Source organism: Pituophis catenifer, unplaced genomic scaffold, assembly GCF_029215685.1.
Source record: "Pituophis catenifer annectens isolate HBS135680 unplaced genomic scaffold, rPitCat1.0.hap2 SCAF_1, whole genome shotgun sequence".
NCBI classification, from domain to species: domain Eukaryota; kingdom Metazoa; phylum Chordata; class Lepidosauria; order Squamata; family Colubridae; genus Pituophis; species Pituophis catenifer.
The window spans coordinates 306,859,676-306,920,623 of NW_027256881.1; the positions used below are offsets into that span (position 1 = coordinate 306,859,676).

The following is a 60,948-nucleotide window of genomic DNA, read 5'->3' on the forward strand; positions in this document are numbered from 1 at the left end:
CCATCTTACTTATTGGAAGACTGAACTATTATTTTGATTTTAATTTGGAAAGATGATACAACTGCAAATCATGTTATTACAAGAAAGATGCTTCATTTATGGTAAAACAGATTATTATTTAGAATTGTTTTGTTTTTTTGTGTATGTGTCAAATGGTGTTTATATGAACAACAAAACAAGGGAATCTTATCTGTCTGAACATTTGTCCAAATTTTATACAATGGGATAATTAAAATAATTTTGATTCATGCAACTGAATTAAAAACCATTTATATTTTATTATAAAACTAGACAATATCCTTTACATGACAGTTCTGTAAGATTTCCAGCAGAGCTACAGACATGCAAATTACATATTTATTAACCTCCTTTTTTGATTGACATTAGGCAATTAACAAAACAGTTTGGATTCTTAAAACACACTAATGTGATTGGTTAATTTGTTTTTTTGGTGTCTTGCATAAACAGTTATATTTGGGATTCATTTTGTTTCTATTGCTTTCAGTGTTTGATAGCATTGAAGTAAACTATGTTTTTGACCTGCCTATGATACTAGGAACAGAATATCTGCTCTGTCAGTAAGATATAGTTTAACAGCTTGTTATACAATAGGGATTTGCTGCAGTTATTTTCACCTGTCATATCAGAGGATATTGTTTGATATATTTTCACAGAACAGTGTTCCCACATTGCAAAGGAAACATCTGTAAAGTATGGTAAGCTGTGTGGCTATGTTATTACACATATTTCACCAATAAAAATAAAATTCATAAAGCAATTCAAGTGTCTCCGAAATTAATTTTTTAATACCATATGTGGATTTGTTTATTGCAGAACAGTGGTTCGATGTAAATTCAGACCAGTATTGTTTCTGTATAGCAATGATTATATGAAATGTATGATGTTTGTAGACAGCTTTGTGTATAGACAGGCCTAAAGACATAAATCAGCAGTGCGTTATACTTAAAAAATATTTCTGACCTCTGAGGAATTCAGGGGGTGTGGCCAATCATATCACAAATATGAGAGAGTCACATTTCGTTGTAGTTTTGAGCAGTTACAAAACTGGCTTCATGTAACACTTGGTTAGGGCATCATCGAGCCACAGTAAAGAACTGGAAAGAAATATAATTAGTGACTCCTTTCAGATTTGAAAGCCAAGATATTTTATACTGTTTTATATAATGATCGCGTTATCTCATTTTTAATCTCTGAAGGACATTTAATATATCACATTTGGACCATGACAAAAAGCTGTTCATGCACACTTAGAAGAACGTTTGTATCTTGATTCTGAATGTTGATTTTAAAAATTTGTCAGCAATTAGTTTTGTACTGATGGAGCAGCAAGACTGGACAATACAAGTCCAGTTGACTAGTTTAATTATTATTATAGTTCATCACATAGCCAGGTATTTATCTTGGATTTGGCATTTTTATCCAACTATCGAGTCTTTCCAGAGGACCTGGGATAAGCAGATGTTGGTGTAATTTGCAAAGCTGCCTTTTGCAATTGACTGATGGTGATTTTGTCAAAGCCAATGGTGTTCAAATGGTTTTTCAGTGTCTAAACTGCCCTAACTCCCAGCAACTTCTTTCAATTCATTGTTTAAAACTGAATCGCAACACTGAAATGTATGAAGCTTTGCATATTAATAGCATGTTATCTATCTGTCATGCTAAATATACAGAGAAATAGATCTATAATTTAGGCTTATAGGTGTGTTGCTTTTTTAAAAACTCTATGATTTAACCTATAGGATTGTTTTCTTTTTTCATTTCCCTGTTTCCTTTTAAAAATATTTCTTAATTGTAATGTTTCTGAAATGTAATAAAATAGAATAGCATTTTAAAAAGGATTTGTTCACCAGTTGATTAGGTTCTTAAAATATTCATTTACAACATGATGGTTCAAACATGACAAATGCAATTTCAAAGATATCAACTTATCTTTTGATCATTAACAAATAATACCTTTTCAGATCCCCCAACATTGTATTGCCTGAAGGTGTCTTTCTGTTGCAATTATTCTGATGCCTGGCTACCAATGCCTTATTTTTATTCTCAGGCATGAGAAGGCATTCATTTCACAGCAGTTTAGAGATCAACCTGACTGCCTGCCATATGCAAAATGACAGGGAAAGTTGAAATATTCCCTCCACCAAATTCAGAAAGCAATTCTGTGGCATGCATCTTTAAGCACTTAATTGACTTCTCATTGCCTGATTTTCAGCTCTTCATATGTTCTAGTTATTTATTTACCAGTACTTGTCCCTGTTCCAACAAACTAGTGTATTCAGATGATGTGTTTGAACTGATATTTTCATATGAACTGGGAAGGAACTAGATAATTACCTGTGAAGGGCTTTGTAACATTATCATCTGTACTAGGAAGGATTACATTCAATATAGAGCATGTACAGTAGTACCTTGGTACTCATCATTAATTGGTTCTGGGAGGTGCAATGAGTACCAAACAAATTTTTCTATTAAGGAATAATGTAGTGAGTCAAGGCCAATACCTACAAGTTCTAGCTTGTGCATTGAGTACTAAACAAATAATGAGTACCAGAACAAAATGTTCATGTCACCAGGAGCCCTGGTGGCGCAGCAGACTAAAGCACTGTTATTAACATCAGCTGCCTGCAATTACTGCAAGTTCAAATCTCACCAGGCTCAAGGTTGACTCAGCCTTCCATCCTTTCTATGGTAGGTAAAATGAGGACCCGGATTGTGGGGGCAATAAGCTGACTTTGTATAAATATACAAAAGTATAAAGGCTATTGCTTAACGTATTGTAAGCTGCCCTAAGTCTCCGGAGAAGGGCGGCATATAAATCAAATAAAAAAAAAATGAGTTGAGTACCAAATTCGAGTTTGATTTCAAAGCAATTGAGTACCAAGGTACCACTGTATTTTATATAGCAAAGAATCTAAATTCAGTATCTCTATCTATCTATCTATCTATCTATCTATCTATCTATCTATCTATCTATCTATCTAGTTAAATAAGGTAGATAAAGTATGAATAGTATAGCTTCTGGAATTCTTTCCAATATTAACAATAGCCATAGGAATTTTCTGGAAATGTCATTGTTTTTCCTGTTTATAAAAAAAGAAAGGCATTGTCTATGATATGATCTTAATGACAGGGAATTGCAAATTAATTTTTGATGCATTGTTATATTGCTGTTTATTGTTGATCTTTGTATGTTACCTAGTGTCATTTGAGTGAAGTAGCATAGAAGTTCTCATAATCAAAAACTATAAACATCTACACAAATTACTGTGTATGCTCCAGAATAAAATTAATATGTGAAATAAGTTCCCCAAAAGAAGCCACTGTAGCACATCACCATATGGTATAAAACCATGTTGGATCAAATAACAGATAAGAGAAAAATACATGTAATGCAATAATGTTTGTTGAATTAATTGTAATGTTAAATCAATAGAAATATAAAGGATAAGTGGTAGTGGCCTTTCATTGGTATTTATTAATTAGATATTCCAGTTGCATATTCCATCTCTTTTTATATTTTTGAGTATTTAATTTATCATATTGTGACAACTGTTTATAAACAGTTATTATTTTGTAAAGACCATGTTAATATATTGAGAGCCAATTTGGCTTATTTAATGCATAAAGTAATTGCCCAGAGACCATGAGTATGGTTAGATTAACCTTCCTCAACCAGAACCACTTCAGATGTGCAACTCCCAGAATTATTTAGGCTAGAAATCGTTATTATCCAATACATTATTTTTTATATATTTATTGTATCCCACCTTTTATTATTACTTTATTTTATTATTTTTAGAAATACTCAAGGCAGAGAACTTATCCAATATATCTTCCACCCCCTATTTTCCACATAGATAAACCTGCAAGTGCTTCAATGGCCCTCTAAAAGGATGCAAATGACCAGCTGTCGGCAAGAATATAAATCCTTCTATTCCCCACTATCCTGTCAGTGCTGAAGAAGCTTCTTAGATGAGAAACGAAATGTCTTCAAAGAAAAACCAGAAAGTCCAGTTGCCTCTTGGAAAAAAAAAGCATAACAACCATGACCTGGATGACTGAGAATCTCCATAGATATTTTCCTCATAACAACCCTGTCTGGAAGATTAAGGATGGCTAGGTTAGACACTAAACTACATTCCAAATATACCCCATAAAACTTTATAGAACATTCCAGTGGAGAAAAATACTCAGAGAAAAATCTGTAATGTAGATCAACTTGAAATATTTTCCTGTGTAAATACAATACAATACAATCTGAAAAAAAAAATATGAAGTAATTAATGGATAGAAAATTTCAGAAAATGTGCTTGGAATTTATAAACTTCAGCCTGAATTTCTTAATCTAAAGACTGCATAAAGTTTTTTAACATTACTTGAAGCTTGAATGACCAGAGGACATAATTCAAGCTGAATGACTATTGATTAAGAAAATTAATCCTGAAGTTCCTGAAAAGCAAGTCTCATGTATTCAGTGGACTTTTTGAAAGTAGTAAGTTGTCTCTGCAATTACTGTTAATAAATTCTGAACTAATTCTGATGTAAATCCTACTATCGTAAATAGAACTTACTCCCAGGTAAACAATATTAATTCGGGTTGATTGTGACTAAATTAATACATCAAGATATCAATCTATGGTTGTCATTTAACATCTTCAAACACCAACAACTGCTTATCCCATATCCTTGGGAAGGATTTGATAGGCGGATAAAAATGCCAAATCCATACTAAACATCTGGATGACTGCAACAAATCATAAATAAGGCAGTAGCAATAGGGTTACAATATAAGTGAACAAGAATGAGAGAAATAGGGAAGAGGGTCCCAGGCAGTGGTGGGTTGCTCCCGGTTCTGTCCAGTTCTTTAGAACCGGTAGTAAAAATGGCAGGAGGCTCTGCCTACCCGGCCGGGCATTATAATTGACAATCTGTGCATGTGCAGAAGCGTGCGCGCATGCGCTCCTGTTGCAAACCGGTAGTAAAGGTAAGTAGAACCCAACCCTGGTCCCAGGGTCTGGGGGAAGGGCTGCATGGAATGTAGAAGCAGTTATAAAATTTTTCAATTCATACATAAAAGACAAATTACAGAGTTAATTGGAGACACAGCTTCAGAAAAGGAAACATACATCTGAAGCTCAAACAAGCTAATCTACACTACAGTAATAATATATTCAACTAGACTTATACAATTGTCATAATTGATTTAGTATAACATGCTTTTATCTGTACATATTTGGAGTATTTAATCCCCCCAGTTAATTATACTATCCATTTGGCGCTTAGGAACACTTAACAATATTAAATAGATTCCCTTTTCTTATGAAGAATATATGGGGGAAGAGCCGATGTATTCCAGCATGAATAAACAGATGAAACAATATGAGTCACATTAAGACCTAGTTTGTTCAACATGGCCAGCAATGTTATAGTTTGATTTGTATTTTGTAATCTGCAATTTGTGATTTAGTATGTTGGCATCTAGCCAATTAAAGTTTATTTATCAGATCGGCAAACCATGTCATTACCTGCTATATTAATGTGTATGGATTGCATTGCATTCAGTATGTGATGACTGCAGCTGGACTATCTGCCATTCTTTCATCAGACCTACACTTTATTATGATAGTCTAATAAACTAATGAGATAAGAGTTTTATGACAGCAGTTGTCATAAAAGGCAGGCAAGAAAATAAATGTGACTAAACTGGTTAGCAAAAGGACAATGCGGGAGGACAAAAGATGACTGAGAATCATGCTGGACTAGGATCTGGAACTGCTGAAGGCTTGTTTGTTCCCACTCTACTTGGGCCAAAGAATAGCAGAGCTGCCTGAATACTGTAAAGTAGTAGAGAAAGGAAATGGTAATCTGCACCAAAGGTCCATATTCTGGAAGAAGATTGAGGATAATCGGGTGAAATCCAGTAGGTTCTGAGAGGTTTTGGACCTGTACCTGTTTCCGGTAGCGGAAAGTTTGAGCAGTTCAGAGAACCGGCAGTGGAAATTTTGAGTAGTTCGGAGAACCAGCAAATACCATCTCTGGCTGGCCCCAGAGTGGGGAGAGAATGGGGATTTTGCAATATCCTTTCCCCAGGAATGAGGAGGGAATGGGGATTTTGCAGTATCCTTCCCCTGGAGTGGGGTGGGAATGGAGATTTTAGAGTATCCTTCCCCTGCCACGCTCACCAAGCCACACCCACAGAACCTGTAGTAAAAAAAAATTGGATTTCACCACTGAGGATAATGGTCTGCCATTCTGAGATATTGCCAATCAAGTGTAATTAATGTCTTAACTCTACAGGAGATAGAAAGGAGAGTTAGAAATAGTTGTCTGCTATAGTCTCATAATGGTGACTTTGGAGAAAAGGATTAAATTGGCAATACTGGTACAGATAGCAATAAATCACTCCTGGATTCCTATTCCTTTATGGCTGAAACAGAAGAGTGGATGAGAGAAAAGACTGGTTTAACTGTCTGATTATACTATTTGTTTGTTTGTTTGTTTGCTTGTATGTTTATTTAATTCTGCCTTCATTATGGCAAACATATAATTAATCATTCGTACTTAAAGACAAAACCAACATGTTCCTTTCTCTGTGTGATTCAACTAGGTGGTTTTGGGCCAGTCACTCTCTCTTAGCCCAACCCACCTCAGAGGGTTATCTGAGCGCCTGGCCCCCAAAAAAGCAGGAGGCAGGACTATTAGCTGTGTTTGCTGTCTTAAATTATTTATCCTGTTTTTATTATTTATAAAAAATATAAGGCAGGATAAAACAATAATACTTTTTTAAAAATCCAAATCTGACTCAGTTTGCTGGTTTGCATAATGTATTTAACCTCAGCAGCGTATGGAAAAGTAACAAATTATGATTTTTGGTAGCAAAGAAGGAAGCATTTACGTTTTATTTCTACAATAGTAGCCAAGCAGCACAATCTACTGATAAATTCTGCTGGAAACCTACAGCAATGTGTGAGAACCACCCAGAAGCAAAATTATCTCTTCAGGCATAGTTTATTTACTTAATAATTTCCATATATTTCAGCAGGGTTTTCTCCGGTTAATAATTTCCTCAGCACATTTTTCATAGAAGTATTTCGCCATTAATATTGGCTTTTTATACAGCAAAGAAAAAGTATTTCTGACCCTTCGTGTTCAAGCAACACTGACGCAGTTACATTGCTTCATCATATAATGCACTGGAGGGGGGATTCCTTTTGTGGGTGAGCTGGAGCAGGAAACAAAATCATTTCAGTGAAGCACTAATAGATGGTCATTCGATTGTTAGGGAGAAAAGCCACATTATTAGCTAATAGTACAAAAGTACTCCTCCAGAAAATGGACAACCAAATAACTATTACATAATTTTCCACATGCACATGTAAAATACCTATTTTGGACAAAAGCAAAAAGATAGTTCAGCATTATATGCATGAGCAACAGTAAAATTTTAGAACAAGTTTTTGGAACTTTGATAAGAGAAAAAAATGTTCTCAAGCCTTTCCTTGAACTGGCAAGGAAACTACTCATGATCTTCACATAGTCTGAAGTAATTATAATTATTTGGAAGAAGTCATCCAAGGTTTGCTGCTGTTTTAGAGTCCAACCTTAGATACATTGCCAAATATAATTTCCCTTTTTAAAAAATCTGCACATCTTTTTTTTACTTTGAATAAAAGTTTAAACAACTTATAAATTAAGCACAGCTGTACTAGGAATAGAGCCTCTTACGTGATCAGAACATTCAGAAAAATATAGTCCCTTAGTGAACTGGTATGTTCACAATTTGGTTCTGAACAATATATTTTTCTTCCAGGAAACCTGGTGAAACCAGTGAAAAATTAAAACAATTGAAAATAAAAATACAGTTTAAAAAAATCAGTGTATTGTTTGCGCTATTGAAATTATTACAAAGCATATGTGCAGGAAAGCAACTCTTTAAAATACATGTTCAGCAAATGACAGAATTATATCTGTTGCTACTATGATTTGTTTTGATTTTTACTCCTATAAATAAATGTTCCCCAAATATGTGTGCAAGTGCAATCACAACTATCATCTCAAATCCCAGGACAGGTGCAATCAGCTTTTAAAAAAACTAAACCTTACTGAGCTTCTGTTGAAATTTGGACCACATACATTATTTTGAATATGCATTGAGAAATCAGATTTAGCATAGCTAGTTAGTGTTCCTTAATCTTATGTGATCTTATCCATAGTGGCAATCTTAAAAATGTTCATAATATAGTAAAGTATGAAGTAATTCATGTATTGGAATACCTAAGAGATAAACTATTCCTATATATAAAAGAGCTGTAAAAGAGCTAGTTTGGTTTACTGGTAAAGTTTCGAAAAGTGAAGTCTAGCCACACCTTAGGAAAGAGCCAACTGGGTGAGTTGGCTTCACTTATTGGCCACATAGTTCCAGAGGTGCTTTTCAAAAGGCTAATGGTGGAAAGAATATAAATATAAGAATATAAATCCTTCCATTCCCCACCATTCAGTCAGAACCTAAGAAGCTTGTTGGATGAGAAGCGAAATGTTTTCAAGGAAAGAAAGTCCAGTTGCCTTTTGAAAAAAATCTTTGGGACAAACATGACCTGGTTGATTGAGAATCTCCAGATACATTATTGACCACATGATTAATAACCACAGTGATTCACTTAATGACCACGATAAAAATGATCATAAAAGTCATGTGATGACTGCTTTATAACTGCACCAATTTAGAATGAATATTCTGGTCCAATTGTGGTCTTAAGTCCAGGACTACCTGTATGTTTTAATATAATGCCTGCAGGTAGACATCGGGTAATTGGGATGAAGAAGTCCATCACTAACCAACACGGTTATAAAACGTGTCACCTGGCATTTCCATTTGAGGTCATTAGGCAAATCCTGTTTTTATTATGATGTCACATGATCACCATGTGCGACCTCCTGCTGGTTTCCCCATTGACTTTGCTTGCCAGAAACCAACAGTAAGGTTGCAAATGGCAATCACATGACTGCAGGACACATCATGTAGTCGTGATTGCATGTAGCGTCATAATTGCAAGCTAGTTGCCAAGCAATAACACTTAAACTTATATACTGCTTCACAGTGCTTTACAGCCCTCTCTAAGGGGTTTAGAGAGTTCAGCATATTGCTCCCAACAATCTGGCTCCTCATTTTAGTGAAAGATGGAAGACTGAGTCAACTTGAGCCTGTCAGGATCAAACTCCAGACTCTGGGCAGAGTTAGCCTGCATTCTAACCACTGCATTCCCAGGCCAAGGACCCATATTGTGATCACATGACCCCCAGAGATGCCACGACAGGTGCAACTTTGAGGACCGACTGTAAGTTGCCTCATTCAGAACTGTCATAACCTAAAACTGTTGCTGAATGAGTGGCTGTTAATCAAGGACTATCTGTATGTAGAACATATGTCACTGAATACAGCACATCTAGTTTTTTAATACGCTACCTTTTTCAAGGTCAAACCACTAGTCAATTTAATGGCTGTGGCTGCTACTTGAGGCATTAGATAGAGGTTTTGCCATTCTGCTTCCTGAGGTCTTTAACTGGGAAGACTGGGGACTAAGCTAGGAACTTACATACTCTCTTATTAAGCCATCCTTATTACTAGCCTGGGTATATTTTTTCTTGAATTTCAGATGCATGTCTTTTCCTATGCTGAAAAAAGAAGAGGAATAATATAAAATAAGCATAATAAAATTATGTTAGAGTTGCTAAAATGACCTGTAAGTGTGGATTTTTTTTCTGCTGACTTCTTATTGAGCTATCATTATGCAGCAGTGGGCTGCTGTGAGACTATTAAGGAAATGAGCCTGGAATAGATAATGAAAAGATAATGGCCTCTTTTTGAATAAATATTTTGAAGTATGTCATTAAGTTACATGCATACTATCCATAACGGTCAATATCCAAATAATTATTTTATGTGTGCCTGACTTCTTGTGCCTAAAATAATTTTTTAAAAAATCTGTTAAAGTTGAGCATTAAACTTGACATGCCATCTATGTTGTTTCAAAAAGCTGTTTTTGAAAATTATCTCTATTTTAAGAACAGGCTGCCTAGAGTGTAAGTGGGTATATTCAAGAAGTATAAGCACGAAGTTCTCTTAAGCAGGCGTAATAGCTGTGTTTGGTTTAGATTATAGTTAAGATCTCCAGGCAATCAATTCCCTGGCCTGGAAGTAAGAAAGGGGGAAAGTATAAAGCAAAGCCAATAAGGAATTATTCCCCCTGAATCAGACCCAGGGTTCGGAATGTAAGATTATTCCATAAAAATTTTTTTGGAGAGAGTAGCTGATGCTTTCCTGGTCCCACAAGCATTTTTACTCATTTTTCTTTCATTTTTAGAAAACAGAACAGTAGAAGCTAACTTTTCCCAGTTTCTCTAGTGTCTTGGCTAAACAGCGTTGCCATTACAGTGAAAATCTTCACAGTTTTTAAAGCTTTTAATCACACTTTAGAAAAAGTTTGGAAAGGAAGACCAAAGTATCTAAACACTCATGAGCAAAATAAAATAAAATAATTCTATGGAATCCACTGATAATTCAAAGCTCAGGTGTCTTTAAACCACAAGAAGTATTGTCCAGTTATTGTAATAAGAACCATTGTAATATGTTTTAATACTAATTTCAGGTTGGATTGTTAGAAGAATTGACTCCTGAGAAAAAAAAAGTTTGGGCAGAAAAGGGTCCATTTTCAGCTGCTGCTGTGGTAGTTTTAAAAAGAAAGCAATGCCAGTCTAGGTTTAGAAGGGATATTGTGATACATAAATCCTCAGTCGAATAACAGAACTTCCTCTGAAATTGATGACAGTGTTAACAGTGACCATCTCCAGGTCCAACACCATGTCACGCGGCCCCTTCAGAGGACGGGTCATCACAAGAGTGGCACTGATAGGTCCAGTTTGCTGCATGGAGAAAGCCAAGGAAAAATGTTGAAATACTTCAAGCATAGGATGTGGCCAAAAGCTGTCTTCTTAAATATATGTAACAAAATCATGGCTTTGTTATGGAAGATTTATTTTTGTTGGTGTCTCAAGGCTGTGACCAGAATCACTATGAAGAACACTTATAGCAGATCTGTGCCAAACCAGAGTGTGGTGTTGGTGCTGAGCTAGAATGTATTGGTTGGGGGAGAGGCTGAGGTCTGCGTCTGAACTGAGTCCTGCACCAACAGTTTGCACTGAAACCAAGTTGTCATTTCACTTCTATGGATCTAGTGTTGGATAAATACTGTGTGAATGCAAAGAGCTATTGCCCACTGACTGGTGCTTTTTCTGGTTCCTTTTTTGATTGACTTTATTTATTGACTGCTACTAATGTTCTGCAAGAGTTGGAGTAGCAAATAGGATGGATATTGTGCAGAAGGAACAGATTGGGGAAATAGCTCAAAAGAAAAGAGGCCGAGGTCAAAAAACATAGAAGGGAGGATCATATTTATTTAATAACTGCTTATTTAAACAATTGATTTTTCACCTGATTTGGTTCCCAGTAGCTGAAAACACAACTTGAAACAATAGAGCCAGTCTTGGCTTCTAGAGATTGTATAAATTTCAAAGAAATAGGTGTCTGAATTGTTTCTCTTGCTTCTTCCTTCTTTCCACTGATGGAAGTGTTTGAGAAGGTGGAAATTGCTTTGTCAAATGCCACTTAAAATTGCATCCCCATCTAGCCTTCCTAACCTTCTTGGAGAGAAGACTTTAATTCACTGTGCCAAGTTCTGGAGTGAATTAAAGCTCTCTCTTCTGCCTCATTGCCTATTCTACAGTGCTCAAAAATAAAATGATTATATTGAGTAAGGTGGGAATTCCATCTAATTAACACCATTGTTCCAGTTAGCATATATAGCCCCCAGAAAAAGTCACAAACAGGTTGTTGTGGAGCTAACATCCATGTGATCTCCAGTACTTGCTAAGTAAAGACAACACTGCCTGTGAATGTCTGAAACTGTCTTTTTCTTTATCTCAGGTAATGGCACTCACCTAGTGTTCTTTATAATATGAATATTTTTGTGATTTTATTGTTTAAACAGTAACCTTAAAATAATACATATTATTTTGAAAAGAAGACAATGAAAGGGTCTATTCGTAAATCTCACTCACCCGCATATAGAATTCTCTGCCTTCATTTCCTGATTTAATCTGAAAGATGTAATAAGCACCAGGGTAGCGAGAGGTTGCCTGCATCTGAAATACATCGGCGGGCACAGTACGTCCTGATACATCCATGTCTCTGTACAAGATGGTGAATGGCTGGTCTCTACAGCTAGGGTTTTCAGTTGGACATATACAGTGACTGGTAGAACAAAAAGAAAAATACTATTATTATTGACTATGGTTCCATAGCTAGCCAAATGTTTAGATTGCACTTGACATTTTTGTCCATCTATCAACCTGCTGATTTACAAGGATGTTTTAATATGATTTTAATAAAGCTTAACAAATTTATCATGGTGCATTATGGTGAACTGTTATGTTAGCTATAATTTCATACCTGTTATTATTTTTGCTGTTATAATCAAATTAATATAAGCCAATAAAAATGCTACTTTCTTTATTACTGAACAGCAAACACATGAGTGCTATTTTTACGCTGAGATAGTTAAATCTTAATGTATCTGTTTGGATGTTTTAATATTTTATTTTGTATTTTATTGATCTACACATTTTGCAAATGGCCCAAAGATTTGTTGTTGTTGTTGGTTGTTGTTATTAGAGTATTGTGTTACATTATCCAGGAGACCACAATGCTATTGCAGAGTAATAGTTTGGCTACCAATTTACCAGCTCTGTTGTGAGACATGCTTGTACGCTTCCCATGATGCACCACAAGAAGGTGAGCTGGCTTCATACCAGAAAGAAAGACAAACAGCTTCTGAGCATCACCTAAGGCTCCCTCCCCTCCCTTGCAAACGGCTCACAACCGGAAAGCTTCAGAATCTGACTGCCTGCACAAAGCACCAACTCATTTTTCCACAGAAGTGGTACCTATTTATCTACTCACATATAACATGCTTTCAAACTGCTAGGTGGACAGAAGCTGAGGCAAGTGATGGAAGTTCACCCTGCCACAAAGTGCTAGTACTTGAACCGCTAAAGCAAAGCGTCATTAAACTACTAAACTACCGTGCCTCTCAAAGGCTTGGTCAGTGGATGATGTGAAAATATAAAGAATATGAAGAGTAAAATATTTCAGAACATAAAAGAATAGTTTTCATTTCAAAAATAAGATGACGATCCTTGTTATAATGTAATATACATGATAGAAAAAAAAAGTAAAAAAGCATATCAGGTTTATTCCATAATTTTTAAAATTTGGTATGCATAAATTATTTGAGCATAAATTATTGTCAAAATATTTATAGTTTGAATTCATAAATCTAAATTCAGGCATGGCATAAATCATTTTTAAAATGTTATTTTCCATTTCTTTTGTTTCTCTGGGTGTTTAATTATGTATTTGACATTGCACTTTTAACATTGAAAAGAGATCAGAGATGACAGAAGAGCCTTTAACAGAGGATGGGTGATAAGCAATGTATTACTAACATACTTATGACATATCTATAATTAAAAACTCAATTTTAAAGACAACTGTATATATTACAGGAGAACATGATTATGACAAATGCTCTTATTATTTCATAAGCACTTCTACTTCAAGAAGTGTAAACAGTTGAGTATTCTGCCATCTGGTGACCCGATAAAGAACTATTTTATAAGTTTTTTATCATTGAACATTTCCATTCGGAGAGGATAAAACTTGAAGGAATGAGTTTAGAACAAAACTATGGAAAATTGCAAACCATTCTGATAAGTATTTCGTATATTTGAATATGCTAGTTTAGAAGACATGCATATCATAAAAACTACATTTTTAGCTATTGGCTATTTCATATGTTACACAGCTAGAAACTGGATTTGAAAATGACTATACTTTCTTCTGGAGACTTTGGACCTGGCTCTGTTTGTTATCTAGCACGCTGGCTGTATGAAAAATGGCAGCTTACAGGAGGACGAACGGAGCCGGTTTCTATCATTGTTTCACTATCGATGGGATGTACCATCTTCCCCATGGCGAGTTGTCCAACCATCGTGAGAGGCTGGTTGGACGATTACCCTCGAATTGGTTGGAACATTGGACTCCTCCACTGCCGTGAGAGGACAGTGGAGACTCTTCCGCTTATGGTCAACCTGCTTTTTCAGGACAATTTGGACTATCATGGAGCCCTGGGCCATACCTTATCACTACCTCAGAACTTAGATGTACCGAAGGGCACAGCTTCTTGCATTGCGAGACTCCCCCCTCTCGCAAGCCTGGCCCTCTACGTTATCGAGGGCCTACCTCAATGACGGGTCTTGGAACCCAGAGAGGTGGCATGCGGCGAAGAGGGGGTTGAGGGGTTTTTTATGTAAATTTTTGGAAAAAATTTTAAGGGGTCCCAGGGGGGGGAGGTAAAACTGGAACTAGGGTAGTGGGTTTGGGGGATAACCCACCAAGGGGAAGGTCAGGCCTGGCCACTATACACGGCGGGGGGGGTAGGAGTTCTGGAGGAAATGGGGGGGGGTCGAGCTTGTCCAGATTGTGTTTTTACCATCGGTACTGTGAGGGGGAGGGGTAGATATGGCGGGAGCAGGGGGCCATATCATGTTAAGGGAGCGCGCACCCGCTGTCTCCATGCGGTAGCGTGCTCCGGCCCCCAAGGCTCCACTCGTTCTCCAGGTTGCACAGACCCTCAGGGCCCGGGCCTTCGGCTGATGTTGTGCAATGCCAGGTCCGCAGTAAATAAAGCCCCCCTCATTTGTGATCTTGTTCTGGAGGGGGGCGTGGACCTGGCAGGGCTTACGGAGACCTGGTTGGGCCTGGAGGGAGGGGTCCCTCTGGTAGAAATGTGCCCACCAGGCTTCCACGCATTCCATCAACCGAGGTCTCAGGGGAGGGGCGGGGGAGTAGCGGTTATTATTAGAGAAGGTTTTAGGCCGAGGGAGGCCACTGTTCCTCAGACGGCCGGTTGTGAGACCCTCCTTGTGAAGTGGGGTCATGGGGTTCAGATGGGTTTGCTGATCACGTACCTGGCTCCCTGCCACGTGGCAGCAGCCCTGCCCGAGCTACTCAACGTTATCGCCGCGGTGGCGGTTGATACCCCCAGACTTATGGTCATGGGGGATTTCAACCTGCCGTCCGTGGGTGAGACGTCTGAGGTGGCTCGGGAGTTCATGGCTTCCATGACGGCTATGGATCTGACCCAGCTAATTCATGGCCCTACGCACATGGGGGGAAACACACTGGACTTGATTTTTGTCTCTGGACAGTGGCTGAGTGATCTCGAGATAGGGGACATAGCCATCGAGCCCTTGTCATAGTCGGATCACTCTCTCCTTCGCCTTGATCTTCGAACCGCTGCTCCCCGCCGCAGGGAGGCGGAACCGATAAGATGGTACCGCCCCAGGCGCCTGATGGAACCTGATAGGTTCCAGATGGAGCTTGGGCCAATGCCTGAGGTCCTGGCTCACGCCTCGACTGGAGACTTAGTGGCCGCCTGGGATAGGGCGGCCGCTGGAGCTCTGGATCGAGTCGTGCCTTTGCGGCCTCTGACCCAGCGCCGATCTCACCTGGCTCCTTGGTTTACCGAGGAGCTGAGGGAGATGAAGCGCCGGAAAAGACGCCTAGAGAGTAGTTGGAGGGCCAGTTGCACTGAATCTGACTGGACACTGGTAAGATCTCATATTAAGAATTACCTAGTGGCGATAAAAGCAGCGAAATGTACTCATCTTGCTGCTCTTATTGCGTCAGCAGATAACCGCCCGGCCGCCCTGTTTAGGGTGACCCGCTCCCTGCTCCACCAGGAAGCGAGGGAGGACCCCTTGGAGGGAAGAGCCGAGGACTTTGTTCAGTATCTGTATGACAAAATCACTCAGATTCGGGAAGATCTGGACTCCGACTGGGTAGATCCAGTGGGGATGACGGAGGCAGGTCCTGAGAATGTTATCTGGGATGAGTTTGACTCTGTGACCCCTGAGGACGTGGACAGGATTCTGGGTAGACTGAATGCGACCACATGTTTGTTGGACCCGTGCCCCTCCTGGTTAGTGCTGGCTTCCCGGGAGGTGACGCGAGGCTGGCTCCAGGGGATTATAAATGCTTCATTGAGTGAGGGTGTCTTTCCCGCCGCCTTGAAAGAGGCGGTGGTGAGACCTCTCCTCAAGAAGCCTTCCCTGGATCCGGCAATATTGGCTAATTATCGTCCAGTCTCCAACCTTCGCTTTGTTGCGAAGGTTGTTGAGAGTGTGATGGCACGACAGTTTCCCCGGTACCTGGATGAAACGACGTATCTAGATCCGTTCCAGTCGGGCTTCAGGCCTGGGTACAGCACGGAAACGGCATTGGTCGCGTTGGTGGATGATCTCTGGAGGGCTCGGGACAGAGGTTGTTCCTCTGTCCTGGTCCTATTAGATCTCTCAGCGGCTTTTGATACCATCGACCATGGTATCATGCTGCACCGGTTGGAAGAGTTGAGGGTGGGAGGCACCGTACTACGGTGGTTCTCCTCCTTTCTCTCCGACCGGTCGCAGTCTGTGTTGACAGGGGGGCAGAGGTCGACCCCGAGGCCCCTTATATGTGGGGTGCCACAAGGATCGGTCCTCTCGCCCCTTTTGTTCAACATTTATGTGAAGCCGCTGGGTGAGATCATCCGTGGTTTTGGGGTGGAGTACCATCAGTACGCTGACGACACCCAGATGTACATCTCCACCCCAGACCACCCCAACGATGCCCTTGAAGTGATGTCCCGGTGCCTGGAGGCCGTACGGATCTGGATGGGGAGAAACAGGCTCAGACTCAACCCATCCAAGACCGAGTGGCTGTGGTTTCCGACGTCCCGATATAGTCAGCTGGTGCCATCGCTGACTATTGGGGGCGAAGCATTGGCCCCCACGGAGAGGGCTCGCAACTTGGGTGTCCTCCTGGATTCACGGCTGTCTTTAGAAGAGCACTTGACGGCCGTGACCGGGAGGATTTTTCATCAGGTTCGCCTGATCTGCCAGTTGCGTCCCTTTCTGGATCGGGACTCGTTACGCACGGTCACTCATGCCCTCGTCACCTCCCGTTTGGACTACTGTAATGCTCTCTACATGGGGCTCCCCTTGAGGAGCACTCGGAGGCTCCAACTGGCGCAGAGTGCAGCCGCGCGGGTGGTGATGGGAGCGACGTGGCGCTCCCATGTAACGCCCCTCCTGCGCGAGCTGCACTGGCTCCCGGTGGTCTTCCGAGTGCGCTTCAAGGTTTTGGTTATCACCTTTAGAGCGCTCCATGGCTTAGGACCTGGTTATTTACGGGACCGCCTGCTACCACCAATAGCCTCCCACCGACCAGTACGCTCCCATAGAGAGGGGCTCCTCCGGGTGCCGTCGGCCAAACAATGTCGACTGGCGGCCCCCAGGGGGAGAGCCTTCTCTGTGGGGGCACCTACTATCTGGAACGAGCTCCCCCCCGAGATACGGAGGATTCCGGATCTGCGTACCTTCCGTCGCATGCTTAAGACGTTCCTATTCCAGCAAGCCGGCCTGACCTAAACTTCTCCGCTTTTAAATGAGAATTTTAAATTTGGTTTTAAATTATTGGGGTTTTAAATATGGTTCAGCCAAGTTTATTTAATTTGTTTTATCTCTATTTTAAATTTTGTACTTTCATGTTTTATTTTTATGGCTGTTCACCGCCCTGAGTCCTTCGGGAGTAGGGCGGTATACAAATTCAATAAATACAAATACAAATACAAATACTATGCACTCAACAAGTGGCAATCCAACTCTTGATACCTTTAGGAAATAAATATTTTCAGTCATTGGTCAATTTCATATTAAGTTCATCTCTCAAAAATAATGGGAGAATGCATTCTAAAATCAAGATTGAACAGGGCTAGCAACCGAAAATAGCAAGTGCAATTTGAAAAGTAACTAAGCACTATATAATGTGCTTCTTGGAGAATATGATTTCCCTAATTTTTCCTATTAATAAATTACTCACTTTTCATTGATCCGGATATAAGGATCCTCGCATCTTACTGGGTCTAGGCACTTGAATCCTCCTTGGACATTAAAACATGTTTGCTGCACGTTACAAGTGTGATTCCCAACCTCACATTCATTAACATCTAAAATGAAGGAAAAAACCCAGAAAATATGGCATTGTAATAAATGAGTTAGTACACATTGTTCGTTCATAATAAAAACAAATTTTTAAAAAACTTTGTAGGGCTGAGCCCATAGGATGAAGGACTGGGGTCTCCCACTTCTGGGTCTACATATTCTCGCCCTGCCTTCCTGGCTTTGAATAGCAGCCTGGTGGTTTGGGCTGCCAGTTCATACCCTGCAGTGCTTTACTTGGCAATCTCCCTTTAACACCTTCATTCTTTAAGACTGCACCAATTCAGTATTGGAAATAAACAACTATAATGCAACATTCAGATCACAATGATTTATTTGCTTATTCTTTGCATTGAGCAAGATTATAAATTGCAGTAGAAAGGTTGTAAGATTCCTGGTTAAAACATATCTATGAAATAAAACAGAGTCTTGAAATAGGTCTTTCCCTACTTCACGTGGATTATCCCTTTTCCTGGAAACCAATAAGTTAATTCCATGGGAAACTGTAGAATCTCACTGATTTCTGGCTTGGTCTAGAAACTTCTCTTGAATAAGTTTCCTTCCATGATGTCCCAAATTTCCAAAAAGCCTCAAATTTCATGAATCCAGCAAAGAGGAAGCAACTAATGTAATTCCTTTGTATATGATACAAAGTCTGGCTGAATCTTACAGTTTGTAGTCTGAATGTCTGCCATAAAGACTGGGATGTTTTAAGTGACTAAGGTTTAAGGCTGCAATTTGCAACAGTCCTATCTGATAGTCCCCTTCCGTAATATGACATTTAGCAATAGCAGCAATAGCACTTAGACTTATATACCGCTTCACAGTGCTTTTACAGCCCTCTCTAAGCAGTTTACAGAGTCAGCATATTGCCCTCAAACAATCTGGGTCCTCATTTTACCGACCTCGGAAGGATGGAAGGCTGAGTCAACCTTGAGACAGTGAGATTCGAACTGCCAAACTGCAGTCAGCTGGCAGTCAGCAGAAGTAGCCTGCAGTACTGCAATCTAATCACTGCACTACTGCGGCTCTTTAGTATATTTAAGAGAGTCTTTTCCAAACCATTGCCCAATGTTCAGTGGTCTTGGGGTATATTGGATTTTAATTCCTGCTTTCAGTTAGCAATGATAGCAATATCATCTGATATAAATCTAAAACAACTGTGGACAGTAACAGATAGGGATGCTGGGAATGGACCATGAAAATCTGGATTTGAATCTCATCACTACGAAGCTTACTGGGCATCCTTAGGGAGTTTATGTACCCACAACTTCATCCATCTGATGTGACTATTGGGAGACTAAAATGAAATTACGCATTGAAGTCTAGAGATCTTCAAAGGGCTGGTGAGATGTGATGAGGAAATATAAAACAGGTTTCCATTATGCATAATATTGGACAGTGAAGCTTTCTGATGTGTGAGAACAATAATTGAATAATGATCAGAACAGCAGATTTTATAATAGAGGAAATGAGATTTATTAATAGGAAGATTTAAAAAATGCTTTCTCTGAGTTTGTTTAGAAAGTAAGGCAGAAGAGAGATCTCAGATTAGCACTTAACTGCATTCATGTATGCGGAAAGCGGAAGCTGGCCCTGAGACCTGACCAGATGCAAGGCATTGCGAGAGGAGGCAAGGTGAGACCAGCGGAGGAGCCTGAAAGAACCAGCAATCTGAACACTGTTAGCTAATTGGTGTAAAGATAGTTCATCCCTGCAGTGCACCAAGGATAGGCGCACAAGCGCCAATTGGAATGAACTAGCAATCTGCATTGTGTCTAGTATGTGTAGACTTCCCTGACATACACTAAATAAATAAAGCAATCTCTTAAATAAGGAGCTAGAAGAGGGATAAAGACAGAAGATAGACTTTAACTTTTTATCTACTACCTGTTGCCCACTTGTGGTCAGTAGAACATGTACCATTGGATTTGAACCTTCAATACAAAAGGCACTGAGTGATCACAGCTTTACTTCAGATTTTGAGAAGGATTAGTTTTCTAAAGAGGTTACTTAACATTGGTTACAAAAAGCACATAACTTCTTTCACCTCTCCATTTCTGATAATTTTTTACATACTGTACAATAATATATTTTTAAAAAATCATCACTGTATCTCTTGTCTTTAGCAAACTAAAACAAAAATACTTTTCTTGCTAATTGCCATTGATAGACATTGGGAACTAATAATTGAAATATGTTTAGTGGATTTTATAGCCAAAGTAGATCTAGGATCAGCTTTTTCCACAATGTTCATCTGTGCAGAACAAACACTTTGTATAAATGAAATATGCTTCACAGAAAAGAGAACATGTCACAAATGACTGGAAGAATGAAACCTTAAGAGACCCAAGTGGAACTTGCTTGCTATTGGGGAAAACGATAGCATAATTTGTGAAATATCTGGGTAATCTCATCTACTACACAGTCTTGAAATGTATTTTCCAGTTTGTAAGCCAGTATATTTTTGGCAAAAGGAAATAATGTTTGGCTGATTATTATATGTTGGAATGCACCAGACGAGAGGGATATATTCATAATTGCTACCTGTACTATAGAAACTGACGAGGCCAATCTTACATGTAGAAATACTAAACATAAGGAGCAAACTCACTAACCCACTTGGAAATCTCTACAGACTGTACTAGTTTTTTAACTCTATAGGCTTTTTGTCACAGTTTCTAGGAAGATACTTTAAAAGAAGGGTTGAAAGCATCAATTGGACATGATTTTACTATAAAGTGAAGCACTGAGGAGAGAAGACTGTCAGACATCAATAAAGGATCCTTACTTTCATAATTTGACCATTGATGAGTAAATTGTATAATTTATTATGCCTCCTCATATGTTTACAACCTCTTTCAACCAGTCTGTCAATATAATCAGTTGAGTTTATGGAGACCTGCAGTAGTTAAACTCTCATGGTTGGTTGATCCTTGTGAGGCGAGCTCACTCGAGTTCATTCTATGTTATTGCGTATTATGAATATGAGTTCATAATATAGTACTAAGATAGGCTAGGGTTTAGGCTAGTTAACTAGATCTGCCTATCTTGGATATCTTAGGGAAAATCATATGGATATAACTTTGGCAGATATGTATGTTTATATATTTTTTTATTTTTCCAGTTTGTAGGGGTAAATAGGGAGTAGGGACAGATGAGGGCAATTTCTTGCTCAGTTGATCTTTCCCCTTTCTAGATGGGTTTCATCATAAATTAAAAACTTGCCTGTTTACCCAAGCCTTCTATTGGTTTCTGTATTTTTTTTATTACATGCCTAATTACTGTTGTTATTATTTTTATTAATTTATTTTTGGTGTTTTAATCATTTCAGAGTTTTTGTGTTTCTATTGTAATTTTCAACTCTTTTTTGCTAATTTCTTCAACTTTTTAAATGAAAAGTGGTACAGAAATACAGCAAATAATTATATTAAAAATGAGCATTTAGTACACACAGCTTTCACTTAAAAATGTTATTTATATCCCAAGGCAGCATGCATAGCACTTACCCTATGTTTCCCATAATATTTTATTTTTTATTTTATTGATCAAATTTCTACACCGTCTCTTGTGTAGATAATAAATCCTGTGAGGTAGGTTTGGCTGAGAGAGGGTGACTGCCCCCCACTATCTTGATAGGTACACTCTGTCAGACTTCGATGCTATCTCAAAATAAATGAATTTCCAAACTGCCAATCTTTAAGGAAATTTTCTCTTTATTCGAGTACAGCAACCGGATCATGGCTCGTGCGGTCAGGACTGACCTTTGGCCCCCAATCCGTCCCTTTCCGATCCCCAATTCTCTGCTTCTCATTGGCTATCTTCCAAGTCACTCTCCTGACTCCTTTTCTCGTCAGTTCACAGGAATGTTTCCCCCCTCTTCATTTCCAAGGAGACCGAGCTTCAAAGGGATTTAGCAGGCAAAAGTTCAGGCTTTATCTCCCATCTCAGCTCTGACACACTACATCTTTCAAGCTACAGTAAAACTGTTGTGGTCCGCTAGCAGAGCTGGCAGCAGAGTCAGACAGTGAGGAAGCTGGGAAGGAACATGGGCCAGTCCTGGAGTCTGGGGAAGGCCCAGATGAGGGCTCTGCATCGGAGGCAGAGATGGGACCAGGGCGATCTGGGAATGATGCGCAGACTCCGGAGCCTCCAGAGTCGGACAGCAGAGAGACAGAGGAACAGGAGGAGCCTGTTCCTAGTGCGCTCATGCGCAGAGCTGCCAGAAGGTTAGTTAAAACAAAAGGGACGACTTGGGAGTAAGGCCTGGAGATGATTGACCCCTTCCATAAGGCTTAAAAGAGGAGCAAAGGCACGTGGGCACTTTGCAGGAAAGCAATGTTGTTAATTCTGTTCCCAGTTGGCAACTCTGTTTGATTCTGGAATCCATGTGGCTTTGCCAAGTAGGTCTTTGGCAGAGGGTCAAGGGAGTTAAAGGTTGGTGATTATCCCAAAGGACTTCTCCAGAAGGACTTTTTGCAACTAATTGGGACTCAGCTGTGAATGTACGTAATTGACAGCTGTTTCAATCAAAGAGGTTTTTGGGACTACTCGTTTGTTTTAATGACTCAGGAAGCCTAGGTCACAACAAAAGCTTGGGTTTACCCATTCCTAGCCCAACACTTTAACTACTGTACAAGACTGACTCTCATTTAACTTTACCAGAGGTCAGGAGAGTCCACATGCTATGGTTAAAAAAAAAAAGATCAAGATGATGGTCACAATGATTTAATCAAAGCCTGCACATAAAAAAATAAAAACAACAAAAACAGATGGAACTTTGATTATACCATGGTGGCTGACATCTTGACCTTTTAACCATAACCTGTGGATACCTCTGATAGCAATTGAGTTTTAACTACAAGTCTTATACTATCCTTTCTCAGTTTGGATATAAATGTATGAACAATTGGTTGTCTATAAATCTACTTATTTGTATTTCATTAGCTACACCAATTGCATTGCTTTTTGGAGGAAGAAAAGCAACAAGCTTACTGATCTTGGCCTCTTCCTAAATAAGAAATAGAACATATATGAACTACTGGTGTGGTATACCCACACGAAGGCTATGTACCGAATAATCTTATATTTATACCCATCTTAAACTCAGCAAACAAACAAAAAAGGGTAAGGAAACTACTGAAAAGGAAATTGTGTTATAAAAGCTTAGTTCTGCCAAGTAAGTCAATCAACAGTTCTTTTGAAATGTGCTCCCTGGATGCATAAAGAAAAGTTTTGCAGTCACAAAATACTTTCAGAATGTTTAAAAAGTCGTCTGTTATTCATAGCTAGTAAATAAGAGTGCAATTAGTATAGAATCAGTTTTCTCCATAAAAGCCTTCCCAATTGCAAAATATGATGCAATATACAAAATACAACATGTGTAGAAAAGTATAACAGCATTAGGTGACCTTTAGCTTCTCTGGAAAATAGTTGGTTAGCCAGAAAAGCCATTAACATTTCTCATTTACTTATGCTTCAATGATATTGTGTAATAGCTTTCAATACTATCTTTTTGTAATGAAGTTTGCAAAATCAGATTCCCTTAGCATTACTACTCTTTCTATTTTTTCCAGAAGAGTAACTACTGACTCATTTGCTCTCTAATTATATTTAAAAGACAAAATGTATGCAATGTTCTTACCCTGACACCGAGTATCCTCAACAAGAACGTAGCCAGACGGGCAGAAACAGTAGTAACTACCTGGCTGATTAACACATTCATGCTGGCATAGAAATTCTGAGAAGCTGCATTCATCCATATCTATAAATATAAGAATATGAAAAAAAGGATGCTCATTCTTAATAGAAATACTATTACTTGTTATCTAAAATTGCTATTTTAGATTCGCAAGTGACCTAGTAGCAAAGGTAAGTGAAACCTACCCCTGAACTTAATTTTCAGCAAATCTGGAGTATACTGCAGCACATTGGAAAAGACACAAAAATCTTGTGAACATAAATAATTCAATGTAGTTTCTGCAAAGGGCTACTCAAGTAAAGAATTTCACAATGTTGCGAAGATTATGCAATCTTCACAAAGTTTGATGGAATCCAGATGCAAATATGTGTTACTTGATATATTTAGGGAAAAGAGGCCAAAAACATTTTAATGCATAATTCAAGTGGGAAAAAGACAATAACAGTTTAAGTCACTGATATCTTTTGACAATAATAGGGGAGAGGAAATTAAGACAGTCAATTGCATTTTCTTTCATTTTTGGGCTCCTGGAATTAAATCTGACTAGCATAAATTTATTTTCTGGTAATAAAGAAAAGGAAGCTCTCCAACCTGAAGATGCCATACCTAAAACCATTGTTGACAGCCTGATTCAATTCTCTTGTGGACCATAATCAACCACACTGATATAGATTTTGTTTTACCTGCCACTCTGTTTGAGAAAGAATGGCATTTATATGTTCCAATTCTTAAATTTATGAATGAAAATGGGGTGAAGGCAAAGACATTTAAGAGTGCTAAATAAAAGAACATTGTTTTAAATCTTTGAGCAAATTCTACATTATTCTTTTAAATAAAAAGTAATACGAGCATTGAGGTTTGGCACATAGTAATCCTTGGACTGTATAACTAATGAAACCAGATTCTGGAAAAGGGAATGTAAATGATATATTTATGTTCATTATTTGCCCCAATAAGTAAATAAGCAGCTCTACCCTGGAGTGATGTGTCAAAAACAAGCGTTTAGAATGAGTTGTGCTAATTCTTAATTCAGTGCAACATCATGGGAAAAATGCTAATATAGGAAGATAAAGAAAAGTCAGCTGTCCTTCTCTAGGTCTGGATCTTGAAGTGGTTTAAAATAACTTTCTACACATGCTCTTGTAGCTTCCAGGAGGCAAAATTAATAGTTACAAAATTAAATTGGAAGAAAGAGAATTCCCTCCCTGCCTCAATACTCATTTTTTGCATTGCTTGAGTAGACGTTTTCATTTAAATAGGCACAATGGATTTTTCAGGATATCAGTTTCATACTAAACCAAATGCTTCATGTGGAAACCAAAAAAAAAATAATAATAATAACTTCCCAAATATAGTTATATAATTTTTGCTGCTATTGTGGGTTTGAATTAATTGACTCAAGTTGTCATTTTTAGAAGTTTTTGTGGCAAGAACACAGGCTGATGCATTTCAATTTCACTGCTGAAAACCAAGCAATCTGTAACTGAGAATGTTTTTGCAACAAAATACACATGGCTATAATCCTGGGCATAAGATTAATGTATTTACTATGGCATAGAATTTCATGAATTGGAATCCACTTCATCAGTTATGCAAAATGTTATCTGATTCCTCAAACTGGGGATGAACACAAAGCCAGAAATATGAAATACAAATAAAAATTGAGTATGAAAATTTAAAAAAAAATTGGGTTATACCAACCAGGGAAGGAGATTATTGGAGGTGCATCTCTCTTTGTGCTTATACATTTTTCTTATTCCTCCCTAATCCCCCCCACCACCAGAGGGATAGAGTTAATAAATCAATATGCTGATATAAAGGAGAGGGCCAGTTCTGAATGTCCCTGATGTATGAGTGCCACAGATCCAAGGTCAGTATTGTTTGTGTGTGCTCCCCAGACAAATGGTCAGAGTCAGTGGTGGGTTTCAAATTTTTTTACTACCGGTTCTGTGAGCGTGGCTTGGTGGGTGTGGTGAGGCTTGGTGGGCGTGGCAGGGGCAGGATACTGTAAAATCTCCATTCCCTCCCCACTCCAGGGGAAGATTACTGCAAAATCCCCATTTCCTCCTGATCAGCTGGGAAGTGTTCAGAAGTGATTTGCCAATGCCTTCTAGCCTAGGGCTAAGAGAAAATGACTGGCCCAAGGTCACTCAGCTGGATAGGAATTCATAGCTTTCCAATTTCAAGCCCAGTGCCTTTAACCACTACATCAAATTGCCCCATTATTATTAGATACAGATATATTTTCCGTTTGATTCAATTCTCAATTGAGAATTGAGGATTTCTTTCAGAATACATTCTTCCCCAAAGTTTGGTTTCCTTTTTCTAACATTAGATTGTACTGTACTGTGGAATTATTTGAAATGATTGAACAGCAAATATATGCCCGTGATCAAGTTACTAATTGTTTCCTAATTATTGCAAGAATATTCTCAATATTATAAGAATTAATTTTCTTATTTATGTCACATTTTCAGAATTCCTATCTTCAATGTTAAGTGAGAAAACATGTTTATTCCCCTCCTCCAAAAAAGGTTTATTTCCTCCCAAAGTTAAGATACTCCACAATAATTTCTACTTACCAGTACAGCTGATACCATCTGTCTCCAACTCATAGCCAGGATCACAACGACACAGGAATGAGCCATAGGTGTTGATACAGTTTTGTACACAAGGGTTGCTACTTGTACATTCATTCACATCTGTGGATAGCCAGTTCTTAGAAAATTAATAATCTTTCTCAAGCTTTAATTAATATTTACAGCTTTGAAAAAATATTTACAATAAATACTGCAATCCAAGCTTACTTTTAGATATTTAAAATAATAATATAACTACTTCCCACCCTCAAAATCCTAAAACTAGGATCCCTCTTTATTTCTATTTGCTCTGTTCCAAAGTAATCACATACAATACTCCAATCTTCATACAGGAGATCTGAAGTTTGTGTTTCTTATCTGCTATTAGTCCACAGATGAGTATCTTCAGCAATATAGCAAACTTGGATCCCATTGGTTGGCCTTCTAGATCACCTGTTGGTTAGCCAAATGTAACCAACTTTGATCAAAAGTAACCAACTTTTGATAAAGATTTGTGTGTGTGTGTGTGTGTGTGTTTGTATGTGTGTATGTATGTATGTGTGTGTGTGTAAATCATGGTTACAATCTGGCACATGTGTATCAGTTGTCTCTCTTCTTAAGAGATCGTGCTCTTTTTCTTTCTTTCATTTAGGGACAGATATTTCAAAAAGTCAGTTTAGGATAAACATTGATTGGGGTAAAATAAAAATTTTCCAATTTCTCAACATTAACAACGTGGATGCCTAAACATTGGAAACTAATACAAGCATTGAAACATGAATGAATACAAATGCATTGTATTGCCCCAAGTACAATAAATCATCCATTAATGTGGTTTTAAGTATTATACATGCTATTAGAAGTTACTACTAAATATGTAGTACTGGACCCAGGGGGAATGCAGGCCAATCAGAAAATCCTTCCATTTATGAGCAGAAATCCTGTGATCATAGGTGGGAAAGGAGAAGTCTCACATATAATTCCTTCTGATTTCCATATATTTATTAGTTGCCATGGTTCATAACATTTATTACATAACCAGTTGGAAATATGAATTTTTCTATCTTTAAGCCAAATGCATTCCCCTGAAAAACTATTCTATGGCTCAAGACATAAAATGGAATTCTACCAATAAATATTCCCTTAGTGCTCATGACCAATGACCCATTTTTGAACTTGCTTAATAACCATTTTATATACAGAATCCAATTTTTACTGGCGTAGAGAGTTTCTTTTTTCCAAAAGGAAAAAGCAGAGATAAAGAATAAATGTGGAACATGCAATCTCAGTATATAATTAAAAAGGTAGCAATAAATATACATGTTGGAGTGGCTTTCAGTGCCCATTAAACATTAGTTATATCATCTCTAGGCCTTTCTACCTTTTAAGTGTGAATACATACATAAAAGTTGGAGTTTAATGCATTTAATTGTTCGTTTGTTATGAATGATTCTGTATTAATATAGCTAATTATAAAATAGTTACATTACTCTGATGACATATTTTCAAAAAGCGAAAGAGTAGAAAGTTGTTGGGATAAATATATTCATAATATTCTGTGAATACCGATAGAGGAGAATATTTGTAGCTCAGGGTTGAAATGAGGGCTCCTTGGTGGTTTCTGTTAGTATGGTAGTATGTTATATGAATGTTGACATGAATTCCTGCTTTTTCTCCCTCTTCCCTCCTCTACACAATACCTTGACACGATCTTCCATCTTCATTCAGTACAAATCCTGGGTTGCAGGTACAGGAATAGGAGCCAGGTACATTGGCACATAATTGCTGACAGTATCCATAGCGACATTCATCTATGTCTAGTAAAAGAGTTGAATTAGAAGTGAAACCATTTGCCACATTGGGAAAAAATTAGAAGCCAATATCTCTTAATAATATTTATTAACAGACCTTAAATAATTATGGTGTAATCAATAGTTATGTTGTTACGGCTATCAGATTGCATGCACAATTTTATTTCATCACATATTGCAATCTCCTTTCATTTAAAATCTTGTTCAGCAGCTTACTAAGGGCAAGTGGCATCAACATCTTTCTTTCTTTCTTTCTTTCTTTCTTTCTTTCTTTCTTTCTTTCTTTCTTTCTTTCTTTCTTTCCTTCCTTCCTTCCTTCCTTCCTTCCTTCCTTCCTTCCTCTTTCTTTCTTTCTTTCTTTCTTTCTTTCTTTCTTTCTTTCTTTCTTTCTTTCTTTCTTTCTTTCTTTCTTTCTTGGTTCGATTTATATGCCGCCCTTCTCCGGAGACTCAGGGCGGCTTACAATGCGTTAAGCAATAGCCTTCATACTTTTGTATATACCTGCTTAGTAGGGCTTTTGGCCCCCCCAAGCGGTGTTCTTTTTTATACAAAGTCAGCTTATTGCCCCCACAATCCGGGTCCTCATTTTACCTACCTCGAAAGGTTGGAAGGCTGAGTCAACCTTTATAACTGCACTCTATTTGTTTTTAGCCTAATTCAAACCATGCAAGCAGAGATCAAGCTGTTTGATATGTTCATTTGAAGCACAGACTAGTGGCTCAGTGGCTAAGACATTGAGCTTGTCGATCGGAAAGGTCGGCAGTTTGGCGGTTCGAATCCCTAGTACAGGTCTCCTGCATGAGCAGGGGGCTGGACGAGATGGCCTGCAAGGTCCCTTCCAACTCTGTTACTGTTACAGATCATTTTTGGCCACACTGCAAATCCTCTGTCAGGAACTTTGACTGGCAATAAGCAAAATACCTATTTCAGCTTCTGATAAGCATAACACAGCTGGGCTGAGATATGAAGGGCCTGATTGCATGAACTGGTGATGAAAACCAAGACTTTTTGCTTCCCAAGGCAATGAAAATGGTGCTATCCTTCCATTTCTATGTACAAAGGTCAATTCGTTGGCAGTTGAACCTTATTTCATGCCAGATGACACAATGGAGGAACTAAATGGTAGACAGTTATTTTCATTCTGTTAAGTTTTTCTGAGGAAAGAACCACTGAAATGCCTAAATAGACTTAAAGGTATGTAGGGGAAGCCATTTTTGATCATCTCCATGAACTGCCAGATTGTAGACAGGACATTCTGGGAGTTGTACTCTAATCTACTAGTTAGAGGATACCTGCTTTAGATAATTCAATCTACTCTGGTGAAGTTCATATAACACAGTTCATTAGGTGGCTGTGCTAATTGAACATCTGTGGTTCGTAAAGCATGATTTAGTTCAATATGCAAATTCAAACAATTGTGGATTATTTAGCACAAATTTAATTGAACTATTTTTTTTTAGTGGTTACAGATTGTTAAAATGTTGTTGGTAAATATTCAAAATCAGGAAGAAAGGAATAACGGATGGATGGATGGAATTAATAGAGAAGTAATAGTAAGATGGGTGGCCAATAAATTTAATAACAAATAAAAAATAAATAACCAATAGATTATTTGGCATAACAGCTAGCAGTTTGATTGTTGTCCTCTTGGTGCACTTATGTTTTTTTAAACATAGTTAATAACTTTGTTATCTGAGCTGATTGATAATTAAAAAATTGAACTGATATGTAGAGCAGAAATGCAGAAGCATTAGGCATATGACCAGGGCCACTTGTGAAGTTCCAATTAAATTGATTTAGTGCTCATGCCTATGCACAAGAATCTAGCCAATTAATGATTACCACTATTTTGGCACTAGTTAAGGTTTAATGGAATTCAAAAAGTGTTGGATTTAGTCTGCTTCTGGCAACCTAGAAAGTCTAGGCTTCTCTTTTGACCCTCCCCTCCCCCAGGCTCTGCCACCTCTTCTCCTACATTGGTGACTAATAATATTAGTAACACCTAATGCTCGGTCAACTTTTGTTCTTCCAAGTGTTAAAGGATGTACTTAGTCATCTAGATAGCTCAAGGCCAAGGGATCACCAATGTGCAGTGAGCAAAGAACAAGGAAAAGGTGATGCAGTACATTGAATATTGAAAGCCTGGATCCAAACACCTGAAAATGAAATTGGGAAGAGGAAGGCAATTGTAGCACTGTGCCTACTCCTGTTGAAATATATATAAATAATGTCAGTTTTAAAAAGCTGGAGAAAACACAAATCCATAGCAGTTGATAATGTATGTTATACATTCAGTTAAAATCAGTGGTAATTTAACAATCGGTTCTCTACCCTAATGATTTCTTCCAACAACTAATTTGCCAAACTGTTAAGAAAGTTAACAACCGGTTCTCCCGAAGTGGTGCAAACTGGCTGAATCCCACCACTGATTAAAATATATTATTTTACAGCCCAAGGCACAATACACAAATACTTTAGACATCTTATAAAGTACATCCTACTTCATATCTCTTTTGAAGAATGTTTCAAAGATAGACTCCCATATTTTGTTAATGTTCTCTTTCATTACCTGTTTTACATTATGTTTGAACTTTTACAAATATCTAAATATATGGGCATCTATGTTAGTGCTGAACATTCTTTTTTCACATTTATATTTAATTCAGTTAAAATTCAAAATTCAACAAGCAAGACTGCAATATTTTCACCTGCATTATAAGACAATTTCAGAATTTTAAAAAAGCAGATATACTGTATGTATATGAACTGCAGCCAGAAAGGATTACTTTGTACATGCTAGAGACACAAGTATGCCCAAAAGATAAATGCATTATTTGATAGAATTGAAGTCAACAATTCTGATGTAGGGTTACAGTTTTTTTTACTTTGTCATCTCAGAAATGAAGAAGAAAAATAATTATATTTTCTAATCATTTCCCTACCACTCCCTTAATTTGGTTCTGTGTCTGCCCTTTCTCTAGGTTGCATCCTAGACTGTGTTTATTTGTCCAATAATTTCAAAGTCAATTACTCTATTCCAAAAGTGCCTTTTAGATGATTCCAACAGTTTTTCCTGGAAAATTCTTTGATTATATTCATGGTCTATCTTTCCCAGCACCTCAGTTATTTTGGCAGTCAGCAGAAGGCAGTATTAGAAAACATTTTTCTCTATTTCCTGTAAACAAGTCACGGCGGATTTTTCTGTCAAATAGAGTTATTTTTTCCCCTTAAAATGGAATGTATTGCTATACTTGAATCAAGTATAAGGCTGGAAGTTCACTATTTATCAACCTGGACTAGGAGTTCAAGTTTCTACCATAAAATATCACAGTCATATGTCAGTATGAAATGATAAGGTCATGAGCTACTGGAGTTTTGTATCCAGAAGAGGCTTCAAGTGGTGTACTAATCAAATCCTTCCTGGTCATGGCTTCTAACTGCTGTTGCAGCAGTAGCCACAAGTCAAGAGTGGGTCCCAAGTTGCAGACTTGATCCTACAAGATAGTAAAACCCTCTCTAGAGCTAAAGAGGGAAGAGTTCTGGAGCCCGAGGATTCTGTTTTAGTGACAGAATTGGGACAAACTGAGATGAGGCAGATTAAACATAGACTAGACGAGTGATGGCTAACCTTTTCCGGACCGAGTGCCTAAAGCGCATGAGCCCAAACCCCCAAAATGCAATGTGCGCCTGGCCCCCGTGCATTCATCCCACCCCATGCATGCGCCCCACCCCTGTGCATGCACACGCCCCCGCATATGCACCCCCTGCATGTGAGCGGTCGCCCCAGTTCAGCTCCGCCGCACATGCATACACACACACCTCTGGCCATCTGGTCTTTGGGTCTCTGCCATGCATGTGCATGCCCCCTCCACATGCCCCACCTCCTGCGCATGTGTGCGCACCCGTCCACACACCCACACATGCACATGCGTCTGCGCCTCCGCACCTGTCTCACCCCCCATGCATGCACGGCAGAAACCCAAGGACCAGCTGGCCAGTGGGAGGTGCACGTGCCTGCACGGGGGCAATGGCTTGCATGCCCACAGAGAGGGCGCTGTGTGCCACCTCTGGCACCCGTGCCATAGGTTCGCCATCACAGGACTAGACTTTATTCATTAACAAGCAACTGCTATAATGGCTATAACTGAACTAACTGAACGTTCCATCTGACAGCTCCTTTTATATGTGAGCTGTCAGATGTCTCAACCAATCAGCACTCATCCTTTTCCACTCATGCAGCAAGGCCAGCTTGTAACCTTAAAACACCACACCAAGGTTTTCTAAACAAACAGTAACCTGCTGGGATTTATTTAGGCCTGTACCATCCTATCTAGCCTCCCACAAAGTTCAGGCACAGCATAGTGACTCCTGCTTGGCCTGAGGTGGAGATATAAAACTGAGTATCAGCAGTATGTTGGCAGCCCAAATCAATGAATGATTTCTCCTAATGTTACAAAAAAAAAAAGACAGGAGAGGGCCATGAAAAAGTCTGAATAATTCAGTTTAGCCAAAGGCCTCTGTAAATGTTGCTCTACACCTTCTTAATCCCCTCTAAAAAGGAAATTTAATATCTTACTTTGATAGAAAGTAAGGATGAAGTAAACACCTAATAAATAATAAATAAATGTACTTTTGCCTCCTTCATATCCCAGAGTTTGACTCCCCCCTCTCCCCATGACTAAACTGCCTGCTTGATTATTGGGAAAGGATCCATAAGGAAGTTGGGGCAGGTCCTCTTGCTTGTTACCTTCTCTTAGTAGAAATTAATGGTGCCATAGTAACCACAGAATAATCAGCATGACAAAAATATTATTGTTCTCCATATCCCGAATACATTTTCACTGTTCCAAAGCTGGAGCCCAAGAGTGACTCCCTATGTATGTTGAGCCCATAATTATTTGGAATAAACTGTTATAGGGATGGATCTGACCCAATAACTCACAAGACAAGTATATATATTTCTCTTAATTCAGTTTATTGCAGGCCTGACTTAATCGTAGGCCTATCCAGTTAATTGCAACTGACCTTTGTTCTTTCCCTTACAGGTATACATCTGGAACTGCTGGATGACCTCGTGGTGGAAGGTCTTATACCCAGGGGGAGGAGTCAGGAGGTAAGGTATGGTTATGGGGATGATGGGATATGTGATCTGTTAACTCTTGCAGGGCTGAGGGGTTGTTGTGTGAGAGAGTTAGACATTTAACCTGACATAAACTCATAGTTATCATGAAACTATGAAAATCCAAGCAAATCCTGAACTCATCCCCTAGACAGAGTAAAATCCAAATTATATAAAATGAGGTTGAATACCCTGGATTGGAAGGTTTAAGGATGGCAAAAAGGGTGATATATCATATTTTTACTTGGTGCATATAGGAATCCATATCCAGCAATCTGTGTAGCAGGGCAATTGACCAATATAAATTTCAGTTAAGTGCTTACTTAAAAGCACCTAGATTTGGCACCAATATAAAGGAAAATAATAAGTGGAGTATTCTAAAGATTTTGTTTCATTTGGTAGAAAGAATAGAATAATCACAATGGTTTGCAATTTAAAATCATGATGCCAGAGAGAAAGGAATGAAAAGAAACGCATTGCTCATTCATAGATGAGAGAGAGTGAGAGAGATAGGAGATAGATAATAGACAGACAGACAGACAGACAGACAGACAGACAGACAGACAGACAGATACACAGTCCGGTCATCATAACTATATGATGAACAGAAGGAAATGGCAGGAAATTGTCCTGAAGGGAGAGAAGCCAGATATCTGCTGTTCCCAGTAAGGTTGTTAGACTGTACTAATGTATTTCACCATCTGATGAAATCAGCTGGAACTTAGACCACTGCAAAAGTTCAAAGCAGACCTAAAAGGCTGGAAAAACCAATCACAGCCAACAAAAGCAATACATTCAAAGCAAAGAATCCATTATAGAACTTTCCTAGTGTTTCAGCTAATTTATTCCTTTGATAATGATTGAGCTAGCTCACATGTTTTTGGGGGCTCTTAAAAGATCACCCAAATTTCATGCCCTTTCATATAACATTTTTTAAAATTCCTCTTTATAGTTGGAATTCACGATCTCATCAATTGATAAACATGTCATGAATATAACAGTACTGTTTGCCAATGTAACACCATAATTTGGCTATGTGCTGGTATTGTGTAACTAAAGGGAATGTTTTCCACCCTAATCAAGACAGGAAAATATGTTAATCTCTTGATGCCGTTTATGTCCCTTGGAATATGGACAGAATCTAGAGAGGGGACATTCAATAGTAATAGCAAGAAGAAACCAGTGGTGGGTTGCCCCCGGTTCGGACCGGTTCTATAGAACCGGTAGTAAAACCAGTGGGAGGGTCCACCCACCGACCCTGACATCACTAGAATGCTTCTGCGTGAGCGAAGCAAGTACGAGCGGCCCCGTTGCGAACTGGTAGTAAAGGTAGGTAGAACTGGTAGTAAAGGTAGGTGAGCGGCCCCGTTGCGAACTGGTAGTAAAGGTAGGTACCTACCCTGGAAGAAACACTCTTAAGAAGTTCTCAAGTCATTACAGTTAGTCCTCATTTCACAACTGCCTCATTGAGCAACCATTCACGGTTATTACAGTGATGAAAAAATGATTTTGCAGGCTTGTAATGAGAAAAAAAAAGCTGAAATAAGGTAAGCACAGTCACAATTTCACTTAGCCACCATATCACTTAATGACCAAGTTGTCAGTTCCAATTTTGGTTATTAAATGAGGATTACCTGCATTGAAAGGAAATCATAAACTACTTTTCTCAACTCCACTTGTAATGTTAACTTCCCCCTTCTTTTCCCAAATTATCCTTACCCTTTAGTAGAGGTTTGGAGGGGGATGGTCACCGGTATTTCTTTTGGGTATCCTGTAGGAATTCCGGACAGCAGTTTCTAAGAGAAGCCAATCCCATTGTAACCTACCTAAGCATTGGCCTTCTAAAAGCCAGTATCCTTCAGTGCAGGAACAAGTGTATCCTCCTTCAGTGTTGATGCAGATTTGGGTAGGATTGCACTGATGTGATTCAGTTGCACATTCATCGACATCTGCAATGCAAGGAATAATTTAGGATTACTTTATTATTCAGAAGGAAAGCCACATTTATTTTAAGTTCTGGGTCCCATCCCTATGATACAGCATAAAAAGATTCATGTAACTAAATAAATCAAAAGGAATGCCAAAATAAAGTTGGAGTTGCTTTCAGAATGCCTCTGAGGCATTAGAGATAATTCACTCTGCGCCAAGATCTGAATGAATCAAAATCATTGACAGTACTCCACCCACCAGATCCTCTGTCTCTTATCAAGTTAATTCAATGTCAGGGGGTGTTCGTAATTTCTTGTGTTACATTGACTGGTCCAATTCCTGGAAAACAACATTTCTGAATTCATACCAACTCAGCATCCAGCATCCTGTTTCTGTCCTTGTTTCATTACATTTCTTTTTACAGGGAAGAAAGCCCAAGGGATGGTAAGAGCTGCTGCAAAATCATTCTTCAGCATTATTTAGGAAACTGAGTGTAGTAGTACTGTGGTTTAGCAGTTGCAAAGAAAAGAAAGTTAATGAGATAGAGTTTAGGGAGAATCCTCATCAGTGGGGAAAAATTGGTGATGATGATAAAAATGTATAGGCTGCCCATCTTATATATATATGACTCTTGGCGGCTCACAATTAAAACAGAATATAAACAGTGAAACACAACCAAAATAACCAAAGCAAAAACAACATAAAAATAACAGCTGAGAAAACTCACAACCGATGATACGGGATCATGCATACCATCAGGCTTAATGAGAAAGCCAGGTTTTTATGTCCTGCAAAAGGGCAGCATGGTTGGGGTAAGTCTAATTAGGAGAGAGATGTTGTTCCAGAGGATGTGAGTCATAGCACATCCTCCCTCCTGGATGCTGACAGGTGACATCTTTTCATAGACAGGACACAAAGCATGCCTCTCTTGCCATATCTCACAGGATGGATAGACAGCACTGGGAAGAAATGGTCTCATACGTACCATAACTGATGGTGGGACAAAGTTCCACTAGGAACTCCTTCCCTGACTTGGTGCCAATCTTACACAGCTCTATTTATCCAAATTTTTGGTGCTGCTTCTGCTGCAGTGACAATTTTATGCTAAGACTTGACTGGCTTATTACTACCCTGGGCAATTATGATTATTATTACCATTAATTTCAGCCATGTGATCAATGGCTGAACAGTAAAATACAGGATATAAATGCCATTAAAAAATTTTGACCAGTCCAACCCATCTCAGAAATTGTTATGGGCAAAATAAGAGGCAAGAAAATTAAGTATGCCTTGAATTTTATATTAAAAATGCAGACTAAAATAATAATATTAATAATTGTTGATAATGAAGGCATAGAAATCTGGATAGTAGATAGTGCAGTACCTGGAGACTGAATAGAAGAAAAAATGGAACAAATACAAAGACCTGCAAATAGAAATACCGTGTTTCTCCTAAAACATGACCCAGTCCAAAAAGAAGACCCAACACTGTTTTGTGTGCATGTGTTAAAATTAAGCCCTACCCCCAAAATTTGGCCATTTTCTCACATCGTTTGCAGTGCAGACAACACGAGGTGAGAAGGCAAGGGGGGAAGGGCGGGAGGGAACTTGCCCCACTCGCCCCACCCGCCTCGCCTGTCCACCGGGCCGCTTCTTTCACCGCTGAAAGGAGTGACCCACGCGCCCCACACACCTAACCTGTCCACCGGGCTGTTTCTTTCATGGCCGAAAGGAGTGATCCATGTGCCTGGCCTGGCCACCAGGCCACTTTTTTCAAGGCCGAAAGGAGCGATTCACTCATGCGCCAAATGTTTCATATAGCAGCAAAAAATTTGGGCTCAATTGTGATCGTAAGTCGAGGACTACCTCTATTAGTGAGAGTCACCATTCAGAACCAGAAACTGAGCCCACCTCTGTCTTCTGTAGCCAATATTTAACTTGAGGTCAAATTAGAACAGGGGATTGAGATGAAATAAAAATATAATAGGAAAAAAGCAAACACAACTGTTCTAGAAAAGACATAATATGTATACTTATTGACTATAGGAAGCTAGATATACAAAACCCAAACAATATCAAATCAAACAAAACTGAGAGAGAAAAAGAGAGAAATCACACACACAAGTGTTCCAAGGACATTCTTTGGCATCTTTTTGTTCTTTGGAAAACTATTAGCAAAGTAAATGGACCAGAGAGTATTATGCAAACACAACTTCCCCATTCAATTGCTTAGTTTAATGCAACCCACCAATCTGCTGCCAGGGCCTTGAACTGGGAACATCCCTGAAATATGCAACTAGGGTTGCCAGGTCTGCTTCCAAAAAATAGCGGACAAGCGGGGGAGGGGGGGGTTAAGTAGTAAAAAAATAAAAAAAAATTTACAATTAAATTATATATTTTTTTACAAACATTTTAACACGTATTGAAATAATCACTTCAAAACTTTACTTAAAATTCAAAACATCAAATATATTATAATAATATGTAAAATATTAAATTACATTTTACTTTGCTGTCGTGTGTATTTTTTATTTGATTGCGCAGCTTTGATCAATTCTTTGTGTTTAAGGAATAATCCTTTAATTTCAGTACAACGTTGAGAAATATTAAAAATATATACAAAGTTCACTTCAAACTGATACAAGCAGTCGGTTACGTTCATCAGTCCACAAATTTCCCATGACGCTGAAAATTCGTTCAACGTTTGCATTTGATACCGGAATTGATGCACAATACTGGAACAGTTTCAGTAAACTCGGAGCTGGCTCTTTCTTGAAAAAGTACATCCACTTATCAAGGGATGAATCGCCCTGCAGATGAACATAAACTTCTTCTAAGGCAGAAATTTCATCGAAGAGAGTGTTGGGTGGAAGTTCTTCTCGCCATGGTGATAATAACCAGATGTTCGTCATTTCTTCTAAAGTTGGAGGATTATTGCGATCAATTAGATTGAAACATCTTAGCGTCTCATATACTGAATCGGTGAAATTATACCACTTTTCTAGGTATGCAATGGCTCTTTGATACATGTTGATAGCTTCTTTCTTGAACTTTTGCACGGCATTCTCAGGCAAATGTTTTTTATGTAAGGCAAATAAAACTTTCATTCCAAAAAACTGCTCATCGTATTTTTTTTGCAAAGAATCACACAGTTTACACATGATAATGTGAAGATCACATGCAAGAATTTTCTTGCTTTCCAGCTTCAGTAGGGTGTCTTGCATTATTGACATGAAGAAGTGCATGAAATATAAATACAATTCTGAAATTGTTGGTTCATCGTCCTTTGCGAGTTCATTTTCCTGATCCGAAATAAGGTTCCAGATAACCTTATGGCACTCATCAGATCCAAGAGAAATAAAATACGATTTTAGAGGTATCCAGTTTAAAAGAAGTCTTTCGACCGCTTTAAACAAACTTAACCAACATGTTGGAACATGGCGCAAAACTTAATGGAATTCTGACTCGCAAAACTCAAAAAATGATTTCAACTCTTCTCGTTTCTTCACAGAATTCGAAAATTCGGCAAAAACCTTCAGCACTACATTTTCGATATCAAAAGATAACTGCTTTAATGCATTTTTTGCGCTGTTGTGTAAAATGTGATTATTGCAATGAGCATTCGATCTTTGTCTCATTCTAACTTATGAAAGAAAAAGACAAAACGCGATTCTCCTATCCTTATTCTCTTAGACTGTACAGCTTTAGATTACGTACCATTTCATCATAAAGCTTTTGAATAAAAAAATGTCCACTATTTTGTGAAAAAAAATAGTGAACATAATGTGAAAAAAGTGGACTGTCCGCTCAAATAGTGGACACCTGGCAACCCTAAAAATTCTTAAAAAGACAGTAATTTTCAAGTTCAACTAAAGATGTAAAAATATGTAAAACACCCTCTTTAAAGCACTTTTAAGTCTTTCAAAGCCTGCATTAGGCATTATAATGTAAAGATGGTCTACTTAATACGGATTTGGGAATTTTTCTTAAGGCCAAACTAGCAACCTTTGCTTTTCATTCATATTCATTTAATTTATTCCATTTAGGCACCACCTAACTCTGAATTGGCGCTGGGTGGTATACAATGAAATCAGTCTGAATAAAAATATAATACAGCAAATAAACTTAAAATCCTTCTCTTCCTAGGAGTGTCTATGGAGATTCTCAGTATCCAGATCATGTTTGTCCCAAAGGTGCTTTTTCAAGAAGCACCTGAACTTTCTGGTTTTTCTTTGAAAACGTCTCACTTCTCATCCAAGAAGCTTCTTGGTTGAGAAGTGAATCGTCTTCAAAAAAAACCAGAAACTCCAGTTGCTTCTTGAAAAAGTACCTTTGGGACTTCCTATGAGTGGTATGTGTCTTCCTCAATCTCAGATCTACCATCAGAGGCTGCGATATTGAAGGTTCTGTTCAGCATTTTAGCTGTTCCTAACATTTATTTATTTATTTATTTATTTATTTATTTATTTATTATTTTGTCGCATTTCTATGCCGCCCAACTCCCAAGGGACTCTGGGCGGCTTACAACAGAGAATAAAACAATGCAACAATATCCCATACAAAAGTTAAAAGAAGACATTAAAACATTAAAACGTTAAAACACATAATACACAATTTGTGGCCGGGTCTCGCAAGATCACTATAACGAGATCAACGGCCTCAGGCCTGCCGGAAGAACCAGGTCTTTACCACTTTCTGGAAGGCCAATAGGGTGGGGGCGGTCCGGACTTCAGGAGATAATTGGTTCCAGAGAGCCGGGGCAGCCACAAAGAAGGCCCTCCCCCGTGGGCCCGCCAGCCGACATTGTTTAGCTGACGGGACCACTTAGTGGGATCTTACCGGTCGCTGGGAGCTATGTGCTGGAAGGCGGTCTTGAAATAGCCTGGTCCTGAGCCACATTACACTCTTCTGGACAGAGAATTCCAGTATTGTTCCTGGGATCTGTTGGAACCACTTTCTCATCTTAGGGCTTACAGCCTGAGTGCTCCTACCACCATTGAAACCATTTTAGTCTTTCCACGCCCTTTCTAGTTCTTCTTTCAGGCTCTGGTACTTCTCCAGCTTGTCATACTCTTTCTTCTTGATATTGGGGTCACTTGGCACCACTACATTTATCGCCCCTGCTGTCTTCTGGTCCTTGTCTACCATCACAATGTCTGGTTGATTGGCCAGTCCCTGCCTATCTTGATGATGATAATAATAATAGCAATAGCACTTAGATTTGTATATACTGTTTCACAATACTTTACAGCCCTCTCTAAGCGGTTTACAAAATCAGCATCTTGCCCCAACGATCTGAATCTTCATTTTACCAACCTCAGAAGGATGGAAGGCTGAGTCAACTTTGAGGCGGTGAGAACAGAACTCCTGGCAGTGAGCAGTGAGTTAGACTACAGTACTGCATTCTAACCTCTGTTTCACCACACAATGATACCAAAATATTCATAATATTAATATATCAGAAGCAAGAAATTGACTATGATACCAGCTGGAATAGCAGGAGAATAGAAGGGAATTAGGAGACTGCTAAGAGTATTTTGCATTTTTTTTTAAAAAATTACTGTTCAGAAGAAATAAGATAAATGACAGCACCTTAATCAGCATTTGAATGTGGAAGGCTGAAAAACATAGACTATTTAAAACATTGACAAACAGCACACATCACCAAACTATTCCTATACATCAAGTTCAGATTCATCAATCCAGGTGTATCAATCCACATTTCTTTTAGCCATCTCCATATGTGAAAAGTGTGGCTCTTTATGTATTCAATCTTCTATTTATTTTTACCTCAGTTTAGCTGTTCAATTGCCCACCTCCACCCCCATTAAAAGCATTTCTTAAACAAATAAAAGCAAACTTCTGGCTTTCATTTATACCAATATTGGAGCTTCTTTATCTTGCCTTTGGTCTTGAACATTGCAATGGTCTATCTCTCTGGATATACTTATTCTCTGTTCTGTTTTTGTCCTTTTAGACCAGGGTTCATGGTCAGTTTCTTCCCCACCCTCATGTGAACATTCCAGAATCATCCTCATCTTCCACATAAGATTTTTCCCAACTGAATGCTTGGAAATGCTTGTTGGCTTTCCACCAAGATGAATATTAAAATGACATTAAGCTCTGTTTTCTTTGACCCTTTCTGTACACTTTCTAGTTTTAGGATATCCGTTTCGAGGTGAGGTGACCAAATGGTATATTCCAGAATGTTGTTTTTGGCCAGGATCCTCATTAGGAACAACTGATGGGGCACAAATGAAATTATTCTGAGACTACCCACTACTGACTGCCTGTGCAACTGCATGCTTTATATTATAACTACCAGCCCAGGAACAAACTCAGACAGAAGCTCTTGAATGACAGCACGCCTCATTTTTATTCTGTAGCCGACTAACAGACTTAGTTCCAAATATCAGAAGAGCAGGTGTTTTGGCCTTGGCAATTGATAGCCACTATAATGACAACACATGATTTTTTAGAAAGAGTTTGGTAGAAACTGTTTAAAACTAACCAGTTTTAATTATAAGCATAAGCTTTCATGAGCTTTATGATATTTAAGAATTTATGATATTTAAGAATTTCTCACTGGTGTCTCTGACCCGCCATCTTTTCAGTTGCATTGGGAAAAATCTTAATAGGTTCTGGAAAACAAAAGATTGTCCATTCTTTATGTGTGATCTTTGGCTTTGCTGAAACCAGACAGCTTATGCAGAGGAAAGTAAATTGCTTTTCAAATGTTATTAAATTTTGGGTCTGTTCCTTAGCCAGCTGTGCTCCAAGTGCAATCCTCATAAAGCTACACTAATACTTCTCTAAGCAATGTGGCTTTGGGGATTCTTTCTAAGCAAAGAAGATATATTGGACAAATGCCAGCACTGGAGAAACATCCTTGAGTGGTTTTGGCTTGAAAAATATAACAGCTGTGTCCTCATTGCCATTAAGTGGACAGAGTCTATGTAATGTTTTTACAAATGTATATATTACAAAGTCCTATCCCCTTTTACTTCTTTCAAGTACTAAAGGTATTTAGAAATGCCTTTAATATCAGTTGAAAGAATAACTCATTTATGGTGCAATTTACCGGTAGTACTTATTATAAAAAGGTGTTCTGCTTTAAAACATGAATAAATTAAAGAAATCAGGATCTGATGTAATACTTAGTTGAGTGTAGTTTATCCTTAATAATTCATTTGATAAACTGCTTTACAGTATTGAAACTTTTAAAGAAGGCAATTACCAGGATAAAGTAACAAAGCTATGTTAGCTTTTGGCAGAAAAACACACAGAATAATTGTTCACTTTTACATGAGTTTTAATTTTTTTAAAAATAACCTGGTGCTTCATTAGGTCCACAAATACATATGTTGTTATTTGTTTATGCATCTAAGGGAGAATTATTATGATGATACCCTCAAAATAATAAAGTCTATGAACTGGAGAATCAGAATTTGAAGAGATTGGAGGCATATAATCAGCTGAAAAGGGAGAGGGAGTGTAAGCATGAACTGGGGGTCGGTGATGGCGGTCAGATTTCATGACAGTCAGTTAATGGCAGGGGGACAGATATTGAATGAGTGATAGCTCTCTGTGCTACTGGCCAAAAGAAACTAGAGGTGATCAGCTAATAGTTTCTATATGTAAGCATGCCCAGATCCTAATCTCTGAAAAGAGCTGAAATGGAACAAAATGAAATATCATGATTATTCTTTGGGCTGTAAACTAAATGGTGAATTTGCAACAGAGCTACTCTCTTTGTGATGGTATGTATCTATGATCTGAATACATGTTCTATCTGTTGTTAATCTCTGCACCACTCCATGTTGCCTCTTATGCAAAGGTTCAGATTATAAGCATCTCATGCAGGAATCCTTTTGTCATTTTACATGAAGAGAATGCATCAACCAAAGCAATAATGTATCACTGAACACCATGGGTCAAGCTAGATATTAACTATATCTGCACATAATAATATTGGCTCAAGAAACCCTTGGCCATTGCAAGGATCCACATCTGGAGCTTGAGGTGAAGAATAGGCTTAACCCTTGCTCTGTTGGGTTTTTTCTATAAACTCCATGTCAGTTGCTTTATTATTGTGTCTTTGGTCTCAGAATTGGAACTTGCAGATTATTATTTTTTTTGCAATGCATCGTATTTGCTATATAGTCAAAGAAAATGGACTTGGTACTTCATAGAATGTGACTGCAGATAACACATAATATAATGTACAGTTCTGCAGGGACTGTTCACATAGAAACTATCTGCTTTGGCATGAAATGTTAACAACACTGTGATGTTATAAAAAGAAATGTCACAAGGCATATTTAAGTAACTGTGAAAGGCATAATTCTATGGGGTAGAATGGCAGTGGAAGTAGAATTGGGCCATAACTAATCCATATAATGCTCAAAAAGGTAGCTAAAGGGAAATGCAAAATAGTCTTTGAGTGAGTCAGAGACAATCATTTTTGCAGAAACATTCTCAGAACCGTCATTCCATTGACAAGCACTTCAGAGCAACAAAGCATTAAGTCCACCCTCCCAGGTAAATCAAACAGGAAGCATAACTAGATGGCTAATTCTACATTATTGTAAGGCTGCAGTAAAGTTGTGTCCAGAAATTCCTGCCCTGCAGCTCCGTTCAGGATGATACAAACTATTTGGGGAGGAACAGGGATGTGGGGGGCAAGAAGCCTGCAAGCCACAGTGATGGTTTTGTCCATTCTTTGTTGATAAAATTGGTCATGTTCACTCAGAGATAAATAACATTTGGGCAGAGCCATGCAATATGAATAGAGTGATAACTTGCAATGTAATCTGAGATTCTTCTGAATTTGTGCAAGCCAAGGAAGTAGACAGGATGCTCTGTAGTAAGAAATCTTCCATTTGTGGTCTGGACCCATATCCTATTTGGCTGCTATGTTGAGCACGTGTGTCTGTGTGCAAATGTATGTATAATCTTTATATCTTAACTCATTTTTATTAGATAGCAAGCATGTATAAACATTACATCTTGATTGTAGTTGTTCATTTGATGAACTACCCCCATTAAATGCTGATTAGGGAAACTAGTTTATGAGCTGGATTTCATGGCAATAAAGTGGTTACATAGTTCTCTTGAAAATTAAGAATGCTCATCAAATTGGAGTAGCAAGATTTGGAAGAAGAGGAAGAAGATGGGATTCTTATTCAATCTGCAATGTCACAAAATTTTATGGGAAAATTTATATGCTAGAATATTGAATTAAAATTTAAAATGATCTTGATAGGTTGGAGAAATGGGTTGAAAATAACAATAAAATTTAACGAGAGGTGCAAAGGTCACCTAGGAAACAAAATTCAAATGCATAAATATAGTATAGGAATATTGAGCTTGATAATAGTAATGGTAAAAAAATGATCTTGGGATACGACTCAATTGCAATCTAATTACTATTACAATATGAACTCAAAGAAGACATTGCAATCTTAACAACATTAATAGAATACTATTTCCCAATCATTTGTAGTAAATGTTCCTTGGTCAGATCCCAAAACAAGTACAATGACCAGTTTGAGGACCACACTTCAAGAAGGATTTACATAAATCAGAACAGGTTCAAAGAAGGGAATGATCAGAGGGTGAGAAAGTAAGCCCTGTCAAAAAAAAATATGATATTTTTTTGGGAAATGACAAGTGAGTGGAACTGTGATATGCTCTTCAAATATCTGAAAGGCTGTCACATAGAAGAACATCAAGACCTGTTCTCGCTTTTTCTAGAGTAGAATACATGGAATAATGGTTTTAAGTGGGGGGAGGACAGATTATGATTGACTATTAGAAAAAAAAAATCCTAAATTAAGGACAGCTCATGGTGGACACAGGAAAAATAGGGATATTTAAAAATAATTCCATATGCCTATATTGATTCTTACTAAACTTAAAATTGAAATGAGATGCACTAACATCTAAATACTTAAACACTCCATCAATTGTCATATGTAATAAAATCACAAATAGCATATTTATAGCTTACCCAGACTGTGAGAACACTTAAAGGAAAAGACGTTTGCTTCCTGTAAAATTTAAATACCATATTATGTTACATCTTTTGTTGACCAATGAGTGTACAGTCAACAGCATGTTGCAGCTAGTGCTGATTCTTACATGATAAATATATTGATATTTCTAGCTGTAGTCACACTTTAAATGTTTGGATCATTTACGAAACATATATGCATGTATGCATTTCACATATAATGTGAAAAGAGGCTGAGTGAAGGAATATAACTGTAAGAATCGACAAAAAAAAAAAAAAAAGGTTAGATACTGTATATTAAAAGTCCACAAGGCGAAATGCAGCATTTATGTTTCTAAAAGGCAAAATACATTTATTCTTAAGACAAGATAATAAAGCAACGTTTGCCTTTCCTTATAGCAGCCTTGGCCAACCCTGTGCCCTCTAAATTTGAAAATGCTGTCTGGCAAATCTGCAAATGTTGATAAACGAATTCATATTTCTATATATTTTGGCCAAAGATCTTGATTGTGGCATAGGAATGCAGCCAGATGTAGATCTGGAATCAAAATGAAGAGAACAAATAAATCTGAACCAAGAGACATAGGAGCCAAGAATAGCAATCAGTTTGATATGTCAATATGAGTGCTGCCATCTCTTGATGCTATATCAAAGCTAAGACAGCACGATTTTCCAGAAGACTGAAGACTATTTCAACATGACAGAAGGCATGTGGAGACTTCAGGAACGTTTCCATAGTGGAGAGTAACATGGACAATACCCAAACTAGCAGCTTGGAGCAGCCATCATTGCAAGCTCTTTTCTCTCAGAGTTTGACAGCAGATGTAACCCAAAGAAAACATATTGCAATCACATGATCGTGAGGGATGGTGCAATGGTTGCAACTTTTTCCAAGGCCATTGCAACTTCAAATCATTGTTAAATAACAGTTGTAAACCTGTCACTTCTCCAACTTAATCCAAAACCATAAATATATATGCAAAAGCTTTTGGTGCAGTGTACAGATGGTATTGTCCCAATTATTTCATGGCACATGACATAACCAAAAATTACTAATGGTCAATGTAATTTAATTGTTCCTGATTTTTTTTATTCAGTAGGTGAAATGCTTCCTATCTTAAATTATATTAAAATAGACGGGAAATATTAAAAGCTGTATTAATTTCATATTTTGCCAGTACTAAAAGACAGAGAGAAATAAATACTGCAATGAAAGGAAAGCCAGAAAACAGATTTGAAAAAGAGAGCAAGTAACAAATGAAAGAGCTACTTGCTTCATTTAGACATAATCTTAAATTATAATAGCTCCCTGTTCTTTTTTGCCCTTGGGTGAAGTCAGAAGAAAGAAAAATCCATTGCTTTTGTTTTTCATATTTTTAATCATGGTAAATTGCAAACATGGGCTGGTGAAGAAAGAGAAGGAAGTAAACTAGGTTCATTCACATCACTCTAAATCATATACATGAGAATCAATTCCATTTGCTACAATGGAAGGTTTGAACAAATCTAAATTTTAATTTTGCTCAGAAAAGAAACTTTGGGCTTCAGGTTTTAGTCTAACATTTCTCTTAGGATTTTTGTATGCAAAATGAACACTGTTCTAATTTCTCAGAAAGAAGAGTAAAACAAAAATATAATATATAATTAAATTCTGCATGTCTTGAGAATCAGGTTTTTTTTCCAGTTCAGACCTGCTCTTACTATGATAAACCTGCTTAAATGACAGGAAGTCTCATTGCATTGTGAGTACTGTGTTGTCCAATGAAAGGAAAACTGGCTTTTCGTTATGAAATTTAATGTCATGAGAAACCAACTCTTCACTGCACATTTATAAAAGTGAATAAAACTAAAGGAGATCTGCAAGCAAAGGAAAAGCCAAGAAACTGTTTTAAAAAATTAATGAATCTGTAATTTGGAACTAGATGGTGCTTTTTCAGTGCTTTCAACACTGAAAAACATCCTAAAAATGATTAAGAATAGGGACAACACATATTAAAATTTAGTGCCTCTAGTCCCAGATGAACAATCAGAAATGAAAAACAAATGGAGAAAGAAAAGAGCCAAAGGACAGGGTGTTACAGTTGGAACTTGAAATAGTAGTTCAAATTCCAGCTCATAAAAATGGACTCATTGGGTGGGAAAAAACATTATGCCTCAGCTTCAATTCTACATTTGTAAAAATAGGATGGCTGAATCCAAAGGCTAATTGTAAAAAGAATATGAAAAGAAACTAAGGAGCATAAAGTGCTAAGAATACTGATGTAGAGGGATTAAAAAATTGGGAAAGCTAATTTTGGGCAGGGAATCACCATCCCAAAGTAAAATTAGAAACATTTCCAAGGGGACCTAGGGAGAGATGAGAGGAGTGTAGACTTAAAACTAAAGGAGAGGGGAATCCTTTATGTGTGCACTTTTTAACTTAGCCACACTAAATTTTAAAAGGTTAGGGCTGTTCCAAAGAAGCAAGGACAATAATTAGGGAAGGATTACCAGGTACTTGGTCAGCTTGTTTTCCATCAATCTTTATAAAAGAATAATAATAATAATAATAATAATAATAATAATAATAATAATAATAATAATAATAATAATAATAATAATAATTTTATTTCTATACCGCCCTTCTCCCGAAGGACTCAGGGCGGTGTACAGCCTATTTAAAAACACAAGACAAAACAGCAATTAAAATTTAAAATGATTAAATAATTTGGCTCAATTAAAACCCCAGAAATTTAAAATACCCCAATTTAAAACTATTATGTTGATAGCCCGGCCTGGCGGAACAACAGGGTCTTCAGTGCGCAGCGAAACACGCGGAGGTCGGAGATCTTACGTATTTCTGGGGGCAGTTCATTCCACAGGGCTGGGGCTCCCACAGAGAAGGCCCTCCCCCTGGGTGTCACCAGCCAACAAAACTTGGCCGATGGCACCCTGAGGAGACCCTCTCTGTGGGAGCGGACTGATCAGTGGGAGGCTATTGGTGGCAGAAGACGGTCTCGAAGGTACCCGGGTCCTATGCCATGGAGCGCTTTAAAGGTGGTAACCAACACCTTGAATCGCACCCGGAAGACCACCGGGAGCCAGTGCAGCTCGCGCAGGAAGGGTGTCACGTGGGCACAATGAGTTGCGCCCATAACCACCCGCGCGGTCGCATTCTGGACCAGCTGGAGCCTCCGAGTGCTCTTCAAGGGGAGCCCCATGTAGAGAGCATTACAATAGTCCAACCGGGAGGTAACAAGGGCGTGAGTGACCGTGCGCAGGGTGTCCCGGTCCAGAAAGGGCTGCAACTGGCGGATCAGGCGAACCTGATAAAAGGCCCCCCCTGGCCACGGCCGTCATATACTCTTCTAAAGACAGCCGTGCATCCAGGAGGACACCCAGATTGCAAGCCCTCTCCGTGGGGGGGCAAAGATTCACCCCCAATAGTCAATGATGGCACCTGTTGACTATATCGGGGCGCCGGAAGCCACAGCCACTCGGTCTTGGAGGGTACCTATCATGACATGCGTAGCATTTAATGGAGAGACCCCCAACCTTTTGGGCACCATGGACCAGTTCAGTGGAGAAAGTTTTTTCCACGGCGCATGGTTTTGCGTACTGCCTGCATACCATGGATGGGGCTTTGCTTGTTTGCATGGCCCGGTTGCTGGCATGCTGCAGACCAGTGCCAGTCTAGTCTACGGACCGGGGATTGGGGACCCCTGATTTAATGCACCAAATGTATTTTACAGGGAAAGGCAGTCACCTGCAATGGCATAAAAGGGAAGGAACCAGTGGTGGGTTGCTCCTGGTTCTGTCCGGTTCTTCCAAACTGGTAGTAAAAGCGGCGGGAGGCTCCACCCATCTGCCCAGATGTCATAAGGTATGATCTCTGCAGTGCAGAAGTGTGCGCACAAGCACGCGAGCGAAGCAAGTGCACATGCTCCCATTGTGAATCGGTAGTAAAGGTAAATAAAACCCAGTAGTAAGTAGTGGAAGGAATCTAGCCAAACAGCCTTCATTCAGGGTTGCTGTATTTTAGGAAGATTATATCTAGGTTGCGTAGGATGTGTAACCCTTTTTTTTTAGTTGCTAGCCTGCAATTTGGATTTTCTTCATACAGCTGAAATTTTTCAACGCAGCTGTTGTCTTTCCAGTTTACTGTTGTCCAATCAGTTCATGTCTGGGGACTGCCAACAATTAAATCTTACCTCCGTGAAAAAGGGGACATTACCTTTGATCTTTCTCTCATCCCTTAGATTAGTGGGGTGTACTTTTTTCTTTGCACTTCAGTGAATCTTTGATATTGAGTCTGTTCTGCGACTAATTTTGCATCACCCTTCTACTTTTCTCTGTATATATGGAGAAAGCACGATTCTGCAAACTAACAACTCCAGAACCAAGTAGTTATAATGACTAATTAATTTCTTTTTAACTAGGCATGATGTCCATGCTGAGCAACGTCCCATAAACGAAACAGATTGTACCGCAACTATGAAGAATATTATAGATAGTCTTCATTTAGTGAATGCCTCATTTAGTATCCTTTTGCACTTACAAAGGAGATGAAAATGCAATTTCATAACCAATCTTTGAATTTATAACCTTTGCAGGTCTATAAACCAAAAAAGAAAAGTTAAATTAAAAAAATAAGTACATTTGTGGTTTCAGTTAGTGACCATATTGCTTAATGACCAAATTGCCAGTGACAATTGTGGTTGCTTAATGAGAGCTACCTGCAGGGGTGAAATCCAGCAGGTTCTGACAGGTTCTGGAGAACCGGTGACGGAAATTTTGAGTAGTTCGGAGAACCGGTAGTGGAAATTTTGTGTACAACCTCTGGCTGGACCCAGAGTGGGGTGGGAATGGAGATTTTGCAATATCCTTCCCCTGGAGTGGGTGATAATGGAGATTTTGCAGTATCCTTCCCTGCCATGCCCACCAAGCCACACCACGCCCACTAAGCCACGCCCACAGAACCGGTAGTAAAAAAAAAATGATATCACCACTGGCTACCTGTAAAACTAAAAAAAAGGCAAGGAAGCGGCAATTGCCCAAATAAATAGCTCTTAAAGCAACAAATCACAAAGAGGTTTGAAAGAAAACAGCACAGCTGTAGTCAGAATCATGTATTTCCTGATGAAGGCATTTGGCACATGAATGAGATATATTCACTATTTATCTCATATTAGACGGTTCATAAAGCTGGCAGTCAGAACCATCAGCATGAAGCTACGTGCCTCACGTGTAAGCTAATAGTCCGAAAGACAAGATAACAAAACAAAAATTTCCCATGATAAATATCTTGCTTTGGCAGAATAAGCAATTCAAATGTGGTACCGAAGCCATTGACCTATTGAAAGATAAACAAGGCACAATAAAGCAGGAAAATGCTGTGCAGTCCATTTGCCAGTGTTTTGCTCCTCAGTCATGAAAGCTTGGACCAATGTATACAGGTATCCCTTGACTAATGACCATAATTGAGCCCAAAATTTCTCTTGCTAAGTGAGTTTTGCCCCATTTTACAACTTTTCTTGTCACAGTTGTTAAGTGAATCACTGCATTTGTTAAGTTAGTAACATGGTTGTTCAACGAATCTAGCTTTCCCACTGAATTTGCTTGTCAGAAGGCTGAAAAAGGTGATCACATGACCCTGGGACACTGCAACTGTCATAAATGTGAGTCAGATGCCAAGCATTTGAATTTTGATCACATTACTCTGGGGATGCTGCAATGGTCGTACGTGTGAAAAACGGTCATAAGTCACTTTTTTCAGTGCTGTTGTAACTTCAAATGGTCACTAAATGAATGGCTGTAAGTCGAGGCCTACCTGTACTCCCTCTTTGTCTCTGTCTGTCTCCCTCCTCTCTCTCTCACAGTTCAGATAGCAAATTGTGATAGGCTAAAAAACTACACAAGACAGGCATAAATGAAACATCTTGCTATTTACCTACACACTGGTTGTTTTCATTCATTCGATACCCAAACCGACAAATGGGAGGTGCTCTTCCAACAGTAGGATAATTTGGAACAGGAGCTGGGACTGGAGGCGGTGGATACAAACTGGATGTGTAAGGATTCGTATATGGGGATCGCTGGTTGGGATTTGTTCGTGGAATGCATAAATAGCCCCCGTTTTGGTTGACACACACCATATCTCCTCTACAGGCCTCAGCAATAGTGCGGCATTCATCAACATCTGAAATAATATAGAAATGGAAATATTAATTCGGATCTCTGCTGATTGATAGTTTGTGTCTGATTAATCGCTTGTTGTTACAGTCAGCTAATTAATTAAATATTGTATTTACTTTTAATCACATCATAAATTACTTATCCTGCTTTTCATTTTTGATTAAGAAAGGGAGAAATTTACAGACATAGATTGATTTTTAATAATATCCTCCCCCCACCCTCAATGCAATACATGTAAAGCAGTAAGGACCAAAACCCACTAATTTCAAACAAATAAATCAGATCAAATAAATAGAATGGGCACAAATAAATAAACAAATATATGAAAGCTCAGACAGTTGTTGATTCTAAAGTTTACTAATATATCCATTAAATTGATATTCAGAACAATGCTATGCATGTTCGATGGGTCTTATTCCCAATATTGCTTAGATAAGAGAATAGAAGGGGAACTCATCAAATTCATAGATTAAACTAAGCTGGCAGGAATAGGCAACACCCAAGAAGACAAGCTTAGTATTCAAAAAGTTCTTGACAGGCTTGAACAAGATGAAATTTACTGTGGAGAAAAGCAAGGTTTTACACCTAGGCAGGAAAAACCAAAGATACAAGTACAGATTAGGCAAAACCTGGTTCAAAACAGTAACTGAGGGACCTTGGAGTCCTAGTGGACAATCACTTAAATATAAGCCAGCAGTGTGCAACTGCAGCCAGAAAAGCTAATACAATCTTTGGTTGTATAAACAGAGACATAGAATCAAAACCACATGAAATATTAGTACCACTTTATAAATCCTTAGTAAGACCACACCTGGAATACTGCATGCAGTTTTGGTCGTCACATTACAAAAAAGATGTTGAGACTTTGGCAAAAAATTGCATCTTTGGCTTAATATATTGTATGAGTCCAGATGCTATTGTTTTAATCAGATTTATATCTTATCATAGAAGAGAATATTTGTAGCTCATGGTTGAACTGTGGGGTCCTTGGTGCTCTCTGAGCTTGGTTGTTTTTTTCCAAACGTTGCTACCCGGATGAGTGCTACCTTTCTCCCTACTAGCGCTGATGATGCTACTTAGTTTGGTAAAGAAACATCTGCAAGAAAACATTCAAAATCAGAGAGCACTAAGGGCACATATCTTATCATATTGTTCAAACCTATGTTGCTAGTTTGATTATTCTGGTTAGGCCCAATATGAGAGACTGTAGACTTTCTTGTATCAATAATGTTTATTTCTCATCTTCCTCAGGAACACTTTTAGACAGCTCTCAGTCTGAGAGGAGTGAAGGCTTATATACAGAGGAGGCGGGGCGAATGGTAAGTAATAACCAATGACAAGGGACACAATGACATCACACAATGACATATATACAAGCACACATATTTACAGAGAGCAGGTTAGGTATTTTCAATTGTAACAACCTAGTTATGATGTATTTAGTACACTATTGATATATGACTTATCTTAACAAAGTGTAGGTCAGATTATAACTTTATATCCAGCCCTAGACTGATTACCTTTCATAAAGTGGATTGTTTCATTTTGGCACGTGTGATTTGTGAATTAAGACATTTGCAAACCCATGGTTTGGTGAATACCTATAGTTGGTTGTGATCACCCCGTATATTAAGGCATAGACTAATTTGACCCTATTTTGGTATCAGCTGAGTAAAAATCCATTTTACCTTGCTCTTTGTTTCCAGTAAAAGTAGAAATGGCCTGATTTCCTGTTCTTCCTCTAATGTAGAGTTTTATTTCTAATTACAAAAATGACAGCCTTTTCCTGTTCAAGTCATAGCACTGGCACACACATTTTAGGTTGGCTTTTTTTTTCTGAAGGCAGCAAAGATTTGATTTGGCGGTTGTAAAATCTGGCTCTTGATCTAGAATTTCACGCGTCTTATATTCTTTTTTTGTGTAAACCGTGCAAAATGTTGGATTGTGAGGATTCATTTAAGATCTTCTGTTTAAGCTCTCAGCAAAATTTTAGGCGCTTTCGTGGAGTACTAAACTGTAAACTGACTTCAGAAAGGCATGAACAAACTGAAGAATAAGATCAGAGAGCCAACAGCCATTTTGGAGAACAAAGGCTATTCCCATTTAGAATAATAAACCAATGTTATTATTTGAACATGCATGCATCCGGGTGTCCCTTTTGAGAGAAAGAATGCGAAGGCTGAGATATATACATGCAGCATCATTAGCATTTGAAAATCATGACCTCTTTTCCACAGCAGGGGATGTGCATTCTGACCCTTTAGGATATGATTTATCACACAACTCTTAGAATAGCAGATTCTGGGCAACTGCTGCAAAAACCTAGAAAACAGCTTATTCAGCATGATCCTTGGATGAGATTAGTTCTCATTTGAGTTGAATAATGCTTTATAAATTTGTTTTTATGTTTGATTTATCTTTGATGGCAAATACAGATGCCTATATGAATAACAACAATAACAAAGAGGAAGAGGAAGAGGAAGAGGAAGCTGCAATTTCTCAGAACTCCCTTGTAGCATTTGGTGCTCATAGAGCCCACTCGCACACTGAAATGGTTGGATGGTTAGGAGAGGAGACCACTGAGTCTCTTGCATTGTTCAGGCAGGGCCAAAGTGACCCAGAAGCCAAATGTTGCCTCTGAAAGGCCGTACTCCAAAAACCAGTGAGAGACAGATCAAAGAAGTGGATGGAGCCAGGAAAAAAAGTCGAGTTGGATTTAATAAAATTGACATTTTAATTATATCACCGATGCTTTTAATTAATTAAATATTTTAAAAAATTATTTCCTAGTTTTCATTTTCTGTTGTAAAATGATTATGATTTGGCCATACTGTTTAGAGGTCTTCTCATGGCTCATTCAAAGGTCCCATGATTCTTGCGTTTCAGGCTTTTCATTCTTGTTTCAGAGAATTAACTTTTCTAAACTGCCATGACAAACTTTCCTAACTTAATTCCTGCCCAGTGTCATGGATGACAACTGCCATCACTTGTAAACAGGATGGACATTTGTTGTGCCTGGCTGGAAATGATAATGAGATATGCAGGCCATACATCTGGAGGTTATTAAGTTAGCAAAGCATGCTAGATAGCATTTAGAGACACTTATGTCATATTGGCATTACTTGAATTATTCCACTATTTACAAATGGGAACTGATGTGATGAAGGAAGAAAGCTGTCATTTTGTTGATTATTAGATTTGCATCAGAATCAATGTACTATCTAAATACATTGCTCTATAAATCTGCTTAATAAATAGTTTGCCTGATTGTGTTGTTGCCATCGCAGGTGTGGTGAGAGTTGGGGTGGGGGAGGAGTTGAACTGTAAATTTTTAACTAATGTTGTATGTCACCCAGAATAATTGGGCAGCTACCGTATATAAATCTGTTTAATAAACAAATAATTTTTCATCCATAAGCTCCGTAATGTCTTAGTTCTATATCTCTATTTAATATTTTCACTGCAGGCTTTCAGTAGCAGCAGTTCTATTTACTTTTTGCTCTTGTTTTATTTTCTTGGTTATAAAGCAGGACTTCAGAATTAGTCTTTTTGTAGCTATACGCACTGGATGTTATATTTCAAATTCAGCCATCAAGACATTGATTCTTCCCTTTTATGGTCAGTTCCAATTAAATTAGTTGAATCTAGTCTTATTCATTTGAAGATGTAATTAATAAATCATACTTTTTCATACTGAAGAATATAAACATAACCCAAAGTTTCCAGCACACACTGCTTATAACATATGGTACACTATTAGCTGAGAGAAACTGGTATAATAAAAATCTTACCTAAGCATTGGCCTGACACACGATCCATCTCAAACCCATTTGAGCATTGTTGCTAAACAGAAAAGAAAAGAGGATCAGACAATGAACAATTAGAAGAATGCAAAATTATAAATCAGAGGGAATATCATGTTTTCTTTTTCTCTTGGTAGCAATAGACATGAAAAAACCTGATCACTAACTGAACAAAAGCTAGCAAGATGAGATGACACAGTCACATGCATTTTTTATATTTGGTAAAGTTTATAATAAATTTAATATTGTGCTGTTTTTCTTTTTCCCCTATGCCAGCCCATGTAATCCTTTCCCTTCTTTCACACACAGTCCGTATCTCACCTGTGTCGTTCCATGACCAATGAGGCAGCCAACAGCCATGAAAATGGGCATTAACCTGCAAGAGGTATAACAAAGTTATTATATGTATAATATATAAATTATTAGTTATTATAAGTTATTATATGTACCAAAGCAATTTGAATTAAATAGAAACCAGCTGTTTTTAAACACAATAGCCCAGCTTCCAAAATTACATGAGAAAAAAGTGTGCCTAAAGCAAGAGTGGGAATCCAGAACCTTTAATGTGGCTGGACCAAAGTTCCTAGACAGCACAATGAACATTGTTAATACAACAAACAATGCATATACAATGCAACAAACTTGAAACAAACAAAAAAACAAGAGAGTCAGTTTGATCTGATGATTAAGGCACCAGGCTAGAAAACAGGAGACTGCGATAGGTGACTTTGTGCCAGCCACTCTCTATCTAATTTACCTCATGGAATTGTATTGGGGGAAATTAGAGGGGGAAGGAATATGTTCTCTGCCTTGAGTTATTTATAAAAACAATAAAGACAGGGTAAAAAAAAAATCTAAAATACAAAACAAAAACTTGGAGGGCCAGATTCCCAACCATGAGCTAAATGTAAAACACCTCAATACTGCATTCTGATAATATATACCAATACCTGCAATAATTTATAGCTGACATGGCAGAACTGAATCAGTTTGATGTAGTAATTAAGACATCAGGCTAGAAATTGGGAGACTGTGAATTTGAATTCTGGCTTAGGCACAAAATCAGCTGGGTGACCTTGAGCCACTCAATTTCTCTCTCTGTCACATCTGCCATCCGAAACACTTCAGCCTGCTTCGCTTCACTGGCATCCTGCCATAAAATGTGGGAGCGGCGAGAAAGAGAATGTAGGGCAGAGAGATGACAGGAACCAGAGGTGCCAATCCAGAACAGGCCGGCGCATCCAAGGACATGAGCATGAGAACAGGATGCGAAACTACACCAAAGAAGCGTCAAACCTTAAAGCTGTTGCCAAAATACGAAATTCGAATATTATTGGACACTCATGAACTGTTCAAGGGGGGAGGGCCCAGGAAATAGGGAAAAAGCAGGTTTTGAATGGGAATATTGAGATCCAGCTTTGCTTATGTTGTAACCATTTGGCTTTATTAAAAATATATCTTTTGCTACAGATGCCCAAGCTTGGACAAGCCTGACATTCAACCTGAGGAAGAAGGCAATGGCAAAGTCTTGCCAATTGAACTGGAGGGATAGTCTATGCAGATGCCAAGAACCAGCACAGATTTAAAGACACCATAAATAAATAAACAAACAAAGAAATGGCAGAATAACAGAGACTGAAATTGCCGAGAACAGTGACTCTATATCGGTCTCTGTTATTTTGCCATTTATTTACTTATGGTAGCTTCAAATTATATCTAAATGTTATATATCACAGAGCCTGAAATCAGGTCTCAAATAGCCAGGAGATTAACAGCTCAGAGGCAAAATGTACACAGTATGCTCCCGTATCTGAGGAACTGGGATATCCAACAGAACAGCCTCCGGTAGCAGTTTCCCCTAGAGAGATTAGGACTATAAATCCCAGGTATCCTGTTGGTCAGGAATTCTTGGAGTTACAGTCTGAGCATTCTAGAAGGTACCACATTGAGGAAGATTGCTGGAGAAAAGTGGCTGCAATTCAGATGAGTTTTCATCCTTTCCTTTACATCTGTTTTTCCCCCCCCCAGTTCCGAATGGTCCTCTCATTGTATTTTTTTCACCAAGGAAAAACCCATGGTTCATCCCTCAACAGGAAGACAGCCATTGATATGGATGAGGACTGAGGACAGCAGAATCTGAACAGGGAAAATGGGTGAGGATGCTGGGAGTTGTAGTCCCAACATAACCAGAGGCAGTAGTGGGTTTCAAATCCCGTCGCTACCGGTTCGTTCGTGGACACATGTGGGCAATGCGTCTGCGCCTGCGCAGAGACGTGCAGGCGGGTGGGCGGGGCCTTCTGCCACCACCGCTACTGGTTTGCCCGATCCGGGGCGAACCGGTAGCAACCCACCACTGACCAAAGGTACCCACCTCAAAGAACTTTCTGCATCATCCATCATTTCCTGCTTTCTCTTAAAATCTTTCCAAGAGATGGTGCGAGTCCAAAGGCAGACTGCATATCCCAAAGGAAGATTGTATTCCAAGGAAGATTGTAAGATTGTGGTCTTAGTAAGACCACAGTTAGAATATTGCATCCAGTTTTGGTCACCCTATTCTTAAAAAGATATAGAGATTCTGGAAAGAGTGCAAAAAAGAGCAACAAAGATTATTTGTTAGGGCTGGAGGCTAAAATAGATGAAGAACAGTTGCAGGAATTGGCTATCTATAGACTAGTGAAAAGGACAAGTGAGTGACATGATAGTAGTGTTCCAATATTTTTTGGAAATTTGTAAATATTTGTAAAATAAAATATTTTGAGAGGTTGCCACAAAAAAGAGGAGGTCAATCTATTTTCCAAACCACTAGAAGGCAAGCAATGGATGGAAACTAACCAAGGAGAAAAGCAACCTAGAACTAAGGATAAATTTTCTAACAGTGAGAACAATTAGCCAGTGGAATGGCTTATGGGTGCTCCATCACTGGAAGCTTTAAAGAAGAGATAACCACTTGCCTGAAATGGTATAGTGTCTCCTGCTTTTGCAGGGGGTTGGACTAGAAGACCTTCCAACTTTATTATTCTGTTCTATTCATGGAAGAGTCACTTCACAGGACAAAAAAGAAAAAAAAACAAAACACTGGCCATAAGCGACAACCAGTGTCCAATTCAATCGGACATTGCAACAATCTAGGCATCCTGACAAACAAATTCACATCTCCCAAAGACTGCAAACATATACGGATTAGAGTCATATCTCATAAGAACTTTGCATGATTGGAACATATGAAGATAAATAATTACTCTGCTAGAGCAGGAAAAATTCTGCTGAATCCTGAATCTTTCCTATAATAGCTAGTCATTAAATATTTTTTCCTCCTGAGATAGAAATCTCTTATGTTAAAAATATTACTTTCACATTCCTCTTAGTTGTGTCCACTGCTTGACAGGAAGTCATTTTCATAGGCATTAAAAGAAAAAAGAGGCCACACCTGAAGGAAAGTAAATGTAATATCTGAAGTAACTGAAAATGCCAGATATTTCCCTTTTATTTTGTATCCCTTTCTCGGTCATATCTTCTTTTAAAAATCTAACTGTACATTCTTTGGTGAAGTGATATTTCCTTTATGAAACCCCATAAAGAACAGTAAGCACAGCTATAGAAATAGTAAATAACAATGTAAAAACCAATTCAATCTTTCTTTATAATTTCAGTTACTCCTCTTTTTTCAAGCAATTTGTTTTTTCCTGCTTTGAAAAATAAGAGAAATGTCCTCCTATAAGATTTCAATCTGGAACTACTTCTTCAAGATAGTTATCTTCACGGGAAAAAAATAATAGCCACAGCATATGATATGTCTGTACAGTTCCCTCAGGAGAAATTGAGTTAGTCAGCAGCATATTAGTGCAAAATATTTTTTTAAAACACAGTCCGCTGCTGTAAACTGATTTTGGTCTACAATAAATGTTGATGCACTTCTGCACAAAAACTTTTCATAGACTCTGTAAATGGCTCCAGTGATAAACAGCTGAATTCAGTACAAAGGGGCATATTGTCAGATGTTAGATCTACATAATACTAAAGGAATAAAATTATTCCTCCCCTCTCCCGCACAATCTCTTGCAAATATAATGGGATGTATAACTTAAGTAGCTGACTCAGAACTGCATTCAGCAAACTATCAAAAAAGAAATGAAATAGTAACGTAATGCAGAGAACATACCTTTTAAATGCTGTCATGTCCAAAACTGATGAATAAAGCCAAGGAGGTAAAACAATAATGCCCGTACAGCTGAATATCTAAAAATACTTTTGTACATTAAATCTTTTGCTAGAACTTCAGACCTACCATCATTTAATTTCCAGAGAATGAAAGGCCAAATCATAGAGAAACGGGGAGAGAGAAAGAGAGACAGAAAGAATGAGGGGAAGAAGGGGAAGGAAGGAGGAGGGAGGGGAGAAGAGGGAAGGGAATCAGAGAGGTCTGCTCCTCCTCAGACACTGGAGTGAATACAGCAAAAGCACCTGGTTTTGCTTAGTTCTCTTCTGTAATTCAGCATTAAACCAATTGGAGGAGGAATGTTAAAAATGAATACTTCATTTTCTAAGTATGTTAAAACAATGCAAATGGGAGGCCTCAATCTAGGAACAGCTGGTTTAGATTAGAGAGCTCACCAACTGGCTAGACTCCTTACAACACTCCTAAGAAGCCTGTCAGATGAAAAATAAAATAAAATAAATAAAAGCAAGGGGAACACTTCCTAAGCAGTGTACTGCAGGTCTGGCAACACTGGCATGAGCAATCAACTTCTATCAAGATGTTCTGGAGAGATCTGTAAATATTGTGTTGTTCCTCTAAAGCAGGGGTGTCAAACTGGCAGCCCACGGGCCGGATGTGTCACACACAGGTCATGCCCACTCCAGCTCCGCGAAGGGGAAAAACGTTGCAATACGTCACATGATGGCAACGTGATGCCACGAGTTTGACACCTGTGCTCTGGAGTCTTGACTGCCTGGGAATTCTAGAATTGTAGCCCCAGCATATTTGGAGGGCATCAGATTGCGAAAGTCTTGAGGAGGATTACTTGAGGCTCATTCTCTTTTCCAGTATCAGCCATTTGTTGCCAATAGAATATATGGGCAATAGCTTCTTCCAATTGATATGTTAGAAGGTTAATGTCAATTGCCTCTTCAAGGGTCAGAAATAACTATTGTATTGTATGTTATTCAAAATATGCAACAAAATATTGAAAAATATAAACAAAATTAAATGTTTGAAGAACTTTTATACCCTAAATGTTGACATTTCCATTTATGCACCCTCTGTCAGAGTATACTGAGATGAAGACTTCACTTTGCCAAAATGGAGGCATGTGAACATTTCCTTGCAGGATTAACATCACATATGTATTGCCAAAATCTGTCCACTACAGATACGTGTTACCATATATGTATGGCTAAACTGCCATATATGTATTGCTAAAATCTGTCCACTATATGGTGGTGGTGGAGGGGGGGGGGCATTCTGGGTCTCTTTGCTGCCACCTTGAGGTTCCCTGGATTTTTGCAAACCTGATATGATAGCCCTATATCACATGATTTATCTTCTTCTAACCCAAAATTCGTTCTTCCCTTCCAGAAAGATCCCAATGTATTTGCAGCATACAGTATGAAAGTCTGTTGGCTGGGTTACTAGATGGCACAGAG

General features: G+C 38.4%; 1 protein-coding gene across 1 annotated transcript; it reads right to left on the minus strand.

Annotated features, from left to right (window-relative positions):
- Positions 1–10,677: 10,677 nt before the first annotated feature.
- Positions 10,678–59,496, minus strand: FBLN5 (fibulin 5). The gene is made up of 11 exons (XM_070931503.1): positions 59,465–59,496; positions 55,627–55,681; positions 55,294–55,345; positions 51,258–51,506; positions 35,211–35,333; positions 28,155–28,271; positions 26,458–26,577; positions 23,819–23,938; positions 18,056–18,182; positions 12,136–12,328; positions 10,678–10,941 (listed from the first exon to the last, which is right to left on the minus strand). Exons 1-11 carry the CDS (start codon positions 59,479–59,481, stop codon positions 10,780–10,782), a joined length of 1,335 nt encoding a protein of 444 aa, XP_070787604.1. The 5' UTR covers positions 59,482–59,496; the 3' UTR covers positions 10,678–10,779.
- Between the last annotated feature and the right edge of the window lie 1,452 nt (positions 59,497–60,948).

Bases quoted from the DNA above. Each gene is read 5' to 3' on its own strand.
- FBLN5 (XM_070931503.1), bottom strand. The intron at 18,183-23,818 runs GTAAGAACATTG...CCTTCATTTTAG, and splicing joins TGAGGATACTCGGTGTCAGG to ATGTTAATGAATGTGAGGTT. The intron at 12,329-18,055 runs GTGAGTAATTTA...TTGTTCTACCAG, and splicing joins TATATCCGGATCAATGAAAA to TCACTGTATATGTCCAACTG.